Here is a 72,089-nt window from a genome sequence, read left to right as displayed (position 1 = left end):
CCAGATTGCATAGTGGAGAAGGTACGGTGGGATTCGAAATGGTCAGTGATCCGTTTGTTAACTTGGCTTTTGAAGATTTTAGAAAGGCAGGGCAGGATGGTTATAGGTCTCTAAGAGTTTGGGTCTGGAGTGTCTCCTCCTTTGAAGAGGGGGATGACCGCGGCAGCTGTCCAAACTTTGGGGATCTCAGATGATACGAAAGAGAGATTGAATAAGCTAGTAATAGGGGTTGCAACAATTGCAGATAACTTTAGAAAGAGAGGGTCCAGATTGTCTAGCCCAGATTGTCTAATCCAGATTTTGCAGCTCTTTCAGAACATCAACTGTCTGGATTTGGGTGAAGGAGAAGCGGGGAGGGGATGGGGACTTGGGCAAGTTGCTGCAGGAGGTGCTGAGATGTTGGCATGGCCAGCCGTAGAAAAATGCGAAATGAAATGATCGATTATCGTAGATTTATCGGTGGTGACAGTGTTTCCTATACTCCAGGCAGTAGACAGCTGGGAGGAGGTGCTCTTATTCTCCATGGACATTGTCCCAAAACTTTTGGGAATTAGTGCTACAGGATGCAAATTTCTGTTTGAAAAAGCTAGCCTTAGATTTCTTAACTGACTGAGTATACTGGTTCCTGACATTCCTTAAAAGTTGCATATCGCGGGGGCTATTCGATGCTAATACAGAACGCCATAGGATGTTTTTGTGCTGGTCAAGGGCAGTCAAGTCTGGGGTGAACCAAGGGCTGTATCTGTTCTTAATTCTACATTTTTTGAATGGGGCATGCTTATTTAAGATGGTGAGGAAAGCACTTTTAAAGAGCCACCAGGCATCTTCTACTGACGGGATGAGGTCAATATCCTTCCAGGATACCCTGGCTAGATCGATTAGAAAGGCCTGCTCACTGAAGTGTTTTAGGGAGCGTTTGACAGTGATGAGGGGTGGTTGTTTGACCGCGGACCCATTACGCGCGCAATGAGGCAGTGATCGCTGAGATCCTGATTGAAGACAGCAGAGGTGTATTTAGAGGGCATGTTGTTCAGGATGATATTTAAGAGGGTGCCCATGGTTACGGATTTAGGGCTGTACCTGGTAGGTTCCTTGATAATTTGTGTGAGATTGAGGGCATCTAGCTTAGATTGTAGGACGGCCGGGGTGTTAAAAACCTCTTTGGGCTAGGGGGCAGTATTTTCACGTCCGGATGAAAAGCGTTCCCAAAGTAAATTGCCTGCTACTCAGGCCCAGAAGCTAGGATATGCATATTATTAGTGGATTTTGATAGAAAACACTCTGAAGTTTCTAAGACTGTTTGAATAATGTCTGTGAGTATAACAGAACTGATTTGGCAGGCGAACCCCCGAGCACAATCCACCCAGGGATTTCTTTTTTTTAGGTCAATGTGTTTTCCATTAGTTTCTATGGTAAGCCCTTTTTAATAGGAATCTGCTTGCAGTTCCTATGGCTTCCACTAGATATCAACAGTCTTTAGAAATTGGTTGATGTTTTTCTTTTGAGAAATGAAGAAGTAGTCCTGTTCTTTCCATGTGTCACTCAGATGGACTCAAGTCTTTTGGTGCGCACGACCTGGAACGCGCTTCACTTTGTTTTCGTCCGGTATTGAACACAGTATATCCAGTCTTAAATTTGAGTGATTATTTACGTTTTAGGATACCTAAATTTGGATTAGGAACGTTGTTTGAAATGTTTGGACCAAGTTTACAGGTAACTTATTAGATACTTTTTAGTCATGTTGGGCGAGTTGGAACCGGTGTATTTTCTGAATCAAACGCGCCAAATAAATTTACTGTCACGATCGTCTTGCTGAGAGAAAGTGGACCAAGGCGCAGTGTGTGCAAAATACATTCTCTTTTATTGTAGAGAAAGGGAAAAAAAACACGCAACAAACACTATAACAAAACAACAAACGAACGAATCGTGAAGCTAATAACGTAAGTGCACACACAGGCTACAAACGTACAACATAGACAATTACCCGCATTAACCTAGTGCCTATGGCTGCCTTAAATATGGCTCCCAATCAGAGACAATTAATGACATCTGTCTCTGATTGAGAACCATTCAGGCAACCATAGACACAGCTAGACACCTATATTAAACACAAACCCATCTACTCTATTTAACCCACTAAACCATACAACCACCCTAGACACTACAAAAACACATACATTCCCCATGTCACACCCTGACCTAACTAAAATAATAAAGAAAACAAAGAATACTAAGGCCAGGGTGTGACATTTACATTTTGGGGATATAAAGAAGGAAATTATCGAACAAAAGGACCATTTGTGATGTTTCTGGGACATTTTGGAGTGCCAACAGAAGAAGTTCTTCAAAGGTAAGGAATTAATTATATCGTTATTTCTGACTTATGTGTCGCACCTGGCTGGTTGAAATATGATTTTCATGTGTTTGTATGCGGGGCGCTGTCCTCAGATAATCGCATGGTCTGCTTCGCCGTAAAGCCTAAAATCTGACACTGCGGCTGGATTAACAAGAAGTTAAGCTTTATTTTGCTGTATTACACATGTATGTTTTGTGAATTTTTATTATGAGTATTTCTGTTTTTGAATTTGGCGTGCTGCAATTTCACTGGATGTTGTCAAATCAATCCCGTTACCAGGATTCGAGCGGGAATGGGGGTGAAGGGATCCCTAAGAGTTAAGCATGTACCAATTCAGGTCACCTAACAGTACGAACTTTAAAGTAGAAGCTCGAATTGTTTGGGCACAGACCTGGATAGTATGACAGAACTCTGTGGGCTATCTCTGCAGTAGATTGCAACTCTGCCCCCTTTGGCAGTTCTATCTTTTCGGGAAAATGTTATAGTTAGGGATGGAAATTTCAGGATTTTTGGTGGCCTTCCTAAGCCAGGATTTAGACACAGCTAGGACATCCGGGTTGGCGGAGTGTGCTAAAGCAGTGAATAAAACAAACTTAGGGAGGAGGCTTCTAATGTTAACATGTATGAAACCAAGGCTTTTTCGGTTACAGAAGTCAACAAATGAGAGTGCCTGGGGAATGGGAGTGGTGCTAGGGGCTGTAGGGCCTGGGTTAACCTCTACATCACCAGAGGAACAGAGGAGGAGCAGGATAAGGGTACAGCTAAAGGCTATAAGAACTGGTCGTCTAGTGCGTTCGGAACAGAGAGTCAAATGAGCAGATTTCCGGGCACGGAAGAATAGATTGAAGGCATAGACTACAGACAAGGGTATGGTAGGAGATAAACCTAGGCATTGAGTGACGATGAGAGAGGTTTTGTCTCTAGAGGCACCATTTAAGACAGGTGAGGTCACCGCATGTGTGGGGGGTGGAACAAAAGGGCTAGCTAAGACATATTGAGCAGGGCTGGAGGCTCTACAGTGAAAAAATACCGTAATCACTAACCAAAACAGCAATAGACAAGGCATATTGACATTAGAGAGAGGCATGTGTAGCCAAGTGACCATAGGGTCCAGTGAGTAGCTAGGCGAGCTGGAGACACGGCGATTCAGACAGCTAGCGGGCTGGGGATAGAAGGCTAGCAGATGGGCCTCCGGGGGACTACCTGCCCTCCAGGACACCTACAGCTCCTGATGTCACAGGAAGGCCAAAAAGATCATCAAGGACAACAACCACCCGAGCAATGGTATGTTCATCTCACTATCATCCAGAAGGCGAGGTCAGTACAGGTGGATCAAAGCTGGGACCGAGAGACTGAAAAACAGCTTCTATCTCAAGGCCATCAGACTGTTAAATAGCCATCACTAGCACATAGAGGCTGCTGACTATATACATAGACTTGAAGTCACTGGCCGCTTTAATACATGGAACACTAGTCACTTTAATAATGTCTACATATCTTGCATTACCCATCTCATATGTATATAGTGTATCCTATACTTTTCTACTGCATCTATTTCTATGTCGCTCTGACATTGCTCGTCCATATATTTTTATTTTCTTAATTCTATTCCTTTACTAGATTTGTGTATATTAGGTATATATTGTGTAATTGTTAGATATTACTTGTTAGATATTACTGCACTGTCGGAGCTAGAAGCACAAGCATTTCGCTACACCCGCAGTAACATCTGCTAAACACGTGTATGTGACAAATAACATTTGAATTGATTTGATTTGACAGCCCGCTTGGAGTTTGCCAAAAGGCACCTAAAGAATTCTCAGACCATGAGAAACAAGTTTCTCTGATCTGATGAAACCAAGATTGAACTCTTTGGCCTGAATGCCAAGTGTCACGTCTGGAGGAAACCTGGCACCATCCCTACGGTGAAGTATGGTGGTGGCAGCATCATGCTGTGGGTATGTTTTTCAGTGGCACGAACTGGGAGACTATTCAGGATTGAGGGAAAGATGAACGGAGCAAAGTACAGAGTGATACTTGATGAAAACCTGCTCCAGACTGGGGCGAAGGTTCACCTTCCAACAGGACAACAACCCTAAGCACACAGCCCATGACATTGCAGGTGTGGCATTGGGACAAGTCTCTGAATGTCCTTGAGTGGCCCAGCCAGAGGACTTGAACCCAATTGAATATCTCTGGAGAGACCTGAAAATAGCTGTGCAGCGACACTCCTCGTCCAACCTGACAGAGCTTGAGAGGATCTGCGAATCTGTAGAGAGGAATGAGAGAAACTCCCCAAATACAGGTGTGCCAAGCTTGTAACGTCATGCCCAAGAAGACTCGAGGCTGTAATCGCTGCCAAAAGTGCTTCAACAAAGTACTGAGTAATTGGTCTGAATACTTATGTAAATGTATTATTTCTGTTTTTTCTTTGTCGTTATGGGATACTATGTGTAGATTGATGAGGGGAAAAAACTATTGAATCCATTTTAGAATAAGGCTGTAACGTAACAAAATGTGTCAAAGGTTAAGGGGTCTGAATACTTTCCGAATGTAGGACCCTCCCATGGACTAGATTCTCATCAGGAGATTGTCGTTTAGGCCTACAGTAACTGCATGCCATGCTCTTCTAATACAGTTGAAATCTTCTTAGGCCACAGTCCAACATATACAATTCATGTACAGCACTTTATATAATGTACTATGTCAGCTATGCCATCACCTTAGATTAAATATTGGAAAATGCTTTTATACAGTCAATGAGTTGAGTCAGGGTACTTTAGGGTATAACGGCATTTAGGTTATGTCCCTGCTGTGTGTAACCCTCAATGGACTGGCTTCTTCATGTACAGCAACTCCATTTCAATTCCCTTTGCAAAATGTTTAACTTTATGTGCTCCTTTTTCAGCACATCAAATTTTTCCATCACCATAGAATATTGGATGTACAATTAAGTATTTTATTCTCATACATCCTGTAGTACAAGCAGGAATATTAATTTCACTAGTGCTGTTGTACAACCTAACAAAAGGAATAAGTATACCAATTCAACCAGAACAAAAGGATGAATTGTAATTCAACCAGCATGCAGCGAAAGAGTCTGAAATTCTCTCTCTCTCTCTCTCTCTCTCTCTCTCTCTCTCTCTCTCTCTCTCTCTCTCTCTCTCTCTCTCTCATATCATCTATACAGCCTCATTAGCGTTGGTGTCGCGTAACAACAAACGTAATTGCCACGGAAGCAAAAGAACACGGCTTTACCATGCCATCATGTTTCAGACATTACAATAACCGTCATTACTTAGAAAACGTAAATAAAATTGCTCCGCTCCACAAAAATGAACAATAGCAACAGAAATCCATACATTTGTTCCTGAGCAATTAACTTAATGAGCAGCGTTGTTTATCTCGTATGACACCCCTTTGGTTTATTAGAGGGGATCATTCACCCTTTTGATAGGCAATAACCTCCACGTTTGTGTGTGTGTACATGGGAGGTCACTGATACTCTCAGCCACACTGATCATGCAAGGTCTACTTATTTTTCTTACCCATAATTACGAGCACACATTCGTTATAAACATCCATTTTAAATCCAATATGTCAGCAGAGGTGATCAGGGGGAATACATTTGCAATTTTTTAACTAGGCAAGTCAGTTAAGAACAAATTCTTATTTACAATGACGGCATAGGAACAGTGGGTTAACTGCCTTGTTCAGGGGCAGAACAACAGATTTTTACCTTGTCAGCTCAGGGATTCGACCTAGCAACCTTTCAGTTACTGGCCCACCTCTCTAACCACTAGAATACCTGCTGCCCCTACAAAAGAGTCCTGCAAATTATTCCTCATGGCCCTTTGTGTCTTGTGGACAAATTGTCTCATGTTCTCTGTTATCGATTCTTAAGTATGGGAATGGAAAAGCCTCTATGAAAGATAGATACTGATCATGAAAAGCTAATGAGAGTGTGTATTTTTTATGTAAATTGTAATATCCTAGCATGTTGTCGGATCATCTTTCACCTATGCCAGCCTATTGGTTGCATTATTAATGCACTAAGCCCTTGTAAAACACTCAAACCATCACAGATAACCTTGACTATAAAGCTCCTATTATCTCCAAATACTCCCCCCTTTCATCTGGTGTCTGTTTCTGGTTGGACCAGGATGTCTTTGGGTTGAACATGGGCTCCATCCAACAACAAAAAGGATGGGCTGATCATTCTTGGCAGAGACACGTGAATTGAACAAGTGAGTTCCAAGAAGGCGAATAGTGTTCCTAGAAGGCAAATAGTGAGTTCCTTGAATGCAATCATTTCCAACTGGATCCCAAGGCTCAGGCTGTCTTCATGCTCAAACCTGTCATCTATGTCATATTTAATTTCAAACATGATGGATGTAGTTGTTAAGATTGGGAGATTTAGCTTTGGCTTTAATTCCAACCTAGCCTGTCTAGCTCTTTCTTGAAGGGGCATGACAGTGTTCTAAATTAAATCTTTTGTTTATACAAACACACATTTTTAAGCCTTTATGAAGGACGAAATGGAGTATTCCCTGTCTTATTTGGAATTTTTTCTATAACAAATTTCTTACAGTAGTGTGGAAAGTGTGGAAGTACAGTGACAGCCCTGTGTCAGATGTGTTGGGCCACAGTGTCAGGGACTCTGGACTGTGCGAGTACAGCCAATTCAAATATAACACAGACATACAACAAACTCTTGGGAAAAGATTTCCTTGAAAAACGTGATTAATGACAATCCAATGAGTTCCTCTGAGGCCACATGTGATGGCCAATGTAAACAGGTTCACTCCGGACACACGCTAACCTTTGCACAATGTGGACTAGTACAATGTGGAAATGTGGAACTACTTCTTCATTGCCGATTTGATTCAATAGGATAAACGATGAAAGCGAAATAGGCCTACACACTGGCATAGCACAACCCCCGCAAGGCATGGGGGCCCATGAGCTTTGGGCACGTCATAAGCCATGAAAGAAATGTTTAGAATTACGGGGAATTTGCTTTAAACTGCAACATTTTCTCTCAGCCTCATGGCAAAATGTGTAGAATAGCAGGAAATTAGCTCAGAGATTCTTGAAATTCAGGGCAATCCCTATCCGAAAGGGACATTTTATTTTTATAGTTGAAAACAATTGATTTTGTTGCGTTATGTGAGCTTAAAATTTACATTTAGGGGAATTTTATTAGGGAAAATATTTTATTTTGGAATTTTCAAAATACTTTTAATATTATTAATTTCCATCGGCTCTATGCCTGGAAATGCCTTTGTCCGGAGCAAAGGATCCCAATTCCAAACTCTCCAAAAATAATGGATATTAACTGAAAAATGTTCTTATGTAGTTTCTTGCAATAGCAATCTGTGACTTTAAAGCATATTTCTCTCAAAACTGTGATTCCTAAAAGATGTGTCTGGAGATTTGTTCAACTCTGTCAGATTTGTCTAAAATCCTAAATGAATCAAGAATGAGCAGGGTCAGCTATACCATAAGGACCCCTTATTCATGTCCTCATTACATGTAGCGCAACATTGGGGATTTTACTGGGGATTTTCTAAATAATAATTTTACATATTTTACAAATGTTTGTATTGAACTTTTAAATTTAGAGATAAAAATACGTCTGTTTTAAGTATCTGTTGTCAGTGGTTTGTCAAATACGTCACTGATGGAGTCAATGTTTTTTGTCAATATTCAGAAAATATATTTTAATCACTGTTTTGCAACATAAGCTTAAAGAATTGAAGTATTTGCTGTGCTAGAACTAAGGGACAGTGTTTGCTTTATAAATGTTGTTTTATGTTCTAAATCTAGAAAAACATGCCAAAATGCTAACAAAACAAAACAAAAAAAGAAGTTTGGAGATTTGTATTACATATTTGAATAATATAATGTTAGAATTAAACAATCAAGGCCTTTAAACACTTGCTGGACAATAAGTGTGGGGGGGGGGGGGGGGGCTAATAAAGGGGTATGTATCGGGTAATACAAAGCATTATTGAATTTGCATACAGAGTAGTTTACCACCAATGATAATGTCATCACTAATTTGCTTTTGATGAAGAATGGAAAATATGTACACATGCACACACATTATTATTTGACTCACATGACATGGGAAAGCAGAACAAACGACCAAACGTTGAAACTGGGCTTTCTGAAAAAGCACCACTGTTAGGTTGGATAGGTCATGAATTACATTACATCCGTAGGAACAGCTTATCTAATAGACTCTTTGAGCAAATAATGACATAACTCTGAGTTAACATTGACAGGCACAATACGCAGCGGCGCCATTACAGTTCCGAGAATCATTTTCTAATTCTGGATCACATCCGTTGTATATATTGTGTTTTATAGTGTCCTGGGGGGCCTAGAGCCTTTCAGAGTGAAGCCTGCCTCTGTGAATGACCTAAGGATAACCTTTTGGAGGTGAGACGTTGCCAAACAAATGCGCTTTGTTTCAGGGAATACAGGGTAAATCTGAAATTACACCATATTTCTCATATAGTTCACTGTGTTTGACCAGAGCCATATCATAAGTAGTGCACTATATGGGGAATAGGGTGTCATTTGAGTAGCCATTTTTAGTATAATTATCATGTATACAATATAATAGACATTACTATCAAATTTAAAGACTGCAATTACATACTGCAAATACCATGTTGTTAGTACAGTGTGGCAGGTAGCCTAGCGGTTATCCTTCGTCTGCGTTTCTGGACTGCCCACTTGAAGTCAAACCACAGATTTCCAATGGGGTTCAAGTCCGGAGACTGAGATGTTGATTTAGTGGTCAATTAACCATTTCTTTGTGGATTTTGATGTGTGCTTGGGGTTATTGTATTGCTGGGAGATCCACTTGCGGCCAAGTTTCTGGCGCCTGGCAGAGGCAACAAAGTTTTGGGCTAAAATGGCCTAGTACTGGGTAAAGTTATGGATGCCGTTGACCTTAACAAGCAAAATAGCGTTACAACATCAAAGATCCAGTACATATGGGGTTCTTTTCTGCGTATGATTCCTCTTTTCGACGCAAAACCCACCACTGTTGTGCGTGGGGCTATTTTGCTTCCACTGGTTCTGGGGCCATTGTTAAGGTCAACGGCATCATGAACTTCCAATCCAAGTGCCAATGCCGTTTATCAAACTCCAGGCGGTGCTATGGTCAGATTACATGAAAATAGAGGTTTTTAACCACGCAAAGCCAATGCAGAAAAGTACCTCATACTGACTGTAAAATATGATGGCGGATCTTTGATGCAGGATTATATCTTTCTAGCTATCTATCTATCTAGCTGGCTGGATAGACTCATATTTCTCATGACCTAGATTGCGATGACAGGAATCGGGTCAGGGCCCAGCTTCATCCAGATTACAATGCAAACACAATGACAAGGATCAAGCAGCAGCAGAAGAAAGAGAGATAATAAACCATGGAGCTGGTTGAGGCCTGATCAGCAAGTAGAACATGGTGTGGTACAGAAGTTATGACTCACGCTGTATGAGAACTGACCTGTCCACAAAAAAAAGTATAGTAGTGGATTTGTTCAATTATTATAACTTTTTTGTCAAATTCCTTGTTTGATCTGCCAGTCTGTTGGTATCATCAGAAAGAATAGTGGTTCGGTTCATCCCGCTTGCTTCCTAACTCTTTACTATAGCTTAATTTGCCAATATCTAATTTACTGTAATATTGTCTGGGCCAGTACATATGCCACCTACATACACAAATTACTCATCATACAAAATACATCTGCAAGACTAACCACCTCCTCTAATTACCTGGTTCCATCTGCACCTTTGTTTAAGAAACTCAATATCTTGTCTAGTTATGACATCAATGTACGCCAATTATTCATTTTCATCTACAAATATTCATACCTCCCAGACAGTTTCCCTAAACCCTTCCATGGATTCTTCCAGGTTCATTCTGAAATGCATCTATATAACACAAGACACTGTGATAACCTTCACCCTCCCCACTGCTGCACCTCACATAGTCAATTCTCTATCAGATACAGAGGTACCATAGTCTGCAATTCTTATCTTCAAATTGCAAAACCTCATCATCCCTCAATAACTTTTGTATTTTATTATTTAACCTTTATTTAACTAGGCAAGTCAGTTAAAGAACACATTTTTATTTACAATGATGGCCTACCCTGGCCAAACCCGGATGACGCTGGGCCAATTGTGCGCCTCCCTATGGAACTCCCATTCACAGCTGGATTTGACACAGCCTGGATAACTTCAAGCCTGATGAACCAAACTACTCAGTAATCTCCTCCATATAGCCCAATTCTCACACACTCACATCCACGCATGCACACATGCACACACACATTTAACATTTTTGGGGTGATTGCTGATTGGTTCATTTGTACATTTATGATTAGTGGGTTTTGTTATCTGTTTTAACAAACCTTTTTTATTTTTGTACTTATGTATTGAATAGTTTTTTTTTGTGGTGTGGTTTTTATTTAAGACCTTGGGCTTCCATCCACACCTGCACACCGTTTTTTATTTATTTGTTTTTATCTGTATTGTTGTTTATCACTTATTTTCTTTGGCGCAAATAAATTAAACCTAAACCTAAATTTGAGATGACAGTGATAAATCCTTAGCATGGATATCTTCTGTGGTTCTTTGATTTTTTTTGCTGTCAACAAATATTTTTTCTTTCTTTATTCTCCTAATCAATTAATCCTTTTGATTTCCCACTTATTTTTTTATTGTTTACCCTACATTACAAAAAGACAACATTAAAGAGCCACTTTTACAGAAGAAGCCTAATTAGTTGACGTGTGCTATTGTTTTGTTGAATACATTTGCTATTTAAATTGTAGACCTATTAGTTAATATACTCTCAATCTGAGAGTATCTATATACTCTCAATCTGAGAGACGTTGCATACTGATTAGTACTTTTCTTATGATGAAGGCATGACACATGAAGACTCAACACTGCCATCTGCTGTTAATGGAAAACGGGTACTGTATATAAAGGTTACTGGTAAATTTGATATGGGCAGCCAAAAAAAGTGCTGACACTTTTTAACAAAGTATCTTTTATTGTATCGAGGGTTACATATAGACATCTGTTTTTCATTCAGTTGAAAACAGAATTAAAGCATAATTTAAACCGGTATTCAATTATATCCGTGGTTCAAACCCCTACTGTGATCTTCTCAAGAACATCATTCAAATCGGTTGGAAATAATAGAAAATGTCATTCTAAATATCAATCACTCAACATTAAACAAATTATGCCTAATTTAGTCGGTATTTCCCTCAAGTCTGTTGAAGGATTTACTGTATGAATAGAGGGGAACTTTGTTAACCTATATAGCTTTATTTTCAGACCTCCTTAGGAAGACTGAGGGATGTGGCATCAAGCCACATTATTATTGTCACGTTTCACTGAAATGTTGCTAGTTGAAAAGTTCAACTGTGCCGACTGCAGTAATGTACAATGGGTTCTGAATGCTCAGACAGCTTTTCAATCAACGGCCAGAGAGAAAGAACGTGAAAGTGTGGGAGATTAGAATGTAAGAGCGAGTGTCAAAATTGGAATAGGACTCTTTTTACCCCTTCTGTAAAAATAGTAACTGAAATCACCTTTCATTGTTTCACATTTCATGATCAATATGCCTTATTGCTAATCGGCATATTCAAATATCTTTGGACCTATAAGGAGCCATGTTTTGCTTGTGCATTTTCCAATGAACAAAAACAATAAAATAAATCAAACACACAAAAGTCAAATTGTGCCGTTTTTGGTATAACGTATCCATCCCAATAGTGACAGCTAGTTGGATAAAAACACATTCAGTAACATGATTGTCCTTGCTTGATGTGCGACTTGGTGAACTGAAGATTGAGGGTCAAAAGAGGGTCAAGGGGTGATGCTCCTGGGAGGGTGGGTGGGTGGGGCTTGGAGAGAGCTAGGGGGGAGGAGGGCAGTATAAAGTCTATGATCTTTTCCTTCGACTTTCAAAGTTTCTGAAGTTGACTGGTCTAATCTTCATTTCGGCGAACTGTATTGAATGCTCGTGTCCCTTCCAATGGAACCAGTTGATACCCTGAAAAGATAATAATTTTTTTACACACCGCAGTATAACTACAAGCCTGCAATAATCTTGTTTCACACTCTGATCAGAATATAATACTCCCACACACAACACACGTTGATTTTGTGAAGCAGAAAGATGGCTTCCGTACCTTGCTGTGACTATCGTCACCATATCTTCCCATAAGGTTGACACGATGGCAGTTCTTGTACCAGAAGGCACCCTTATAGGACAGGGCACAGTTGGTGACAGCGATGTCATTGTCATTGTCATACGTGGAGAAGGGCCGGCCCTGGTGATAAGTCATAGAGTCACCTAGGAAATACGGGGCACACAGTGACTGGTGTGAACAAATGTGAATAGGTCAATCAGAGTTATACAGTTTACTGTAAAGTGTATTGGGATACTTAAATGGAGTTGAACAAAATCCAGATTTGATTTGATGTTCTATACAGGAACACTAGTAAATAAAGCTATTATCATCATTGTCCTTACCTGCTGTGCCACTGAACCCTCCTATGTGGATCTTGTAGCGGCTACGGGGTTCTGCGATTGTGAACTTGTCATACTGAGCATAGGCCGACTCCCCGTTGTCCCTCAGGTCCACACGCAGCTCGTACTGGCCTGCTGTTGTCATCTTGTGGAGGTTGGCTAGACCTGAAACAACAGGAAATTACATCACAGTGCTATTCTGTGGTTCCTGGGTTGGGGCCCTAGGTCTGAACCCCACCCTGTGCAACTGGGTCCTGGACTTCTTGACAGGCTGCCCCCAGGTAGTGAAGGTAGGAAACAACACCTCCACTACGCTGATCCTCATCACAGGGGCCCCACAAGGGTGCGTGCTCAGCCCCTTCCTGTATTCTCTGTTCACCCATGACTGCGTGGCCACGCATGCCTCCAACTCAATCATCAAGTTTGCAGACGACACAACAGTAATAGGCCTGATTACCAACAATGACAAGACAGCCTACAGGGAGGAGGTGAGGGCCCTGGCGGAGTGGTGCTAGAAAAATAACAACAACAAAATGAAGGAGCTGATCGTGGACTTCAGGAAACAGCAGAGGGAGCACAACCCCATCCACATTGACGGTTCCACAGTGGAGAAGGTGAAAAGCTTCAAATTCCTTGTTGTACACATCATTGACGATCTGAAATGCTCCACAGATGCAGACAGTGTGGTGAAGAAGGCACAACAGAGCCTCTTCAAACTTAGGAGGCTGAAGAAATTGGCTGGTCCCCTTAGACCCTCACAAACTTTTACAAATGCACCATTGAGATCATCCTGTCGGGCTGTATCACCGCCTGGTACGGCAACTGCATTGCGCGCAACCGCAGGGCTCTCCAGAGGGTGGTGAGGTCTGCCCAAAGCATCATCGGGGGCACACTGCCTGCCCTCCAGGACACCTACAGCACCCTATGCCACAGGGAGGCCAAAAAGATCATCAAGGACATCAACCATCCGAGCCACGGCCTGTTCACCCCGCTATCATCCAAAAGGCGAGGTCAGTACAGGTGCATCAAAGCTGGGACAGAGAGACTGAGAGACTGAAAAACAGCATCTATCTCAAGGCCATCCGACTGTTAAATAGCCATCACTAGCCAGCCTCCACCCAGTACCCTGCCCTGAACTTAGTCACTGTCCCTAGCCGGCTACACCCTGTTACTCAACCCGGCACCTTAGAGGCTGCTGCCCTATGTTCATAGACATGGAATCACTGGTCAATTTAATTATGGAACACTGGTCACTTTAATATATTTATACTCCAGACTATGACATTGCTTGTCCTAATATTTATATATTTCTTAATTCCATTATTTTACTTTTAGATCTGTGTGTATTGTTGTGAATTGTTAGATATTACTGCACTGCTAGAGTTAGAAACACAAGCATTTCGCTCTACCCGCAATAACATCTGCTAAATTTGTGTATGCGACCAATAACATTTGATTTGATTTGATGGCTCAATTGGCTGGGGCATGGTGATGCAACACCAGGACTGTGGTTTGATTCCTGCATGGGCCACAAACGCTGAATAAAAAGAGAAACACAAGGAGGGGTGGAGAGATGTGGACTCACCAAACCAGAATTCACCATTAATGTCCCCAAAGCCACCAGTGTAATTCTTCCAGTTCCTGAAGAACTCCAGCTTTCCACTCTGGCGCCTCAGGAACACCTGTAAAGAGAGTTCACAGGACCTGTCATACAAGCCCTGGTGTCTTTGGCTTTCACAAACATGTAAAGGTAAATCCAATCAAACCTGGTGTTTAGACCTGTGTGTGTGTGCATTCCTCACCATCCATCCACCTCCGTCGGTGGTCATGTCACAGTAGACCTGGATGGGCTGGCTCTCTTCTCCTCCCACGTAGATGGTGTAGATGCCAGAGGTGGTGTCTCCATTCAGCAGAGCCTGTGAGCAGTCCTTAGGGTATCTGTACAACACTCCGACTACACACGTACGTGCAAGAAGGCACGCGTACACACAAACAGTTGTCAAAAACAGTACACTGGGCAGTTGTCAAATTATATCCTATTTCCTATGCAGTGCAAAGCTGTGAGGAGTAGAAAATGGGGTGTAGCAGTCTACTTACTGGTGGTGAAGACGGTGGTGACGTGGCGGCTCCGCTGGGCTCCAGCGATGGCCTGTAGCCTGACGTTGTAGTCGGTAGTGGCACTCAGCTGAGTCATGCTGTATGATGTGGCTGTAGGGCTCAGAACCACTTCCTGTATTCAATTCAAATCAAATCAATCTTTATTCATCATGTAAAGCACTTTGGAAAATGTACCTGTAAAATAGCCACGGGCGATTGATTGAATTGAAGCCAGAGTGTGCTGACTCATATAAAGACCTACGTACCCGGACTGTGCTGTCAGATGAGGTGAAGGTGAGGACGTATCCGGTGATGTCGGCACGCGGGGGCTTCCAAGTGAGAGTGGCACTGTCTGTCTGGACGTTACTGGCTGCCAGGTCACGAGGAGAATCCACATCTACAGACAAAAAAGTGAGAAAGGATCATATACAGTACGTGTGTTACATATGATATGTAACACATGTAAAAGGGAGAATCCACTCAAAACTATCTTTTGGTATGTTTTTCATTAGTCCACTGTTGATACAGCAGCAACATGTTTTGCATGTGAGCAGTCAAGTTTTCAAGATATTGGACTTTCAAGAGGCAAAATGTCACCAGCCACATCATCGTGTTGCAAAATGCAAAATATTTTATTATTACTTTATTATTGAATTTATGGACAATACAATACTGCACAGAATCAAGTGTGTGAACAATAAAATACTACACACAGAGTTAGATTTTTGATTGAAAATCAGACCCAATGCTCATGTATAAAGCATCTAATTGGAGCATTACCTGTGGTGAATTCGGTGGTGGTGGTGCCACTCTTCAGTGCCTCCCTCATGGCGTATACCCCAACTGTGTAATGGGTGGCAGGGACCAGAGAGCCCATCTCAAACTCCACTGTGTTCCCAGAAACGTGCTCCATCACTGGGGACACTGCAGACAGCAGAGGACAGAGAACAGTGTTACCACTAGGTTACCACTACCAACACTCCTGTTGTGCTGTGTCTATTTGGCTAATGATGAGGGATACCTTCGATAGATACATCATGTACACAAATACAGGTCGGCTCCTGGCAATCTGTGCCTTGGGACTCTTGCGAAACACACACCTGAATCTGCACTGTAGGTGATGACGTAGCCATCGACATTGGCCCGAGTGGGTTGCCATAGCAGCAGGGCGGTCGTGTCAGTGACGTTGACAGCAGAAAGACCCTGAGGCCTGTCCAGAGCTACGGAGGAGGAAAACACACAGGCTTGTTACAGACACAGGCCAGCAGCCACAACAGCTTCAGCAAACAAACGTGTGTACTGACAATACTGTGACTTGCGACTGCCTGGGGCTGTGGCGGTCATGACATTTTGTCAGCAGCTTCTTGCCATGCAAACGACTGCCGGTCTCACGCAAATGTACCGTTAATTAACATAAATATGTTTAGCATCTACAGGCCTCCACCCATACAAGCCACTGATGAGCGCCTTTGGAACATCTACATTTAAAAAAAAGTCTAATAAATCAATTGAATGTAGGCTACATCATCGCAATAAATCCATTATTTATTTTTAGTCAGCTCCAAAGAAACATTGTGATATGAAGAAAATGTATTTCAGAAGAAAATAATATGACTTGGCTTACTGTAGGCCTATGTTACAGTATCTGTCTATGCTCCATGACATAGGCTGTAGGCGAGTTCATTTAGCTGACAAGATACAGTATGCTTATAAGTCCTGCTGCCACCCAGTGCTTAATTTGGGAAACCAAATGAAATCTGTTCGGGAACATCGATAGTAACATGTTTTCGCAACAAAACATATTTCACTAAACTGTTGACAGCCCGCCTGCGCGCTCGAGAAAGTAACACAGGAGAGAGAGGAGGAGATGGAAACGCATGAAGGGGAGCTATTCTGTAGGCCTATAGCTAACGGTAATGTGTCACTTAATGAATAATGAAAATATATTAAAAAATGCCCTATTACTAGGCTATTCATTATCAAATACAAATTCACTAATTGTAGGCTAACTGTAAACCACCCTGCGCAATCAATGAACCAACAGCATCGCCTAGGGCTATACGTTCTCTTCCAGACTCATGGATACACATTTTGGAGCGTAGCACAAGGTAACCAGTCCATCCAGTATGCATAATAACACAGTTCACACTCAAAGGCAATTACTCAAATTTGTTTGATTTTGGAGTATAGGCTAGACCAATTATGTACCAAAGACATCTTAAGTCAGTTTTGTTTTATGTTTTTCTGCCATGCGTAATATGCAGTAGACTATGTATTGTATAACGGCACAATCATCATTTTAATACAGTATTCTTTTAGGGCTCATAAGCCGATGCATATGCATAAGCTATAATATGCATATGTGTGTTTTTGAATTAATCATCACCTTAGAAAGCGCTGTCCATTTCGTTTTGTTAGGCTTTGAAACAACACCCACAACGACCATGTTTTACACCGTTTCAACCTGCTGTTGAACTTCTTTCTTTAAATTGATCATCACGGTGGGATGAGTTTTAAAAGCACTGTAGGCCTACTGTTCTGATGATATGTGTTTAAAATATGATTTTCGAAAGCATTTGCATTGACGTCAGAGTGGTTAGAGGAACAATAGAGCCCTGAGTGCCCGGTGATATGGACCTGATGGTCGTTAGCAAATTGGATACTCACTACAAAAGCATGTCCAGAGTGCATAAAGGAGATTATCGTGACTCAATGGTCACGTGGAATTTTACTGCAGTCATGACTCATGACTGCCTGTGTGTCTGTAAAATGGTTTACCGCAATGGCACTACGACTGCCTCTATACAATGGTGTGATACTTTTTCATGGAATAATTGACTGGTTGGGACAAGTAGAGAAGTACTATATCTGCTACTGAGTAAGAATGTATGAAAGCTAATGAATTATGAAAGGCTCATAATGTCTATGTATGACCCAGACATTTCTGTCTATTCTCATCATAGAAGTGTGGCTTTAATGTAAATGTATATGTAATTTCATGTATTTAGTAAAAGGTCAATTCAGATTGATATAAATGTAGGCTAAACAGAAGTCCCACACACCTGTGGTGATGGTGTCTGTCCCTGGGTCACTCTCCTCCAGGCCCTTCGTGGAGAATATGGTCACCTGGTAGGTCACCCCTGGCAACATGTTAGGCAGCAAGGCCTGGGTCTCAGTCCCATCCGCTAGCACTGTCATTGGGCTACCTGTTGATGAGAGAAAATATTGCTTTTTTTGTCACATTACATTCTTCTACTCAAGAGTCAATCAATTTTCAATAACAGATTTCCTTTTTGTTAAATTGTACTGTTAAATCCACTTCAAGTAAATAGTTTCCTTTCTCTCCCTTGGTAGCAGTTGGAGAGACTACTGTGATTGTGTAAAGAAACCTATGTTCCACTAGAGGGAGTGCTTTGTCCAATTAGAGAGAAAATTAGAGAGAAAAGTCCTCCTAACCCATCCAACATTAAGCCCTTTTGAGGCCTAAAGTACTATATAAATGCAGTCCAATATCCTTATTAGAATGGGTAGACTTCACTGTCACTACTAAAGCCTGTTCACTCACCTCCTTGGAGGGGCACATAGATGATGCGGTAGCTGTCCACTCTGGCACGAGGCATGGTCCAGTGGACTATGGCCGAGGACTCGGTCACCTCAGAGAAGCGGATGCCCCTTGGAGCGCCCAGGCCTGGCACGGCGATGGGGTCAGGGTTAAAAAGGCAAGCACAAAAACAACAAAAGTTAGATTGATCTGTTTGAGTTTGGTTTTTGATCAGGAATCGATTCTACTGAGGTCAGTTTATTTGATGCAATAGTCCTATTGCCTATGGTGTGTCAATATGTGCAGTGAGAAATCAGAAAAGCACACAAATGTACTCAAAGACTTTGCTAAAATGATAACTCCAGAAAGACATGAAATTCCAGTGAGAAAACACAGTTCCTGAAAACATACAAAGGCCCACCACAATCACCCCAGCCAGAGTTGGTTTGAAACATGTGCTGCAACCCACAATCTACATATCAACAGTGGTGCATATCATACATCCCTATTATAGGCTATCAAGGGGAGTACATTTAATGAGTACATTTCGATGCATGAATACCAGTACATTCAACTTTTGTCGAACATGCTGCAAAAAAGCGAATGTGTCTTTAACTCTTTAACCAGTTTAATCAGTAAAATGTATAGGCAATGAAAATGAATCTACAATGGGCATCAAAACACATGGAATGTGATCTGCATTTAAAGCATAAGAAGCACCACAGATCGAATGCAAAAAAAGATGGTGTCGCCATATTCCTGAAAATAATATCAAATGGGGAAAAAGAAACATGAAAAACCAATTGTAATGCCCCTTAAACCCTGAAGTATGCTCAGCAGGCCTAGGATTATTAGCACATCAAAGAATGATCAGTGGCAATTAAGACATTTCCTTGAAGGCATACCCCTTGAAAAAATAAAACCAGTCAAAACAAAATGTATTATTAGAAAACCCAGTCAAACAAAGAACAGTAGCCTATTGTTTCTTGTAGACACCCGTTTCCAGAAAAACCAGACAGTTAAAAGTTGTGTGAGATATAGACCACATTGTGCTTTGGCACAATAGATCCTCTATTAAAATATCTGTCCGAGCAACACCGGTAATTGGTTTGGAGCTCCATTCCAATATAACACCGTACAGCTCGATTTTACACTCGGTGCCGCCGGTGAGTCCTGTTAAATTTAAATCTTTGGTTCGCTCATCACCGAGGACATTTCATTCTTGTGGATGCTCAAACTTTGTGGAGTCCCTAATTTTGATCACAAGTCTATCAAACATTTCTTCATCCGTAATCGAGGCCTGGTGTAAACTGTCTGATGTGATGTCCGAGACAAACATGTGCTCCACTTCTGGCTCAGCCTCTGGTTGGAAACGCAAAACACTTCAATTTGTCACATTTGTCGAGAAACATACATCCAATTACTAGAAAGCAAAATTGAGGAAGGCATCCTTTTGGCGATCAGACGGAAAAGGTGAGTAGACATACCAGTTGTTGGTTACATTCTCATTAACTTGCCGCCACTCTGCCATGCTTTCAAATCGTTAGCGTGCGGTCACAGTCAAGGTGCTTTGCATTCCTTTGATATTTTATTGAGAAATAGACACGCTCATGGTTGTGGAGACATTTATTGAAGTCAGTTAGCAAGTTGACATCCACTTACAGGCCCACGATTCTCCATTATTGTTGTAACAAGCCAAGGATTAGCCAGTCCTACATTCAGTGCATTCAAAGGTAAAGAAACAAATGAGTGGATAGGTCAACTGACATTTCATGCTGAAAATGGCATGTTGATTTGTCTGTGTTTTCCTGGTCCAAAGGCCTAACTAGCTATAAAAAATATTGCCTAGTCAGACCGTTACTCTATTTTACCTGGTGAATAGGCATTATTAGATAGGTACTGTTTAGCATAGCACAGATACTTTTCGACCAACCTTAACTTGTCGATACTTCCTCAATTCCTGACTTGGAAGACAACCAATGTCTTCCAAACGTCTGTGTCTAATTGCATGGGGTTCGATTGAATTTAGAAAATTGAGAGAAGAGCAACACCGGTTTTGAAGATAGACAAGATGGCGATGTACACATTGTTGGATTACCTCATGGAACAAAACATTTATTGAATTTTCTGGGGGGAGAAGAAGATGGCGTCGAGTGCAGACAATAATTTGTCTTGCTCAGAGTAACCTTAACTTTTATCCCTCTCAAACTTACTTAAATGTAACAAAACTCGGTTTACAGGAAACACAACAGAGAACGCTCAGTAGACTGCTAATTTGATCTGAAACTTGGCAAAGTGGAAGAAAATAATGCGCGAAAGAGCAAAGGGAGGAGAATGCAGTTGCTAGCTGACCACTCATAAACCAGAGAGAAACCGCCACCTGACTCCTCAGCAGAAGAAATTGAGGAATCTGGAAATTCAGTTGATTCAGAAACTCCACTCAATAGCCTTGCACCCAAAAATACACAGAAAGAAATGTCTTTGTGCAAACTCCAGGTCAACATAAAAAAAAAATCGGTGATCTCGAGACCTCTCTGGATCATGCATACAAGAGTATCGAAGATCTTAAATGTGTACTGCACAGGAGAAGACCATGGCTGACATGCAAAAGCATTGTTGGAAGCAGAGCGATACCTGAGAAGGTGGGAGCTATGGCTTTATGGTGTCCCCGAGGACCAGGGTTAGAATGTAAAGCGCAAAGTAAGTGACATGTGTAACCGTGTGGCCCCGGACTCCCCCGAAGGATATATGTACATGGCTGTGAATGTCGCTCATTGTATTGGGAAGAAGTGAAATGCCATCGACTGCTGCTTGATCCTTATCCAGTTTACTTTCCGCACAGCAAGAGATGCAGTTTGGAAGAAAGCAAAGTAAAGCACCTTTCTGAAAGAGAGAACTTCAATTCGGTGAGGACCTGACTGCAGTAGACAAGGCAGCAAGGGAAAAGTTGTGGCCTCTCGTCCGACAGGTCCGAAATCAAGAAAGGGTGGACACTACAGGGGAATCTGAGCCTTTTTCGTCGACAGGAAAATAAATTTGACCTGAGTGATTTGATCCGTCAATAGGCTAACAAGGTAGCCCCTTCCCCAACAACATACTGAGCATTCTAGTTTTGAATTGTGCTGCTATTGTTTACAAGGTAAGACTTCTGTTAATATATTTATGAAGCACCTTTTTATAGGAGAGGGTAGAGTAGAGATTGCATAGGATTTCCCTTTCTATTTTGTATATATGGACTTGAAGTTTATGTCAATCAATGCCAGGGGGATACGAAACCTGCTGAAGTGGAACGTTTTGTTTTGTTTTGTAAGGACTGCAGCGGAGATCTTGTATTCGTTCAAGAAACACATTAATGCAAAGAGGACTATCATTTAAAAAAAAATCTGTGACATTTTCTTGGCCTACGGGACTAATCACTCAGCTGGGGCTACAATTTTACCACACAATTTCAATGGGCCATTTTTGTTTATTCAAATGGACTCCAATAGACATTGGGTAGTAGCGGTCATCAACCATATGGACAGATTATTTGTGTTGTGTAATGTATATGGATACTGTTCTAGTCCTCCAAATGACTTACTTATTGAGGAAATTCTTAAAAGCCTTCTGAGAAATTATCCATCCAGTCAGATTATAGTTGGTGGGGATTTTAATATGGTTAATTATAATGAGACTGATAGATTGCCCCATAGGCCTAACATTGGTGTGAACAAATTGGTGAATTTCTGCCAAAGCCTGGACATAATTGACATACGGAGAATTAAAACCCCATAATTGACATACGGAGAATTAAAAGAGAAACAGTACACATGGAGCAATAGAAATCGTTCAGTACAATCAAGAATTGACTTGTGGGTGATAACCTCTAGCCTTGAGCCCAACACTGTAGAGGTAAAAATATTGCCAGCAGTCCTGACGGATCATAAAGTCAAATGGCTGACTGTAAGAATGTGCATTAATGATGAACATAAATACTCTGGTGGTTATTGGAAATGTAATAACCCATTGTTATTTCATGATGATTAAATTTTTTAAATTCAATAATCCATTTGATTTTTATTGGAATTTAGCTACCTCTAATGCAGAAATGGGAAATACTGGGAACTGCTGAAATGTAAAATCCGTTCAGCCTGTGTTACTGATGGGAAACGGCTTGCTTTAAGGAGGAGATTAGGTAGCTGAGCTTTCTAAGTACATTGCTGATATCACAGATATTGAGCATCTTGATCTTAATGTGAAAGCTAAATTGAATGATTTACAGTATCAACTAGATACATTTTATGAGGAAAAGGCTAGAGGAGCCTTTATAAGGTCCAGAAAACAATGGCTTGAAAAAGGCAAAAACAGTAGATACAGTTGAAGTTGGAAGTTACATTCTGTAACTGAAAAAGCGTGTGCGATCGAGGAGGCCTACAAACCTGACTCAGTTACACCAGCTCTGTCAGGAGGAATGGGCCAAAATTCACCCAACTTATTGTGGGGAATCTTGTGGAAGGCTACACAAAACATTTGACCCAAGCTAAACAATTTAAAGGCAATGCTGCCAAATTTTAATTGAGTGTATGTAAACTTCTGACCCACTGGGACTGTGATGAAAGAAAATAAAAGCTGAAATAAATCACTCTCTCTACTATTATTCTGACATTTCATATTCTTAAAATAAAGTGGTAATCCTAACTGACCTAAATCAGTCAAGGATTAAATGTCAGGAATTGTGAAACTGAATTTAAATGTATTTGGCTAAGGCTATTCTGGAACATCTGCTATTGTAAGCGAAATCCAGGTGAATGGCATAGGTTTACTAGATAATAAATTCAACAATCGTTATATATATATATATAAATAAATTATTTAATTTTCTTAATTCAAAACAAACCCCCTTCAACTAGACGTGGACGTTTTGAAAGTTGAGGAATTGAGGAAGTATCGCTAAGTTAAGGTTGGTCAAAAATTCTCTGCTACGCCCATAGACATTAAATCCAGGAGATAGTGATAGCGCTGCAGTTATCCACGTATTCCTATGGAAAACTCTCAATGGCTCATGAAGCCGGAAGTATTTGAATTTGAAGTGCGCCATATTGCTGAATGGGGCTGAATGGCTCCAAAACAATTGCTAAGAATCATGATGAAAGTGGCCGTAACTAACAAAAGGATCATGGTCAATGTAGTCGTTTTCATCCTGCCTGAGAGAGTCAACCCGGAGCCTCCTCTTAGCCTGCCGGCCCGTGATTGGTCTGTGTCAGCACATTGTCCAATGTGACGACAAATGTAGTGCTCAGAATGGATCATTATTTAATTAAATATCTCAATTTGTAGTAAACTTTTAAATAATTCACCGTGGGGATCGAACTTGATCATAATAGACACATTTTAGAGCCCAAAATGGCCGCCTAAAAAAAATGTTTGAGTCTGTTCTGGCGATCATAATAAACATAGGCTTTCTAGGGCAGACCAAGGCTTTTGGCACCACTAGGTTTCTATGCAGAAGCCAACAAGCAGAACTCCTGACTTCACGCTCCAGACTGGACCCTAGGGCATGGCTACGCCAAACAGTACCTAACCTATAATGCTAATGGAGCGTTAGCTCGTTACAATCTGCGAGCTAACTCCTAACCATCCTCTGACGTTTTCAACTGGAAACAAAGACTGGTTTTGTTAATGCCTTATCAGTCTAATATTTACAGGTGAAACTTAGATATTGCTTGATTATGTCAGGCAATTCTTAGTGATGTGACAGTGATGCGTCCACTGAAAACAGCATCCTTTACACCGTAAAGTTTAGCGTCACATTATGATGAATCTGAGGAAAAACACAGTTTAAAATATAAAAACACGTTTTCATATTTTGGAGAGAGGAAAAGGCAGAGCACCACGCACTGCTTCACTGTAACAATGAAGCTTCAAACTGAAAACACAAGCAAAACCTTGAGGAGAAGGAAGAGGATGAAGAAGAGATTGAGAGTAATCAGATCACTCTGGAAAAGGATGAGAAATGTTGGAGGTGGTGAGTTGGGTTGTGTGTTGAGGGTTCTCTACCAAAGCAAGGAATTTATGGCATCAATTTCTTATCCTTTCTCAGAAGATTACAGTGTAAAGGCTACTCGTTTTTGTGATAGGCCTACAGTAAAAGTTCAAGTTGGGAACCAATCACCCCATTGAATATGTCAATTAAGTCTAATGGCTTAATTGTCATCAGAATCAAAACAGTAGGCTAAGTAAAGTACACCTGTGTTTTCACTTCAACTGTATGGTGACCGATCCCACAAGCTGTCCCAATGACACCTCACTGTGATGGAGAAGCACCTCTGTACAGGGCCAAATCCTAGAGGGATAGGACACCCAAATCACAAAATTACATACTGTACTGGTTTCCTTACCCTTTAAGCAGTCTATAGACAAGGTATAACAGCAATCCATGCCTTGGTTTAGTTTCGCTGGCACGGTTTGCAAAAGCTAATGTTTTAGCATTTGTGGCACAAATCCCATTCAAGTCATGGGACCGATATAAGCATTTTTCGCACATCATGTCTAAATAATCCGAAAGTATCTCAAATTGGTTGTGAAGCTCACCAAAGTCACACATGATGTCTGAAAAATGCTAATATCGGTCCCATGACTTGGATGGGATTTGAGCCACAAATGCAAAACCATGTGTCCTTTTGTAATTTGGGTGAACTATCCTTTCAAGTTACTTGTGTTACTTGAGTATATCTCAGAATTTGGCCTACAGTGTGTAGTGTGGCCAGAGCACCAAATTCAATGTATTTGAATGAATTGCGTGTGAAATAATCTATATCTTTTATCCTACAAATTGAAAGGGGGCTCATAACCTCTAATTTTCAACGGCCATGCCGCCTCTGTGGGTGGTACCAGTCACAGCCACTGTGGTCAGTGGTCGGGAGACCAGCCCAGAACTGGACACCCCAGTAAGCCTGACCTCATAGGCTATGCTAGTGATCAGGCCCCAGATGTTCAGGAAGCTCTGGTTGCCAGGGACAGTGAACTCCTGGGCCTCCAGTAGCCAGCCTGTCTGACAGCCCTATGTGAAAGTGGCTGAAGCCAAAAGCAGAGGGAGCCCCTTCCTTTTGTCGAGGATGAGGCGGCTCCCAGGACACAAGGAAGCCGAATGAGGTGATCGCTGAAATAGTCAAGTTTTCAACTTTGGGTAAGGATGCTGAAGAGAGTGAGAGTTTTTTGGGGGGAGGGGTGGTTATGGTCGAATAGGGGAAGGATAAGACGTGGTTAGAATACATATGGTAGTTGATGTGTGCAATGATTGCAAAGGTAACCCAAATTCAATAAGCAGAATCTAGTCATGCACATAGCAAAATATATTGATATCATGTTTATAAATGGGTGTTAAATTCACAATAAAACTGTAAAATGTCATGCAGACAAGGGGGTGTTGAAACGCTAAAGTGAAGATTCTCATAAAAGAATATTGTGTCCAGACAGACCTTTTTGTAATGTTCACTGGAACACACAATTCAAATTAGTCCCTCTTAAACTTGGCTGTGTCCCTGGAGAGGTCATTATCAATTATTTTGCTACTGGGGCACACATTTCTGCCTTGTCAGTGTTTCAAAATAGGTTTTAAAAGGTCCAATGCAGCCGTTTTGATCTCATATCAAATTATTTCTGGGTAACAAAAAAGTACCTTACTATGATTGTTTTCAATTAAAATGGTCAAAAATACCTTCTAAGCAAAGGGAAATGTAGTGATTTGTCTGTCCTGTGTGTGTTAAAAATGTATGAAGATTCTTTCACCCCACTGGTTTCCCCCCACTGGTTTATCGCATCCTGGTTTATCGCATCCATTATAACCTGGATCACTTGAAGTGTATGAGACTGGATTAAAAGGAAAACAGATCATTGAGGGAAAAATAGGACAGTAACATTGTGCCACTTCACTGACTTTTCTCTCCTATGTAGCTGCAGAGCCTGTCCAGGTTAGCTGTTTCTAACATTACCTCAGACTTTCACTGTCGTGGAGGATGGGGAGAAGACTGTCAAAAAGATCATCTCAGATTTTATATCACATTCCTCATCTCCACTATTTGAAAATCACTATTATCTTTGTCCAGAGGCTGTCCCACAGTTGGGCGCAATAGCTGTGTCGGATTCTAGCCCAGATAACTTCACCCTGTCCTGGGGCACACAGGCCGGTCACTTTGATGACTTTATTATCCGGGTCAGGTCACCATGAACATCTGTTCGATACCCTGGAGTTCACATCGTCTGGCGAGGTCCGTAAAATGACTTTCACTGGCCTAGTAGACGCCATTTACTACGACCTTGAGCTGTACGGTATTTCTCATGGGCGCCATACCCCTTCCCTCTTATCATGTGCCCTCACAGGTACTATGTAAGTTACTCATATCTTTAAGGACCAGTGCAGTCAAAAATTAGATTTTTCAGTTTTTTATATATATTTCCACACTATGAGTTTGGAAAAATATAGTGAAATTGTGAAATTTATGATAATGCCCTTTTAGTTTAAGAACTGTTTGAAAAGACCACCTGAAATTTCCACCTGTTTTGGTGGGAGGGAGTTTTGACCTTCCATGGTGGCATCACCATCCCAGCTAGCACAGTGGATCTGGGCCGATTCCGGCTGAGAGTCGGGGCACTCAGCTGAGAGTCAGACTCGGCCGACGCCATGTGGCCCAAGTCTGGGCCACCTTAGGCAGTATTTCTTATGGCTAGGATGCAGGGAATGAGCTTGGGCCGATTCCGGTGTGAGTTATCTGGCCCAAATGTATTACTTTGGGCTCAGGCCGATTGGGGCTACTCTCTGGCAGATTATTACACAGTCTGCTTTATATAATTAACATTTCATTATTTATTTATTTTTCCATATTTTCTCGTTGTTCTGTGATCAAAAAATACAATTAACATTTCAAATTAATTCTTTAAGAGTCCTGTTTAAGTTGTATTTTAGTATTTTGATGTTGCTTGATTATGGCAATTGATACGCATTAAAAACTTTGTGGATGGAGCCTCCCGAGTGGCGCAGTGGTTTAAGACACTGCATCGCATCGCAATGCAAATTGTGTTGCTACAGATGCTAGTTCAATACCCGTGCTGGCTGTGACCGGGAGACCTATGAGACCTATGCACCTGGCCCGCCACAGGAGTCGCTACAGCGTGATGGGACAAAGACTTCCCGGTCAGCCAAACCCTCCCCAAACTCGGATGACGCTGGGCCAATTGTGTGTCGCCTCATAGGTCTCCCAGCCAGCACGGGTATTGAACTAGCATCTAGCATTTCTTGTTAACAAACTATAGTTTTGACAAGTCGGTAAGGACATCTACTTTGTGCATGACACAAAGTTTTTGTTGGAAAAATGAATTTTTCCAACAATTGTTTACAGACAGATTATTTCACTTATAATTCACTGCATCACAATTCCAGTGGGTCAGAAGTTTACATACACTAAGTTGACTGTGTCTTTAAACAGCTTGGAAAATTCCAGAAAATGATGTCATGGCTTTAGAAGCTTCTGATAGGCTAAGTGACATCATTTTAGTCAATTGGAGGTGTACCTGTGGATGTATTTCAAGGCCTACCTTCAAACTCAGTGCCTCTGCTTGACAGCATGGGAAAATCAAAAGAAATCAGCCAAGACCTCAGAAAAACAATTGTATAAACACCATGGGACCACGCAGCCGTCATACCGCTGTCACGACTTCCGCCGAAGTCGGTCCCTCTCCTTGATCGGCGGCGTTCGGCGGTCGACGTCACCGGCCTTCTAGCCATCGCCGATCCACTATTCATTTTCCATTTGTTTTGTCTTTGTTTTACACACCTGGTTTCAATTTCCCAATTACATGTTCATTATTTAACCCTCTGTTTTCCCCGTGGTTTTTGTGCTGTTTGTTTTATGTATTTCGGTCCTTTTGTGTGGGCTTGGTATTACTACATGTATTTGGTAATTTTGAGTAAAGTTACTTTTATTACTCATCTCTGCTGTCCTGCGCCTGACTCCTCTGCACCAGCTACACCCAGACCTTTACAACCGCTCAGGAAGGAGACCCATTCTGTCTCCTAGAGATGAAAGTACTTTGGTGCGAAAAGTGCAAATCAATCCCAGAACAACAGCAAAGAACCTTATGAAGATGCTGGAGGAAACAGGTGCAAAAGTATCTATATCCACAGTAAAACGAGTCCTATATCGACATAACCTGATAGGCGGTTCAGCAAGGAAGAAGCCACCGCTCCAAAACCGCCATAAAAAAGCCAGACTATGGTTTGCAACTGCACATGGGGACAAAGATCGTACTTTTTGGAGAAATGTCCTCTGGTCTGATGAAACAAAAATAGAACTGTTTGGCCATAATGACCATCGTTATGTTTGGAGGAAAAAGGGGGAGGCTTGCAAGAACACCATCCCAACTGTGAAGCACAGGGGTGGCAGCATCATGTTGTGGGGGTGCTTTGCTGCAGGAGGGACTGGTGCACTTAATAGATGGCATCATGAGGGAGGAAAATTATGTGGATATATTGAAGCAACATCTCAAGACATCAGTCCGGAAGTTAAAGCTTGGTCGCAAATGGGTCTTCCAAATGAACAATGACCCCAAGCATTCTTCCAAAGTTGTGGAAAAATGGTTTAAAGGCAACAAAGTCAAGGTATTGGAGTGGCCATCACAAAGCCCTGACCTCAATCCTATAGAAAATTCGTGGGCAGAACTGAAAATGCATGTGCGAGCAAGGATCCTCCAAACCTGACTCAGTTACACCAGCTCTGTCAGGAGGAATGGGCCGAAATTCACCCAACTTATTGTGGGAACCTTGTGGAAGGCTACCCAAAACTTTTTACCCAAGTTAAACAATTTAAAGGCAATGCTACCAAATTCTAATTGAGTGTATGTAAACATCTGACCCACTGGGAAAAACTGAGTTTAAATGTATTTGGCTAAGGTGTATGTAAACTTCCGACTTCAACTGTATATAGTCAGTACTGGGCCTTAGCCCTGTGATGACATGGGACATTGCATTTTGGTAAATGCTATATTCATCTGATTTCCTCAGCCAGTTAGAATCAATAATATCCAGGACATAACCGCCAATCTCTCCCTCAGTGCCATTCCAGGAGATGGAGAAAGTCTCGGACGTTAAGTAAGATACGTACATACAGATTGCCAACTGTTGGTTCGCTCACTAAAGGGAGAAACAGTTAAAACTCTCCCTCACCCTCCATTTGTTGAATCTGACCATAACTCTAGCCTCGTGATTCAAGCTTACAAGCAAAAACTTTAACAGGAAGTACAAGTGCTCAATACAGAAGTGGTCCAATGAAGTGGATGCTAAGCCACAGGACTGTTTCACTAGCACAGACTGGAATATGATCCGCGATTCATTCGATGGCATTGAGGAGTTTACCACATCAGTCACCGGCTTCATTAAAAAGTGGATCAACGACGACGTCCCCACAGTGACCGTATATACATATCACAACCAGAAGCCATGGATTGCAATCAACATCCGCACTGAGCTAAAGGCTAGAGCTGCCGCTTTCAAGGATTGGGACACTAATCCAGATGCTTATAAGAAATCCCGCTACGCCCTCCGACAAACCATCAAACACAAAGCATCATGACAGGACAAAGATCGAATCCTACTATACTGGCTCTGATGCTTGTCAGATGTGGCAGGGCTTGCAAACTATCACGGATTATTAAGGGAAACCTAGCCGCGAGGTGCCCAGTGACATGAGCCTACCAGACGAGCTTAATGCCTTTTATGCTCTCTTCGAGGCAAGCAACACTGAACCATGCATGAGAGCACCAGCCGTTCTGGACGACTGTGTGATCACGCTCTCCGTAGCCGATGTGAGTAAAACCTTCAAACAGGTTAACATTTACAAGGCTGCAGGGCCAGGCTGATTACCAGGGCATGTACTCAGAGCATGTGCTGACCAACTGGCAAGTGACACTGACATTTTCAACCCCTCCCTGACCCAGTCTGTAATACCTACATGTTTCAAGCAGACCACCAAAGTCCCTGTGGTACCAAGAATGCGAAGGTAACCTATTTAAATGACTATCGCCCCGTAGCATTCACATCTGTAGCCATTAAATGCTTTGAAAGGCTGGTCACAACACTCTGAACACAATCCAATTCGCCGCATACCGATCCAACAGATCCACAGATGACGCTATCTCTATTGCACTCCACACTGCCCTTTCCCATCTACAGTATGTGAGGATGCTGTTGATTGACTACAGCTCAGCATTCAACACCATATTGCCCTCCAAGCTCATCACTAAGCTAGGGACCCTGGAACTGAACACCTCCCTCTGCAACTGGATCCTGGACTTCTTTATGGGCAGTCCCCAGGTGGTGAGGGTAGGCAACAACACATCACCTCAACACAGGAGCCCCTCAGAGGTTTGTGCTAAGTTCCATCCTGTACTCCCTGTTCACCCCCGACTGTGTGGCCGCTCATGACTCCAACAGTATCATTAAATTTGCCGACGGCAGTACGGTGGTAGGCCTGATTACCAACGATGATGGGGAGGAGGTCAGAGACCTGGCAGTGTGGTGCCAGGACAACAACTTCTCCCTCAACGTCAGCAAGACAAAGGACCTGATCGTGGACTACAGGAAATAGACCCCCATTCACATCGACGGGGCCTGTAGTGGACCAGGTCGAGAGCTTCAAGTTCCTCGGTGTCCACATCACTAAGGATCTATTAGGGTCCACACACACCAACACAGTCATGAAGAGTGCAAGACAAGACTTCTTCCCCCTCAGGACGCTGAAAAAATTTAGCACCGGCCCTCAGATCCTCAAAAAGTTCTACAGCGGCACCATTGAGAGCCTATTGACTGGCTGTATCACCGCTTGGTATAGCTACTGCTTGGCATCCGAACGAAGGCAGTACAGAGGGTAGTGCGTATGCCCCAGTACATCACTGGGCCCGAGCTCCCTGCAATCCAGGACCTCTATACCAGGCAGTGTCAGAGGAAGGCTCTAAACGTGTAAAATACTCCAGCCACTAAGGTCATATACTGTTTTCTCTGCTACCGCATGGCAAGCAATACCGATGCATCAAGTCTGCAACCAACAGGACCATGAACAGCTTTTACCTCCAAGCAAAAGGTTGCTAAATAGTTAACCAAATAGCTACCCATCTCTCTGCATTTACCCTTTCTGCACTAACTTTGACTCATCACATACGCCTCCCTCTGGAGTCATGCCTTAACTGAGTGACCAGAACGTCCCAGGTTACTCAGCCGCTCTGTCCACTCAGTTAAGGCATGACTCCAGCAGGCAAATGAGCTATCAAGGTTAATGACTCAGTCTATGAGGATGGGGGGGATTTATGGTATAAGGATGAATGGACGCTGTTTAAGGTGGTGGGCTGTTGGTTGTTTTTCTTTTGCATTTATTGCAATACATCTAATGGGAGGAGGGGAGGGCTTCATGCACAAAATGTGAGGATGGGGCAAGGAGAGACAGGGTCAGGTTGGTCACTTGCGGGCAGCTTGCTTGTTTTGGTTAAAGGGTTTGTGTGGGTGATGCCCAGCACCCTGCCCTGTGGTGACAAGACTGACACAGTGGCTGGTGGGTAAGAATGGCACATGGAATGGTGTTGTTAGAATGGAACATTGTCATTGGTGATAAAAGGCAAAATTGAAGGGTTATGTCAGTGATCTCGCTTGCTTGCTAAGTACAGTGCTGTGAATGCTTAAGTGTGAAAGGGAACAGGCAGAGGTGTGTGTGCGTGTGTGTGCGCGCGCTTGCGTGTGTGTGTGTGTGTGTGTGTGTGTGTGTGTGTGTGTGTGTGTGTGTGTGTGTGTGTGTGTGTGTGTGTGTGTGTGTGTGTGTGTGTGTGTGTGTGTGTGTGTGTGTGTGTGTGTGTGTGTGTGTGTGTGGCTCACCACAGATCCCAACTGGAATAGAAAAAAACTGATCAAAAGGCACAGGGAAGAAAGATTTTAAAAAATAAGAAAGAGCGATAAGGACAGAACCCTGGGGGACACCTCCATTCGCAGGTACCTGTAGTGACTTCGGTATACACCGGCTCCTGGAAGGAGCCCTTGTGGAGCCCGTACAGGCCAATCCTATACGAGGTGTTAGGACTCAGGCCAGAAATGCCCAGGCTGAAGGCATCACCAGACAAGGTGAGGTTCTCGCTCTCTAAACCTTCCTGTAAGTTTGTCACCTCAATGACAAAGCTCTCAAACTCCCCGTCCTCGGGGGTCCAGGACACATTGAAGCTGTCCCATGTCACGTCAGAGACTGTGAGGTTGGCCACCACAGGCCTCAGGTCCTCTAGCAGAGAAACAGATCATGGTAGAGTCAATTAAATATATATGTGAAATATATCCTAAATAGATTTTTCACATCATATTATATTGTATATCCCATATACAGTATGTTATATTGACATATCACATCAACTATACAATGTATTGCAGGGATTAAACTGTGATGTGTTTCAGCAGAACTTTGTTAGTCAGTTTTGATGACACTGAACACATGAATACAAAGACAGGTGGATGAATCAGATGATGTATGAAATGAATACGGATGGGATGGGATGGAGAGAGCGAGAGATGACCGATGGCTATGGATGTCTATAGCAAAGAATCACTGCTATGTGTACCTGTATTGACATAAGCATAAAGAGGCAGAGACTGCTACCCCTCCAACTTCCCATACAATGTCCCAGGTGACAAGCCTTCTATTTTGGCCATCTTGGCACTTCCTGGTACCTTGGTCACATGAAATTGTGCCATCCCTGACAGAGCATTCACCTCCACCAAAAAGCTATCAACGGCTTCATCTGGGGTTGACCAGGCGGTCCCCTAGAATCTCCAGGCTGGAGCTGGAGCCCTCTGGTTCAGGTTCAGCCCCAGATAGGAGGTCCCCTGTGGAGAACAGAGATGGAGATGGAGGCCCCTCTGTGACCAGAGGAGCCAGGGGAAGGACTGTTGGATGAACAGCTCCTGTGTCAGGAGGCTGTGTCGCCTGAGCACTTTTGACATTCAGAGCGACTACATCAGGAGAGGTAGACTTGGGTGCTAAATCAAAGTACATCCAAAATGATTAAAAGTGTAACCTGTAACCTCTAGAAGGCAGAAGAAAAACAAAAAGAGTGGTTAACCTGTGTGAAGAAGATCTGGATAGAATAAATAACTGGTGGAGTAAAAGCTGAAACATAAATAGCCACACAAACACAATGATTGATTACAGTAACAAAAGGTTCATTACCTTTTGACTAACTTTCTCCTATTGAGGTTTGGAAGTGATAATTCTGCATTCATCACCATTTTCTCTCTATGGCACTGTGCAGGTTCATTTGTCAGTGACCATAAACATCCACATGCATCAGAGACGTACATTTACACTGAGCAGCTAATGCATTAATGACCCCTGAACGAGGGCCATTAATTTTTGAAGGTTCTGAGTAGTCCACCGTAGTGACAGTACCCAGTACACTTCAAACAGATGAAGAAGCCATGCACTGCCAAAGTTATCCTACGGCTTTGTCTGCGTTCCAATATCTATACATACAGTAAGCACTATCTAATATGCTAATGTCGATATTGGAACAGGACCCTGGTCAAACACCATAGGGTTCAATTTGAGAGTCTTGTTGCTGCAGGACCTCTACAGTTGGTTCAAGATGCAAAGTACACTATAACATTATTCTTCGCAAGTAATACCATGAACATCTGTGGATGAAAATGCAATGTGAATGGGGGCGCAAGCAATGACAGTGAGGTGGATGGATTTTTCAGAACTTGGCGTATACCTACAGAGCGCAAATGGTTGCTTTTAAAATTGCTAATGAAGGAGTAAATTGGTGTGCAAATGTAGTCTAATCAACTTTTCTGAATGACATGCTGATCTGCAGGGAAACAGTGGTTGTGACCACTGAAATAGCCATTCCGGGGAAGACGTGTTTTCTTAATGCATTATCTCTTCAGCTAAGGTGTCAACTTTTCTATTTTCACAAGGTGTTTTTAAACAACCCATACGTATTGATGCCCTGCAAATTACAGCATTTACAATCACGGTATGCATTGCTATATTTGCTATTACCAATTTTAGTAAGATCCTTCATCTGAATTTCTATGGAATAGAAATGGCATGGATTCCTCTTCATAGTTTGAAAGCAACACTCTCTGTTTTAGGAGTGCCATCCTCAGCATGCAAGAAGTGACTAGATGGAATGAAGCCAAATGGCCATTTTGTAAAGAATTGCCATGCGTACTGTCTGCTCTAATGCAGTTTAAAATTGCAATACCATCATGCAAAACATGAAAGGCTTGATTTTGAACTTCGCAACTCTTGCGAAGAGTTCAAATCTTTTTTTGTTATCCAGGTAGATTTAAAATGAGAGATCTTTCAACAACAAAGGGATATATATCATACTGAAAGCATGCAGCCCAAAAGAAAAGCACACAGTATACCTGTAACTGTGACTGCTTCAAGTGTCAAGGACCTTTGCTTCCTCCATAAAGCTTTACTCATAAAGCTTTACTCAATAATCAGTGGATTCCCTCAGGCCTCGAATTCTAGAACTGGTGGCATCTCCACAGAGATGGACCTCTTTTAATACCCATAATCCCAGATTGTCTCTACATTCTACAACATAACTATCATAGACAACATGTGCCTTCAGTTCCCACGAGAATTCAAATCCTTTGGACGTTACAACTGAGACCGTCAGATCTGCCAGCTCATACTCGAGCTCAACCCAATCCCTGAGATCTGTCGGTCTGGGTTTGTGGCGTCTAACGACACAAAGCTAATGATATTGTCCTCCGATCATATGACAGTGGTAAACTCAGGGACCGGGTTGGCTAAATAAAATGTTAAAGATGCCTCAACAGAAACAAAAATGCACAAATTCAGATAAGGGAGCTTTTAGAGGTTGTGTCTTACTGCACTGTTAACCTCAGTGTCTTACCGCACTGTTAACTTCTGTGTATTACTGCACTGTTAGCCTCAGTGTCTTACTGCACTGTTAGTCTCAGTGTCTTACTGCACTGTTAACCTCAGTGTCTTACTGCACTGTTACTGTTGACAGCAGTGCTATCCATTTCTGCCCCCCAGTTAAAGTAAGTTATAGCCTACATCTTCCGGACCGTTGCCCTAAGTAATTTTCCACATTCTTCTGTCAAATATTGGTATGTATCTGAGAAAGAGCTTGTGTTCTGACATATGTTTGGATTGGTGAAGTATTGCATCCCAAGCCAGAAGAGAAGACATCTTTCTTTATGTTTCTCTTAGGATTATAAAATGCAATTCAAAACTGTTAGTGGGTGCAACAGGATCCTTACATTTAGCACTCAGCATGTTGAATGTTTCCCACCTGATACAATGGTTTTATCCATGCCTGGAACAGAACTAAAACTATTTTCTTTACGGATCACCCACACATATTTGTGCCTTGCAATATGAAGGTGGAGTCAGTTGTAGAGATCCTGTTTGAACCCTCACCTGTAGATGCGGACAGGGTTACGGGTGTGCTCTTCTTTGAGCCCCTCTCAGCGACCAGGGTAATGGTGTACAGCATGCCGGGGGTCAGGTTGTTCAGGACGTAGGTGGTGGCAGTTCCAGGGACCTCCACCTCCTCCCTTCGACCGTCCCTGGAGATGTACACCAGCCTGTAGATGGTGATCTTGGCTCTGGGTGTCTTCCACACCAGGGTCATGCTTGTCTCTGTGGACTCGCTCACTTCCAAGTCCCTGGGCCCATCGAGATCTGTGGGGGAAAGTGGTCAAGTTTTCAATCAGCAATGATCAAGCCTTTAGTAAACTCATAGGATAGTAAAAGGCAGAACATAATTTTTGTGTTTCAAAAGTGGATAGTACAGTTCTTTCATATTTCATTCTCTTCTATCATATCTGCTCCATGTAGTCCTGAGGTTTTAACTTTCTTTTTACAAGTTTCTGTGCCAAACCACTTGGAAATATCAGAACCTTCAAAACCATAAATGTTTGCCTCATATTGCCTCACATTGTTGCCCAACTTTCACCACCTACATCCTGACCAACCTGACTAAACACATCCCTCTGCAACTGGATCCTGGACTTCCTGACTGGCCGCCCCCAGGTGGTAAGGGTAGGTTACAACACATCCGCCATGCTGGTCCTCAACACAGGAGCCCCTCAGGGGTGCGTGCTCAGTCCCCTCCTGTACTCCCTGTTCACTCATGACTGCACGACTAGGCATGACTCCAACACCATCATTAAGTTTGCCGATGAAGCAATAGTGGTAGTTCTGATCACCGACAACGACGAGACAGCCTATAGGGAGGAGGTCAGAGACCTGGCTGTGTGGTGCCAGGACAACAACCTCTCCCTCAACGTGATCAAGACAAAGGAGATGATTGTGGACTACAGGAAAAGGAGGACCGAGCACGCCCCCATTCTCATCGACGGGGCTGTAGTGGAGCAGGTTGAGAGCTTCAAGTTCCTTGGTGTTCACATCACCAACAAACTGATATGGTCCAATACACCAGTCGTGAAGAGGTCACGACAAAACTTATTCCCCCTCAAGAGACTGAAAAGATTTGGCATGTGTCTTCAGATCCTCAAACGGTTCTACAGCTGCACCATCAAGAGCATCCTGAATGGTTGCATCATTGCTTGGTATGACAACTGCTTGGCCTTCGACCACAAGGCACTACAGAGGGTAGTGCGTTCGGCCAAGTACATCACTGAGGCCAAGCTTCCTGCCATCCAGGATCGCTATACCAGGCGGTCTCAGAGGAAGGCCCTAAAAATTGTCAAAGACTCCAGCCACCCTAGTCATAGACGGTTCTGTCTGCTACCGCACTGCAAGCGGTTCCGGAGCTCCAAGTCTATGTCCAAGAAGCTTCTAAACAGCTTCTACCCCCAAGCCATAAGACTCCTGAACATCTAATCAAATGGCTACCGAGACTATTTGCATTGCCTCCACCCTCTTTTACGCCGCTGCTATTCTCTGTTATTATCTATGCGTAGTCGCTTTAATAACTCTACCTACATGTACATATTACTTCAATTACCTCGACTAACCGGTGCCCCCGCAAATTGACTCTGTACCGTTACCCCCTGTATATAGTCTCGCTATTGTTATTTTACTGCTACTCTTTAACTACTTGTTACTTTTATTTCTTATTCTTATTTTTTAAACTACATTGTTGGTTAGGGGCTTGTAAATAATAATTTCACTGTCAGGTCTACACCTGTTGCATTCGGCGCATGTGACTAATGTAATTTGATTTGATAATGATGTGTTTGCATTGAAAGTTGAATCTACAGCTGCAGAGTGTGTGTGGTCACTGTGGTGGTGGGTATTTGGACAGATGTTGAACAGTGGCTATCCTATGAGAATGTGTTGACGTATGCTCTCACCGGTGGCTGCGTTTGTAGTGGCAGGCAGGCTCTCCCTCTCGTTCTTCACTGCGGTCACACCAATCCCGTATTCTGTACCCGGTTTCATTCCTATAATTGGGGAGAACAAAGATGGATTTGACTACCTGATTACCTGATTAGTTTCAGTCCAGTAATCGAGAAGAACATAGGTGGATTTCAGTACCTGTTTTGATTGGCATTAAGAATAACAGTGTTGTGATTGTCTTAGCAAATCCTAATGTGCGAAAAACCCTTAATCCTTCTACTGACATAATTGCATGTTAAGATTTGGTCATGGTTGACCCTCACCAGTGATGGTGGCCTGAGTGTTGTCTCCTGACCCACGGGGGAACACCTCCTCGCCATGGGAACCCCCAGAGATGGGGCTGTACTTCACCCTGTAGCTGTCAACATCTGCCCGGCTGTTTCTCCACTCCAGTGTGACGCTGTCGTCTGTCTGGCCCAGGGGCTGCAGGTCCTTGGGGGCGTCCAGGTCTGTAACAATGCAAGAAGAAGAAAGGAGTATAATGAGGACTGTTTACAGTCAACCCTTGATAAATCCAAGCGTGTACTAAACCAGAGCATGCTGTTATCAGGAACACTTTAAAAAAGGGACTTGGAAGTGGAATTGGGACTGTAAAAATGTTGTTTAATCAAAGAGAGTTTACACTTATCAGGAGTGCACTTATCAGGATTGGATATAATCATGCCGTTACCTGTGGTGAATATCTCAGAGACTGGCTCACTGGTGGTGTCTCCCCTCCTGGAGATCAGGGACACCTGGTACTCAGTGTCTGGGCTGAGGCTGTCGATGCTGTACTGTTTGTCTGAGGTGGAAAGGTCCACGCTGGTCCTCTCTGTGGGCTGGGAGCTGGGGCCATAGGACACAGTGACACCGTCCACCTGGGCCACGGGCTGGAACCAGGTGACCAAGCCTGAGCAGTCCGTCACGTCACGCACCTCTACCTGTCTGGGGCCATCAATCCCTGGGGGAGAGAGACAAGGAGGATGACCGATCTGTGCATAGGCTGTTATGTTCTATTTGTTATGGACAATGATCCCATGCATTTTTAAGTGATCACTTAGGGCAAAAGACACAAGGACACATATTTTAAATACATTTAAAGACCGGTACAACATGTTATAATTATGGCATAACAAATGTCATTAAGTTTGGTTACTCTGACTGCTTGGTTGTGGTGTCACTGTTCTGTGTTCTGATAGGACCTTTGATAAGTTCCTGTATTTATTTTCACAGGAGAAATTGCTAAATTCTGTGCTGTGGTGACATCAGTGTGTGATATAGGCCATATAGGTTCATATAGCCTAAATCACCGACTCTATTATTCATTATTCCTGAAAACTGTGCTGATCTTAAGTCTGCAAATACATTATGCAGAAGTCAAAAGGAGAAGATATTTACAGGGTCCATCCATCATGGAAGAATTGTAAATTAAATGAATTTTCCATACACAAGGAGGTAGTTCATGCTAGAAAGAAATTCCTATTCCATAAATTAAGAGGAGAATTTGACCCTGATGTATGGAGTAACAGTGTGCAGGAACTGCTACGGTAAACCCCCGTCAAGAGTTTATGGCAGGGCTCCTTGAAAAATACAAAGACTCTATTGCAAAATGTTGGTTGGCCTGAAATTCAGCGTTTTTCATTCAAGCAAAAAGGCTTACATTTAACTGTGTAAAACAACAATGGGAGTTTAGCCACTTTTTCCATATAGACCTAATACTATGACTGAAAGTTAAATTGGTCTATTCAGTTGTTCCTCTGTCTGCTTGTGTGATTTGTGAGGTGGAAGGATTTTTCTTATCTAACCCATGGGATATGTGTAGTCGCCAGGATGAATGGGAGTAGCCTGGTCCAGATTCATTCATGTAAGGCATGACAATGTCAGAAGAGTTGAGTTCTCAGCTGGGACATGCAGATCTACACCAGGCTGGGAAAAAGCACATTACACACATTCAAATGTGGTGTAAGCTTACTGGTGGTAATGATTTTAGTAGACTGAGGTCCTCTGGTATTGTTCTTGATGATGCCCACTGAGACCTCGTACTCCTGACCAGGACCAAGCCCGGACTGCTCATACATAGTCTGGGAGGATGGAAGGGTTGTCAGGATCTTCCCATTCTCCTCTTTCTGAAAGGTCGAAGACATATACGGTTTTAAAACAACACTACTTCTGGAATCATACATAGCCTACTTACATACCCAACAGTCTGAGGTAAGCCACATCAATTTTTTCTTTGGATCAAGGAAATAAATCTTTCACACAGTTAATGTTGACTTAAACAATACCAATTATTACAATATTTCATTTTTTGCAGCGGAATCTTTTGTAAGTCTTTGATTGCTTCACATAAGAATGCTGCAAACAAAGCCCATTTGGCCCATGGTGATAGTGCTGATCATCGATTACAGGTCCTTCCATTTTATGTATGGGGACAATAAAGCTAAAGTGCACAGGAGAATGGGTTAAGGACAGTGAAAGGAATAAACACCACTGAGAATGTCCTGGCATCCCGAGACCTCCCTGAGGAGTATTAAAACGAGGTTACACAGCCCTTCGTAAAAATGTACTCGTGGACAATAAGAAGGGATTTATGGTTTATGGTTGCACAGACCTTTGCCATATTGCAGCTAAGCAGATTTGTGATTTGTTATTTTCCATGTACCGGTTCACATCAACATCATTGTGTAATGTGTAAAGTACAGCACACTTTGGTAGTGTGATGGCAATTTGTGGTTTGTTGTGTGTGTTAAATGTTTTCCTTTGTTATTCTGAGTTAGATGAATTGAAAGCTGAACTGACCTCAACCCTGATAGCTATTGCTACTTTGCTGGACACGATAACTAGCCAAGCATGCCAAGATCTCACTAAAAGAGCAGCTTGTGCAGATCTGCTGTCTTGTCCCTAAGGTTTAGGGAAATCCTAGGCAAGACCTAGCAGGGATCGCTTGCATAGAGATGGATAAATTGCCAGAGAGAGAAGGACAGACTCACCGTGTTACGGACATAGAGCTCCCAGGCATCAAAGGGAATGTCCAGCTGATCCCACAACACCTCTACTGAGGTGTCCCTCACCGATTTGAACTTCAAGCCATCTGGCTCTGGTAGATCTGACAGGACAGAGTGAGACAAAGGAATGTATTATGCCTGATGCCAAAATATTGTACGTCGAGACAGTGTGGGGTTTTAAACGTTGTGAAGCATCAATGAAATGTAGTTTATTTTTTATTTTTATCACCTATTCTAAAAGGAAAGCCTTGTGTTAATATTGTGCTGTGAAAGTTCATCCACTGTACCGGATAGCATTTTGATTATGGTTAATATGTGCTAATGGTCTTTTCCTGACAGTCCAAAGAGGACCGCATTCCCATGAACGCAGGCTGCTCAGCGAAGTCTTCAGATCTGAGCTCCATTAAGAAGGTCTGACCTACTTGTGGCCACCCTGGCACTGATTGGGATGCTCTTCTTGTTGCTGAGGATAGCATAGACGTTGATCAGGTACTCGATGCCAGGCTCCAGCTCACTGACTGTGGCAGCAGTCTTGTCTCCGGGCACTCTGAACTCCTGGTACAGACCCCCAGGACTAGTGGGCACATATGCAATCAGATACTCTGTCACCAGCATCTCGTTGTTCCAGGTCAGATCCACTGTCTCGGTGGTGACCTCTGTTACAGTCAGGTCCTTTGGAGGTGAAACTAGAGAGAGCGAGAAAGAAAGAAAAAGAGAGAGACAGGAAATAGTTTGACCTTTCTATTGTCTCAGACACTTGGTTTCCCATGCACTCATCCGCTACCAGTCCTCTACACAAAGAAAATGCATTCCCCAGACTTGCATCTGGCAGTGGTCTGGACTGCCAAAGATCTTTGAGACAGAAATACAGACTTAAGTGCACAGCTTTTGGAATCAGAGGAAATCACAATGGAACTTTTAATCCTTTTCTCAATCTCTTCCAATTTAAAAAAAATGGTTTTCATTATTTTGGGATTTGATTCAGTTTTGGATTTAATGTGTCATTCAACAAGCACATGGAAATATCAAACAGAACAATTACTGAAATGAACTGAACTCAATTATCCACACATAGTTAATTTTTCTTAGTTGAAAGAAACCGTTCTTACCTTCTGAGCAGTCTTCTCCGATGTATCCCTCATCACAGAGACATTGTCCATTCACACAGCGGCCCATGTCCTGGCAGTTGTTGAGGCAGCTCAGCTCTCCACAGTTGTCTCCCATGTATCGCTCCTCACACATGCACTTCCCATTAACACAGTGCCCCCTGTTGTTGCAGTTATCAGGGCAGGTGAGTTCAGAGCAGTCGACACCCGCATAGCCCTCCAGGCAGACACATTTGCCATCCACGCAGTATCCCCTGTCCAGGCAGTCATTGGGACAGTGCTTCTCAGTGCAGTCTTCCCCTGTAAAGCCCTCGTCGCAGACGCACTGCCCGTCAACGCAGCGTCCGCGGTTCAGGCAGTTGTTGGGACAGCTCAGCTCGCTGCAGTCCTCACCGGTGAAGCCAGCATAGCAGACACACCGGCCATCCACACAATCTCCACTGCCATAGCAGTCTGAGGGGCAGATCTTGATACTGCAGTCCTCACCACCGAACCCTTCATTGCACACACACTGTCCGTTGACACAGCGGCCCCGGTTGAGGCAGTTGTTGGGGCAGGAGAGCTCAGAACAGTCCTCTCCCTGGTAGCCTACATTGCAGACGCACTGCCCGTTGACACACTGTCCCCTGTTATGGCAGTTGTTGGGGCAAGCCAGCTGGCTACAATCCTCTCCTTGGTAGCCAGCATTGCAGATACACATGCCATTGAAGCAGACACCTCTATCGTTGCAGTCACTGGGGCAGGTGAGCTTAGAGCAGTCCTCTCCAGTGTAGCCAGCGCTGCAGACACACTGGCCGTCCACACAGAAACCATTTCCCAGGCAGTCGCTTGGGCAGGTTTTCTCCCCACAGTCCTCTCCGGTGAATCCTTCTTCGCAGTAGCAGGTTCCATTGACGCAGCGGCCGCGGTCGTAGCAGTCATTGGGGCAGATGAGTTCGGAGCAGTCGTATCCCGTCCAGGGCTCTTCACACACACACTCCCCGTCCACACACTTTCCATGGCCTAGGCAGTTGTTCAGGCAGTCTGTCTGAGAACAGTCCTCTCCAGTGTAACCCTTGGCACAGACACAGACCCCACCAATACATTGTCCGTTCCCACCACAGTCCACTTTGCAAACCTTGAGTGAACAGTCGTCCCTGCCAAAGCCCTCAAAGCAGACGCACTTCCCATCCACGCAGCGACCTTGGTCCTGGCAGTTGTTGGGGCAGGAGAGCTCAGAACAGTCCTCTCCCTGGTAGCCTACATTGCAGACGCACTGCCCGTTGACACACTGTCCCCTGTTATGGCAGTTGTTGGGGCAAGCCAGCTGGCTACAATCCTCTCCTTGGTAGCCAGCATTACAGATACACATTCCATTAAAGCAGACACCTCTATCGTTGCAGTCACTGGGGCAGGTGAGCTTAGAGCAGTCCTCTCCAGTGTAGCCAGTGCTGCAGACACACTGGCCGTCCACACAGAAACCATTTCCCAGGCAGTCGCTTGGGCAGGTTTTCTCCCCACAGTCCACCCCGGTGAATCCTTCTTCGCAGTAGCAGGTTCCATTGACGCAGCGGCCGCGGTCATAGCAGTCATTGGGGCAGATGAGTTCGGAGCAGTCGTATCCCGTCCAGGGCTCTTCACACACACACTCCCCGTCCACACACTTTCCATGGCCTAGGCAGTTGTTCAGGCAGTCTGTCTGAGAACAGTCCTCTCCAGTGTAACCCTTGGCACAGACACAGACCCCACCAATACATTGTCCGTTCCCACCACAGTCCACTTTGCAAACCTTGAGTGAACAGTCGTCCCTGCCAAAGCCCTCAAAGCAGACGCACTTCCCATCCACACAGCGACCTTGGTCCTGGCAGTTGTTGGGGCATTCAGACTCGGTGCAGTTGGGTCCCTTCCAGCCAGGCTCGCAAATGCAACCACAGGTGTCAGCTCTGTAGTTGCCATGGCCATTGCAATAAGGCTTAGTCCCCACCTCACCTAAAAGAGCAGAGTTTAGAGATTATAACCCTCTGAATCATAATCCCTATCTTCCCCCTTTTCACTAAGACATTTAATTTTAAAATATTGTAATCAAGTCAGGACTGTAATCATAGACAGGACACCCAATTATGTTCTGAATAACAACCTACAGTACTAATCCGTACAGAATATGTCTATGCCTCTATGGTCATTCCCTTTCTCTGTGGTGTAAAAGAGAAAGCACTGTTTAACCCAATCCCACATTCGATTCCATTGACGCTTCCTAGAGGTTGAGTAAAATAGATGTGCCTCTGAAGGAAGGAGAGGTGATGTGACAGAGTAGAGAATGACGGAGGACTCTAGTGGCAAAAAGTCCATTGTAGCATGGGCTGTGCCATTCAAGACATTCACCATTTTGAAGTAGTCAACTGGGTGGGACTTCCTATGGGATAAGGATAATTCCATCCAGGTCATCAGGAGGGATTAGCCAATTAATTATACTTGTGAGCAAACATTCCATAACTGCACGTGGCAGTAAATCAATAACACTGGCTTTATAACTGTTTAAACACACTCCAGGTGGCAGTATGCACCCTTTCAGTTTGTTTACCAACTCATAGAAGTAGGAGAAGAAGACCATGTACTACTTCAAAATGGTGATGGCATCAATGGCACTGCCCTTGTGCTCACAGGTGCCATAATGGGACAGATGACATAATGGGACAGATTCAGTAGTTTTCCTTAGTTTTGAGTCTTCTATCATTCTCTATAGGTGACATTCATACTAAGTATGCTAAACTAGGAGAGGGGATGAATGAGCCAATCAGAAGCTGGGGGTGGTTAGGTTGACATGTATACAGTACCTGTGACTGGCTGAACGCTGCAGCAGCCAGCGTCTCCACTAGCGCATTGATCTCTCAGCGTGGACACCTCTCCCTCCAGCATCTCCAATCTGCTCAGGAGGTCCTTCAGATCCGGGAGCCCATCAGTGCATGCACACTCCTGCTGAGGAATGTTAATGCGGTGAGTGAAAACTATCTGGTTCTGCCCATCCAGGGTATGTTCGGTGGTGCGGAGGCCTGAAGGTGGAGCTGCGTCCTGGGGCTTGAGGCTGGTGCTTCCTAGGGCATCCAGGTCCACTGAGCATAGTGAGCCGGAAGGGACGTTGATGTTGTAGACGTGGTTGAAGACCACTGGTTGGTCAGCGCTGGTCAGGGTCACATTGTTTCCGCCAGGGGTGGTCAAGGTCGCCCGTTTATGTCTAAGTAATTTTCTCACCAGCCCAGCCTGGCATAGGTTGAGAAGGAGAGTCAGGAAGACACACCCTAAAAAGCTTTTAGTACCCATTTTTGTCTATCTCAACTGGACTCCTCAGACAAGCTTGGAAGTGTGGCCAAATCTGGATAAGTGTAGGGGCCCTGGAAGGTAAACAAAAAGACATTGAGTCAAAGACAGCCTCAGTAATGCACGTGGATAACTACATTTTCACACAGTCACTCTGGGGAGACGTCCATGACTGTAAAATTTGCAAAGGCAGTCAATAACCTGTGCACTCTGTGAATTACAAGATGGCAAAATAGGTCAACAAACCTAGTCAACAAAACGTTATAACTTCAAGCGTTCAGACTAACGCCTAACCCTCAGTATATTTTCCCGCCCAGAAAAGTGACCATACACTTACTGTGAGCCACAGTAAGCCATTGAAAGTCTGTGAATTTGTACCTAACCCCTAATATACTATACATACTGAAGGTTGCTTTTGCATCACGGGACGTCTTTGGAGAATTTATGAAAAATGGAGTGTCAGCTGGATGTTAAACGATTGTGATTAACCTACCCATAGCACTCAGGGTAATTGCGGCTGGTAATTGACTTCACAGCACAAACTGAGCTCCATGTAGCCATTAGCCCTTGAAAGAGTGTCCTACAAAGCACCATTTCCTTCCATCAACAATTATATATATATTTCAATATATATACACTTGGCCTATGTTTTTGGCCCTCTGAACCCCTGCTAAGTGTGTTCCTGTGCAATATATTTTGTGTGCAGTCCGTTATGGCCACACTGCCCCACAGAGATTTGAACCTGCTTTTTCTCACAAAACAGTTCAAGACAAGATAATATGTTTAACATATGCAGATATATATATTGTTATTACTAGTATGGCCTCACCCTACCTGAGCCCTAAAATAACTTTCCCCCCTGCTGAGCCAAAGACCCTGACCGTTTCTAGTTTTATGTTGCACCTCTGTACCCATCAAAGATTAATATGTAGCAGGCATTTTCACAGCAAACAGCTAAATATACAGTGAGCTTCAAAATTATTGGAACAGTGACACATTTTCCATAGTTTTGGCTCTGGACTGAAGCACTTTGGATTTGAAATTATACAATGACTAGGAGGTTAAAGTACAGGGTATTTTTATTCATATTGGGTGAACCGTTTACAAATGACAGCACTTTTTGTACATAGTCCCCCCATTTCAGGGGACCAAAAGTATTGGGATAAATACACTTACAGTGCCTTTGGGAAAGTATTCAGATCCCTTGACTTTGTCCACATTTTGTTACGTTACAGCCCTATTCTAAAATGTATTACATAAAAAAAAATCCTCATCAATCTACACACAATATCCCATAATAACAAAGCAAAAACAGGTTTTTAGGATTTTTTGCAAATGTACTCAAAATAAAAACTGAAATGCCTTATTTATATAAGTATTCAGACCCGTTGTTATAAGACTCATAATTGAGCTCAAATGCATCCTGTTTCCATTGATCATCCTTGAGATGTTTCTCAAACTTGATTGAAGTCCACCTGTGGTAAATTCAATTGATTGGACATGATTTGGAAAGGCACAGACCTGTCAATATGAGATCCCACAGTTGACAGTGCATGTCAGAGCAAAAACCAAGCCATGAGGTCGAAGGAATTGTCCATAGAGCTCCGAGACAGGATTGTGTCGAGGCACAAATCTGGGGAAGGGTACAAAAAAATGTCTGCAGCATTGAAGGTCCCCAAGAATACAGTGGCCTCCATCATTCTTAAATGGAAGAAGTTTGGAACCACCAAGACTCTTCCTAGAGCTGGCCACCGGGCCAAACTGAACAATCTGGGGAGAAGGGCCTTGGTCAGGGAGGTGACCAAGAACCCGATGGTCACTCTGACAGAGTTCCAGAATGACTCTGAAGGACAACCATCTCTGCAGCACTTCACCAATCAGGCCTTTATGGTAGATTGGCCAGATGGAAGCCACTCCTCAGTAAAAGGCACATGACAGCCCGCTTGGAGTTTGCCAAAAGGCACCGAAAGACTCTCAGACCATGAGAAACAAGATATTCTGGTTTGATGAAACCAAGATTGAACACTTTGGCCTGAATGCCAAGCTTCACGTCGGGAGGAAACCTGGCACCATCCCTACGGTGAAGCATGGTGGTGGCAGCAGCATGATGTGCAGGTGTTTTTCAGTGGCAGGGACTGGGAGACTAGTCAGGCTTGAGGCAAAGATGAGCGGAGCAAAGTACAAAGAGATCCTTGATGAAAACCTGCTCCAGACCGCTCAGGACCTCATCTTCCAACAGGATAACGACCCTAAGCACACAGCCAAGACAATGCAGGAGTGGCTTCGGGACAAGTCTCTGAATGTCCTTGAGTGGCCCAGCCAAAGCCAGGACTTGAACCCAATAGTTTTGAAAATAGTTGTGCAGCAACTCTCCCCATCCAACCTGACAGAGCTTGAGAGGATCTGCAGAGAAGAATGGGAGAAACTCCCAAATACAGGTGTACAAAGTTTGTAGCGTCATACCCAAGAAGACTTGAGGCTGTAATCGCTGCCAAAGCTGCTTCAACAAAGTATTGAGTAAAAGATCTGTATACTTATGTAAATGTGATATTTCAGTTTGACATTTTTAATACATTTGCAAAAATTTCAAATAACTATTTTTTTCCTTGTCATTATTGGGTATTGTGTGTAGATTGATGAGGGGAAAAAACTAGTTAATCTATTTTAGAATAAGTCTGTAATGCAACAAAATGTGGAGAAAGGTCAAGGGGTCTGAATACTTTACGAATGCACTGTATCTGTCTATTAAAGTAGTAAAAAGTTAAGGATTTAGTCCAATATTCATAGCACGCAATGACTACATCAAGCTTGTGACAAACTTCTTGGAAGGATTTGCTGTTTGTTTTGTGTTACAGATGATTTTGTGCCAATAGAAATTAATAGTAAATAATGTATTGTGTCATTTTGGATTCACTTTTGTTGGAGAATAACAAATAATAGAATATGTTTCTAAACACTTCTGCATTAATGTGGATGTTACCATGATTATGAATAACCCTTAATGAGTCGTGAATAATTATTAAGTGACAAATATCATACCCCAAGACATGCTAACCTCTCTCCATTACAATAACAGGGGAGGTTAACGTTTTGGGGGGGTATGATATTTGTGAGTCTGTGACTTTCTCACTCGTCATTATTTGACATCAGACAAGACAGGACATAACTGACGTGGGATCGTAAATCCCTTACCCGTTTTTGTCTTTGAATGACCTGTCACAGCACTCAAAGATGCTCCCTGCTTATTTTACTCCTGTTCCTCTGACACCAAGATAATTCTAGAGTGTTGATAACAGGTTTGGATGAAACATTTCCCTCCACACTGTACACTACATGTTGAAGTCTAACCAGCTGTTTCATGCATTAAATCGATAACTCATGAATAATGCATACCCACACACAACCCACACACAACTTGAGAAATGCATGTGTAACCGAACTTGCATTAATCATGCATTGGGAAGACAGCCAAAGACTGCCAGAAGTGGAGATCCTTTGTTGCTGGCCTATCCACCAGCTGCCGGGATGGGTATGAGTGAATGAGTGGTGCATTGGGAGCTATAAGCAACAGTTTGTTTCTTGTACACATATCCCATCTTAGGATTCAGCCAAAACTCAACATTTCCACCGGCCACTTCAGATCACTCTGATGACTTCATGTAAGAGCCCTGTAATTTGTGGGAGACTGATTGGACCACATCGTGGAAGAGGTCAGGGATGACTCTGAGTTTGGGGTTTCCAATAGTTTGATGGGTGGGTGTGAGAGGAGACACTAATGTAGCAAGACCCTGGTTGATCCATTGAATGTATGTGAAACCACAGATCTGGTAGGATTAATAATACCCAGCCCTACTTCCTAATTCACAATAGACTGCAAATTCTGCAGGTGACATGGAGAGTTACACTCTCCCCCACTGATTTCCACTTTAACATAATAAACCATACTTGGCAACAACAGGTTAAGTTACAGCCCACATGTTTTCACAACTTTCCTGATCTAAGACAGGTTAATGTTTTATGTACTATAAAAATCTCTCAGATGAAGCAGAAGAGGCCTGACTAATCAATCAATATTATAGTGGCTATCAAATCCCTACAGGTTTGAAAAGAATTGAAAAGAAAATATCCCTTGCAACTGCGTATCCCATCAGTGATACGTAGCACAGTAGACCCTGCAAAGTTGACACCTCAAACGGCAAGGGAACGAAGGTTCACACAGAGTGGAAAGGTGGCGTGCCAGTCCCATAGAGATGAGCCAACTAATGTAAGCTTACTATACACTCCCTCTTTCAGCTCTTTTGAGAAAGACCATTCCAGAGCATCTCTTTTGCTACTCTCTGGTTTCAGTGGAAATAAAGTTTAGCAGGCCCATGGTCCAGTCAGCAGTCCACGTGTAATGGCTATTCCATTTCTCCTTTTCCATTTCTACCTTACCTGCATCTCCATTTCTTTCATCTCACTGTCTTACTATGTCTTGAGTTACAGTGGTCATTTCTCCACACTCCAACTCATTGGAGGACTCATTGTATTTTGGGTGATGTTAGTAGTGGATGTCCTGTATACTATTTTAGAATAGCGTTTAGTATACGCACATCACAAATTGACCCCATAGTTTACTAGTCTCATTTACCCAATTTTTAGGTAAATCCTTCACCACTTTAGTTGACCCAGAGATTGTGAAACCAATGACCTCTGCTTCAATATGGAGTCTGTGTTGGTCAGTTCCCAACTCCAACATGCAGTTAGGGGCCATCTATTAGGGGCTTGTGATTACAATGACCCCTATTATTCCCTGGAGACAGGGATATTCTTCCATCTAAGACTCGTGATGTATAGCCTTGGTGGATGATGAGTGGCCCACATATACAGTGGGGAGAACAAGTATTTGATACACTGCCGATTTTGCAGGTTTTCCTATTTACAAAGCATGTAGAGGTCTGTAATTTTTATCATAGGTACACTTCAACTGTGAGAGACGGAATCTAAAACAAAAATCCAGAAAATCACATTGTATGATTTTTAAGCAATTCATTTGCATTTTATTGCATGACATAAGTATTTGATCACCTACCAACCAGTAAGAATTCCGGCTCTCACAGGCCTGTTCGTTTTTCTTTAAGAAGCCCTCCTGTTCTCCACTCATTACCTGTATTAACTGCACCTGTTTGAACTACCTGTATAAAAGACACCTGTCCACACACTCAATCAAACAGACTCCAACCTCTCCACAATGGCCAAGACCAGAGAGCTGTGTAAGGACATCAGGGTTAAAATTGTAGACCTGCAAAAGGCTGGGATGGGCTACAGGACAATAGGCAAGCAGCTTGGTGAGAAGGCAACAACTGTTGGCGCAATTATTAGAAAATGGAAGAAGTTCAAGAAGACGGTCAATCACCCTCGGTCTGGGACTCCATGCAAGATCTCACCTCGTGGGGCATCAATGATCATGAGGAAGGTGAGGGATCAGCCCAGAACTACACGGCAGGACCTGGTCAATGACCTGAAGAGAGCTGGGACCACAGTCTCAAAGAAAACCATTAGTAACACACTACGCCGTCATCGATTAAAATCCTGCAGCGCACGCAAGGTCCCCCTGCTCAAGCCAGCGCATGTCCAGGCCCGTCTGAAGTTTGCCAATGACCATCTGGATGATCCAGAGGAGGAATGGGAGAAGGTCATGTGGTCTGATGAGACAAAAATAGAGCTTTTTGGTCTAAACTCCACTCGCCGTGTTTGGAGGAAGAAGAAGGATGAGTACAACCCCAAGAACACCATCCCAACTGTGAAGCATGGAGGTGGAAACATCATTCTTTGGGGATGCTTTTCTGCAAAGGGGACAGGACGACTGCACCGTATTGAGGGGAGGATGGATGGGGCCATGTATCGCGAGATCTTGGCCAACAACCTCCTTCCCTCAGTAAGAGCATTGAAGATGGGTTGTGGCTGGGTCTTCCAGCATGACAATGACCCGAAACACACAGCCAGGACAACTAAGGAGTGGCTCCGTAAGAAGCATCTCAAGGTCCTGGAGTGGCCTAGCCAGTCTCCAGACCTGAACCCAATAGATAATCTTTGGAGGGAGCTGAAAGTCCATATTGCCCAGCGACAGCCCCGAAACCTGAAGGATCTGGAGAAGGTCTGTATGGAGGAGTGGGCCAAAATCCCTGCTGCAGTGTGTGCAAACCTGGTCAAGAACTACAGGAAACGTATGATCTCTGTAATTGCAAACAAAGGTTTCTGTACCAAATATTAAGTTCTGCTTTTCTGATGTATCAAATACTTATGTCATGCAATAAAATGCTAATTAATTACTTAAAAATCATACAATGTGATTTTCTGGATTTTTGTATTAGATTCTGTCTCTCATAGTTGAAGTGTACCTATGATAAAAATTACAGACCTCTACATGCTTTGTAAGTAGGAAAACCTGCAAAATCGGCAGTGTATCAAATACTTGTTCTCCCCACTGTATATAGTTTCCTAGTTTGTACGTCCTAAATACCCAGAAATCCCAGAGCTTAGCAACTGATAGCTGGAGTGTTACCTATCTTGGTTGCTTTTCTAGAAAGGGTTAGGAGCCTGTGTTGGATGACCTCTTCCCTGGTGAGGGTGATAATGGTGGAAAGGGTAGTAATAATGAAATGGGGAAGTGCCCATTAGCTGCTTGCTTTCCATCAGGTACTCATTTACTCCCTGAGAGACATTTGTCTCCTTCTTTTCCTCCCTTGTTCATGAGAGATGACCTCCATTTTACCATCGTGCCTTCTGCAACTCCCAAAGGACTGGAGGATCCGCAACATCTAACATCTCTCTTTCTCTCTCCCTCATCTTGTCCCTCCCATTGACGTCCTCAGTCTGCCTTCCCTTTGCTTTTAAAGCACAGGTATAAAATCCAGCTTGAGTTTCATTTTCTGTCTCACATCTGGTGGGAGGCTAGATAAAGGTGGGTCAGGGTTTGGGTCGTAAAGGGTAAATACAATTATAATAATATAATAAAGGGAGAAATAGGCTTGCAACCTGTTTCTGATGTTTCTCCAATAGACTTTATGGAGAAGAGTGACAGTCAACACGTCTCTAGTCATAGGATAAAATAAGTAGTTACAGGTTTTGAATCAACCAAAAATATATTTTCTATTTGGTTCCTGACAGCATGTCTCATCAAAATTAAACCATTGGTTTCATATTATAGGATTTGATTCATTAGTAGAGTGGGGTTTCCCTGTGTTTGTGTATGAAATCGAGAGCAGCGGAGAGGTTTTCCCTGTCCTTGGTCCTAATCTCTTGGAAATTATGGGAGGATGTTCAAAGCAGTAAATATTCAAGGTATTTGTGTGTGTGTTTGTGTGTGTGTGCGTGCATTTGTGCATCAGTGTGTGTAGGTGTGTGTGTAGGTGTGTGTATGTCGTGTGTGAGTGTGAGTGTATGTCATGTGTGAGTGTATGTCATGTGTGCACATGTGTGTCTTGGGGTTGAAAGTGTTTGCAGACATAAACATGTAATGGATTCCATTTCTACCTTCTAGGAAAGAATCTCAGTGGAAGGCTTGAAGTTAACTTCAAGAGTTGGTCAGAAATGTTACTGATATTCACAGCCACTAAAAAAACTTGAACAAACTATAATATTAGAGTTTTATCATTTGGACATGGGACACCTAGCCGCGATAAAGGACACATATAATTCAGTTCAGAATGGGGTTGATCAAGGACATCCCGTTTCACAATGGGACTTTGGGAGACATTTGTTGAGAAGAAAAAAAGAAAAGAAATCAGTGTTTTCTTTCAACTATAATCCAGAATTACTTTAGCTTTATTACACTTCCCCCGTCCTGGCATGGTCAGGGAACTTTCCCACATGGAAAACGGGGACGAGGAATCTTGGCGCTAGATTCGGGACATCTGTTTTGTCTAGCTCAAGACCAAGGCATTGATGGATGAGCCAAATGTCCAGACCGGGGCAGCCTTTATGTGTAAGAGGAACTTTCTCTGCAGGTCCAGAGGGGAATACTACGAATATAGCTAGATGGACCCATGATTTTCTGAAATTAGCTAGCTTCATTTAGCTTTACATTCCAGCTCAGGATACATCCATGTTACCAAGGTGGATAGATTGATTGTGCACCTGCCGCTTATTCAAGCCTGCTCGACCGAGGCTTATAACTGCACGTTCATGTTTCACGTGTCTAGTCGAATGCCGAACTCTTCATTGAGACAATGCTGAAACATCAATCGATGGGCGAGTCAGTGCTACGTTTTCATTTGTGCCTGTAAAGGGGACCGCCCTGGTCAGTGAAGAGGCAATAATGCAGAGCTGATTTTCTTGTCCAGGGTGAAGCTTTTATTTGCAAGTGGAGATAATAGCTGGTGACTGTACAATATATATCTAAAAAAAAGACAAACAGCATGATGAACATAAGGACACACTTAACTTAATCAACTAGAACACTCAAAAGAAATCCCTTTTAAACTGGCAACATACCAACCTTACCCTGTCTCTGTCTCCCAAACATTGGGAAAGCAAGGTTTAAATACTCTACCCATGATGCCTCTGACCAATGAGAAGACAACATAACAAAATGATCAATTAACATTGAAAAGGGAATAATAACAATACACACATGTTCATAAACATACAGTTGAAGTCGGAAGTTTACATACACTTAGGTTGGAGACTTTAAAACTCGTTTTTCAACCACGCCACAAATGTCTTGTTTACAAAATATAGTTTTGGCAAGTCAGTTAGGACATCTACTTTGTGCATGACACAAGTTATTTTTCCAACGATTTTTTACAGACAGATTATTTCACTTATAATTCACTGTATCACAATTCCAGTGGGTCAGAAGTTTACATACACTAAGTTGACTGTGCCTTTAAACAGCTTGGAAAATTCCAAATTATGTCATGGCTTTAGAAGCTTCTGGTAGGCTAATTGACATCGTTTGAGTCAATTGGAGGTGTACTTGTGGATGTATTTCAAGGCCTACCTTCACACTCAGTGCCTCTTTGCTTGACATCATGGGAAAATCAAAAGAAATCAGCCAAGACCTTAGAAAACATTTTTTAGACCTCCACAAGTCTGGTTCATCCTTGGGAGTAATTTCCAAACGCCTGAAGGTACCACGTTCATCTGTACAAACAACAGTACGCAAGTATAAACACCATGGGACCACACTGCCATCATACCACTCAGGAAGGAGACGCGTTCTGTCTCCTAGAGATGAACGTACTTTGGTGCGAAAAGTGCAAATCAATCTCAGAACAACAGCAAAGGACCTTGTGAAGATGCTGGAGTTAACAGGTACAAAAGTATCTATATCCACAGTAAAACGAGTCCTATATCAACATAACCTTAAAGGCCGCTCAGCAAGGAAGAAGCCACTGCTCCAAAACCGCCATAAAAAGGCCAGACTACGATTTGCAACTGCACATGGAGACAAAGATCATACTTTTTGGAGAAATGTCCTCTGGTCTGATGAAACAAAATAATAACTGTTTGACTATAATGACCATCGTTACGTTTGGAGGAAAAAGGGGGTCGCTTGCAAGCCGAAGAACACCATCCCAACCGTGAAGCACGGGGGTGGCAGCATCATGTTGTGGGGGTGCTTTGCTGCAGGAAGGACTGGTGCACTTTACAAAATAGGAAGGTAGGAAGGTGTTCCTAATTTTTTGTACACTAAGTGTATACTTTAGCTTATCCACTACACTCAAAAAACTAAGCTCTCAAGCGCACCCACTGTTTAACTATCTAACGTCCGACCAGGAAGCAAGACAGACCCCTCTTTAATTATGGAGGATAAACAAGGAAAACATTTGCATTTCTTTAGATTTGCCTTCACGCTTTTTTTTCTTCTATTATAAAAAAAAAAAAAATCTTACATTTTTTTAAATATATTATAATTTTTTTGTAATTATTTAATTGAATATACAAAACATACAATATACTTGCAGGTAAGCTGCTCAACAACTACACCACACCAGTCATCCAACAGACTCCCATTCAGAGCGACACACAGAAGCATCCAGGGTCAATGCCCTGCTCAAGGGCACGTTGACAGATCTCCCACCAGGCCAAAAAAACGGGGACCCGAACCTTCCAAGATCCCCCCACAGTTCCCCAATAGCTGTCCCTCAACCATCCGAGACCTCTCCCATAGTCCCCCCCCCCCCCCCGAAGAAAAATAGATTTAAAAAATCAAATTAATTCCATTCCCCAGCCCCAAGAACCCCCCAATGCACCAACAACCAAGAAAATGAACTAAAGAGAAAAAAGTAAAAGACAAACGAAAACAGCAAACAACAAAGAAAAACAAACAAACAAAGGACATCAAGGACAACTAAAATCGTAACAGCAATGCCAACTGTATATGTTTGAGTGCATGTCTGGCACTATTACGTGCGTGTGTCTGTGTATGTGTGTATTTGAATGAGTGTGTGTGTATATGCATGTGTACAAACACCTGCATGGCATCAGCCTCAGGCAAACCGGCATTAGCTGTAAAAACACTGCACCTCAGTGTCACTTACTTTTTATTATGTTTTAGTGACTTTATTTTTTAACTTTTATCTTTGACCATGATTCTAACTCCACTCCCACTTGTCTCCAATTCCACATCCCAACCCTCAGCTTCCCTCAACCCATCCCACCTATCTCTGCTGGCCACCCTCTTCGGAATTCTACGCAACATATATCTTTCAACTATGCTGTGATGTTTAACGTACAATTTCAATCTATCCAATCGAATAGAATCCACAGATTGTGAGTTGAAGATAAATACTTTTACTAAGAGTGTTAGTATATTAGTAATTGACTGATCCGGTCTCTCTAGGGTCAATTTTAGATCAATGCTATGCATTTTCAGCCATCCTGAACCTGAGACCAGAAACAGGCTACCTGAGGGCAACACCAAAATAAATGGTCTATTGATTCTGTATCCTCACAACAAAATATGCAGAGCTTCGATGATTTTATGCCCCAAATATTCAACATTTTGTTAGTGGCAAGAATTCTATATAGTAATTTCAGCTGAAAAGCACGAAGTCTTGAATCTTGCGTCGTTTTATATATCAACTCATACACCCTTCATGTTTTAATTGTTAAACATATGCCCTGTGTAACAAAACCTCTCGTGAAATACATGAACATAAAGAGTTACATTAACGGAAGACTCACAGCAAAAGGTTTTTGCGCCAAACCCCATGCGTCAAATACATGTCTCCTCTCGTTTACAGGTGAACAACAATCATTACTGGAGGACATCGCCTTACACACGTAATATACAATAAATACATACAGTACCTTCAGAAAGTATTCATGCCCCTTGACTTATTCTACATTTTGTTGTTAAACCTGAATTCAAAATGGATTAAATAGTGTTTTTCTTTCTCACCCATAATGACAAAATTAAAACAGGTTTTAAGAAAATGTATTAAATGAATTACAGAAATAACTAATTTACATCCCTGAGTCAATATATTAGAATGTTTCTTTAATGAGTCTGATTTGAAGGACATATTGCTTTCTCGAGGCCAGGCCCAAATCCCTGTCTTTCGCATGAAGAAAAGACGGAGAAAACTGGGGCGGAGGTCGGAGTGCCTTGTGAGAAACCACCACTACCATCAGTACTATTGGCCGAAGTGCAATCATTAAATAAACTGGATGATCTACGATTGACTATCCTACCAACGGGACATTAAAAACTGTAATATCTTATTATTCACCGAGTCGTGGCTGAACGACGACACGGATAATATGGAGCTGGCTGGGTTTTCCATCCATCGGCAGGGCAGAGCAGCTACGTCTGTCAAGGCGAGGGGCGGAGGTGTGTCTATTTGTCAATAACAGCTGGTGCGCGATCTTTAATATTAAAGAAGTCTTGAGGTATTGCTCCTCTGAGGTAGAGTACCTGATGATAAGCTGTAGATCACGCTATCTACCAAGAGAGTTCTCATCTATATTATTCATAGCCGTCTATTTACCACCACAAACCGATGCTGGCACTAAGACCGCACTCAACGAGCTGTTTAAGGCCATAAGCAAACAAGAAAATGCTCATCCAGAAGCGGCGCTCCTAGTGGCCGGGGACTATAATGCAGGGCATCTAAATCTGTTTTACCTAATTTCTACCAGCATGTCACATGTGCAACCAGAGGGAAAAAAACTCTAGACCACCTTTACTCCACTCACAGACACTCGTACAAAGCTCTCCCTCGCCCTCCATTTGGCAAATCTGACCATAACTCTATCCTCCAGCTTCCTGCCTACAAGCAATAACTGAATAATTACCAGTGACTTGGTCAATACAAAAGTGGTTGGATAACGTGCATGCTACGCTGCAGGACTGTTTTGCTAGCACAGACTGGAATATGTTCAAGCTTTCATCCAATGGCATTGAGGAGTATATTACCTCAGTCACAGGCTTCATCAATAAGTACATCAACAACGATGTCGGCACAGTGACCCTATGTACATATCCCAACCAGAAGCCATGGATTACAGGCAACATCCGCACCAAGCGAAAGGCTAAAGCTGCCGCTTTCAAGGAGCAGGACACTAATTCGGACGCTTATAAGAAATTACGCTATACCATCAAACAGGCAAAGCGTCGATACAGTATTAAGATTGAATCATACTACACTGGCTCCGATGCTCGTTGAATGTGGCAGGTCTTGCAAACTATTACGGACTACAAAGGGAAACCCAGCCGCGCGCTGCCCAGTAATGCGAGCTTACCAGACGAACTAAATGCCTTTGATGCTCGCTGCGAGGCAAGCAACACTGAAGCAACTGTTCGGGACGACTGTGATCACGCTCTCCGTAGCCCATATGAGCAAGACCTTTAAACAGGTCAACATTCACAAAACCGAGGGGCCAGACGGATTACCAGGATGTGTGGGCGGACCAACTGGCAAGTGTCTTCACTGACATTTTTCAACCTCTTCCTGTCTGAGACTGTAATATCTACATGTTTCAAGCACCCCACCATAGTCCGTGGGCCCAAGAAAGCGAAGGTAACCCGTAGCATTCACATCGGTAGCCATGAAGTGCTTTGAAAGGCTGATCATGGCTCACATCAACACCATCATCCTGGAAACCCTCCAATTCGCATACCGCCCCAACAGATCCACAGATGACGCAATTTCAATCGCACTCCACACTATCTTTTCCCACCTGGACAAAAGGAACACCTCTGTGAGAATGCTGTTTATTGACTACAGCTCAGCATTCAACACCATAGCGCCCACAAAGCTCATCACTAAGCTAAGGACCCTGGGACTAAACATCTCCCTCTGCAACTGGACTTCCCAATGGGCCGCCCCCAGTTGGTAAGGGTAGGCAACAACACATCTGCCACGCTGATGCTCAACAGTGGTGCAACTCAGGGGTGCGTGGTTAGTCCCCTCTTGTACTCCCTGTTCACCCACGACTCTGTGGCCAAGCACGACTCCAACACCATCATTAAGTTTACTGATGACACAACAGTCTGATCACCGACAACGATGAGACAGCCTATAGGGAGGAGGTCAGAGACCTGGCAGTGCAGTGCCAGGACAATAACCTCTCCCTCAATGTGAGCAAGACAAAGGAGCTGATCGTGGACTACAGGAAAAGGAGGGCGAACAGGCCCCCATTAACATCAACAGGGCTGTAGTGGAGCAGGTTGAGAGCTTCAAGTTCCTTGGTGTCCACATCACCAACAAACTAACATGGTCCAAGCACACCAAAACAGTTGTGAATAGGGCACGACAAAACCGATGCTCCCTCAGAAGACTGAAAAGATTTGGCATGGGTCCTCAGATCTTCAAAACTGTTCTACAGCTGCACCATCGAGAGCATCCTGACTGGTTGCATCACTGCCTGGTATGGCAACTGCTCAGCCTCCGACCGCTAGGCACTACAGAGGGTAGTGCATACGGCCCAGTACGTCACTGGGGCCAAGCTTCCTGCCAACCAGGACCTCTATACCAGGCGGTGTCAGAGGAAGGCCCTAAAAATTGTCAAAGACTCCAGCCACCCTAGTCATAGGCTGTTCTCTCTGCTACCGCATGGCAAGTGGTACCGGAGCGCCAAGTCTAGGTCCAAGAGGCTTCTAAACAGCTTCTACCCCCAAGCCATATGACTCCAGAACATCTAATCAAATGGCTACCCAGACTATTTGCAATCACCCCCCCCCTTTCTTTTACACTGCTGCTACTGTCTATTATTATCTTTGCATTGTCACTTTTTTAAATTTTTATTATATTTTTATTTAATTAAATGTTTTACCTTTATTTAACTAGGAAAGTCAGTTAAGAACAAATTCTTATTTTCAATGATGGCCTAGGAACAGTGGGTTAACTGCCTTGTACAGGGGCAGTACGACAGATTTGTACCTTGTACCTTGTCAGCTCGGGGATTCGAACTTGCAACCTTTCGGTTACTAGCCCAACGCTCTAACCACTAGCCTCGCTATTGTTATTTTACTGCTCCTCTTTAATTATTTGTTACTTTTATTTCTTATTCTTATATTTTTATTATTATTATTATTTATTTTTTTAACTGCATTGTAAGTAAGCATTTCACTGTAAGGTCTACACCTGTTGTATTCGGCGCATGTGACATAACATTTGATGTGATTTGATTTTGATTTACCTACTGTAAAGTATGGTGGTGAATTTACATTTACATTTTAGTCATTTAGCAGACGCTCTTATCCAGAGCGACTTACAGTAGAGTGCATACATTTTATTACATTTTTACATTTTACATACACATCTTTGATGTTATGGGGCAATTTGGCCTTACACTGTTCCTGGGGCCCTTGTTAAGGTCAACGACATCATTAACTTTACCAAGTATCAAGCCATTTTAGCCAAAAACCTGGCTGCCTGTGCCAGGAGGCCGCAAGTGCATCTTCCAGGAAGGCAATAACCCCAAGCAATAATCAAATTCCCCACAGCAAGAAAATATTTGTTATTAATTTGCTGTTGACTTTCTTTGTCTCAGACTGTAAATATTATTTTGCTGAGCAAATTAATCCAAATGTGCAGTCTTGTAGCACAAGAAAAATGTTTCTTTCAGCTTGTCCAAAATAACAGTTGGCCAACACTTCAAATGTGCCGTCACCGGAGATCTAGATATCATGACCCTTCCCTTTTTATTCCTGTCAGTGGCACAATCACTCTAGAAACACACATTATCCAGTAGAGACTGTAACCTAGGTAAGTCTTTTGTATCTCTAACTCTATTAATTGATTCATTGGAAGCTGAGAGAGTCCATTGTCACTCATCCCTACCCCCTACACACAGACACAGCCAATTTACTGTATATCGCACAAAGAAACAAAGAAATTCTAAGGAAAATCAAGCCAGTATGAGCTGGTGTCTATAGCGTCTTCAGTACTAGCACTGAAATTCATAACATCATATATCCATGGGAACTGTTGGATGCAGCGTGGCAGGGTGTATCTCTTATGGAAAATTGTCTCGAGAGGCGTAAATAGCGTGCCAGGACTTCCCGGTTGGTGCCAGATACTGAGGTTGATCCTGTGCATCTGCTTGTTTGCTCATTTCTGTTTTTCTTTGGGATTTTTTTTCTCCGTTAATTGCAAGCCACAGGGCTAATTGTCCAAGCAGTTGGAGAGCCTTTCCACTTAGTGGGTAAGAGGAAAGGGAGTGCAGTACCTGAGGGGGCTTGTTGGTTCACACACACACACACACACACACACACACACACACACACACACACACACACACACACACACACACACACACACACACACACACACACACACACACACACACACACACACGTCGCTCTCCCTCATGTGAACCATAATACATACTGTACATGTCACACCCTGAACTGTTTCACCTGTCTTTGTGATTGTCTCCACCCCCCTCCAGGTGTCGCCCATCTTCCCCATTATCCCCTGTGTATTTATACCTGTGTTCTCTGTTTGTCTGTTACCAGTTCGTTTCGTTCATTCAGACCTACCAGCGTTTTTCACCTTGCTCCTGTCTTGATTATAGTGCCTGTTTCCTAGTTTTCCCGGTTTTTACCTTTCTGCCTGCCCTGACCCTGAGCCTGCCAACTGTCCTGTATCTTTGCCCCACCACTCTGGATTACCGACCTCTGCCTGCCCTGACCCTGAGCCTGTCTACCATCCAGTACCTTTGCCCCACTACTCTGGATTACCGACCTCTGCCTGCCTGCCCTGACCCTGAGCCTGTCTGCCGTCCTGTGCGTTTGCCTCCCCGTGTTCGACTTAAAAAACTTTTATTACTTCGACATTGTCTACACCTGGGTCTTACCTCAAACGTGTTAGTACACAAACACCACATTTTTATGAGACCTTATGCCCTCCTGCAACAGGATGAACATGGGTACTACTAAACAGTTTGGCCTAGTTTTCTGTTGTAAAAAATAATTGCGATGCCAATAAGTAGTCGTAAACTTAACTCTTCCTCGCCCTAAGGTGAGTTTGAGATATGGCATGCATTGCAGGGTCATATATTTCCTACATGATCTGAGGTCACATTATGTTCACAATGCCTGACCAATGCAATTGTAAACCTTCACCTCTGAATTGTATCAATTTCCAAATATCCACAAAATAATCCCACAAAGAAGTGACAAAATAATATGGAAGCTCAACTGCAGTTGACAATGAGGATGCACATTGCCTCATGCGTTTTGTTTAGTAACATGTCTTTTTTTTGCTCGGCAGCAGATTTACTACTGCCTCATTGGCAGATCCTCAAGAAAGTGAGAACAGTGAATAATAAAGCTGGACATTTTCACTGGCCGTATGGAACCATCTGCACCATGAGTCCCACATGCATCTCGTTCCACAACCCCGTCTAGATGCCCCAGCAGATTTACAGTGCAAAGCCCTGATATCAAAGTCTGTATGCGCTCCCTGACACATATTCTGCATATGTAGGCAATAACTCCTGCCCCACACATAGCTGCATGGGTATTTTTAGATTATCAAATAAAATCAATGAATCCCTCCTCGTTATATCAGTTCATATGAGTAGTGCAGTCATGTTTTGTGTTTTTCCATACAGTGATGTCATTACATTATTCATTAGGATGTTGATCACAGTGACAAGCAGTCAGGGTAAGCAGGGTAGGCAGTGCTTACACTGTGATAATCTAAATAAACAAAGCTGATAAAAAATGTGTATATACAGTTGAAGTGGGAAGTTTACATACACCTTAGCCAAATACATTTAAGCTCAGTTTTTCACAATTGCTGACATTTAATCCTAGTAAAAATTCTCTGTCTTAGGTCTTAGTTAGGATCACCACTTTATTTTAAGAATGTGAAATGTCTGAATAATAGTAGAGAGAATGATTTATTTCAGCTTTTATTTCTTTCATCACATTCCCAGTGGGTCAGAAATGTACATACACTCAACTAGTATTTGGTAGCATTGCCTTTAAATTGTTTAACTTGGGTCAAACGTTTCGGGTAGCCTTCCACAAGCTTCCAACAATAAGTTGGGTGAATTTTGGCCCATTCCTCCTGACAGAGCTGGTGTAACTGAGTCAGGTTTGTAGGCCTCCTTGCTCGCACACGCTTTTTCAGTTCTGCCCACAAATTTTTTATACGATTGAGGTCAGGGCTTTGTGATGGCCACTCCAATACCTTGACTTTGTTGTCCTTAAGCCATTTTGCCACAACTTTGGATGTATGCTTGGGGCCGTTGTCCATTTGGAAGACCCATTCACGACCAAGCTAACTTCCTGATTGATGTCTTGAGATGTTGCTTCAATATATCCACATAATTGTCCTCCGCATGATGTCATCTATTTTGTGAAGTGCACCAGTTCTTCCTGCAGCAAAGCACCCCCACAACATGATGCTGCCACCCCCGTGCTTCACGGTTGGGATGGTGTTCTTCAGCTTGCAAGTCTCCCCCTTTTTCCTCCAAACATAACGATGGTCATTATGGCCAAACAGTTCTATTTTTGTTTCATCAGACCAGAGGACATTTCTCCAGAAAGTACGATCTTTGTCCCCATGTGCAGTTGCAAACCGTAGTCTGGCTTTTTTATGGCGGTTTTGGAGCAGTGGCTTCTTCCTTACTGATCGGCCTTTAAGGTTATGTTGATATAGGACTCGTTTTACTGTGGATATAGATACTTTTGCACCTGTTTCCTCCAGCATCCTCATAAGGTTCTTTGCTGTTGTTCTGGGATTGATTTGCACTTTTCACACCAAAGTACATTCATCTCTAGGAGACAGAACGTGTCTCCTTCCTGAGCGGTATGACGGCTGCGTTGTCCCATGGTGTTTATACAATTGTTTTTCTGAGGTCTTGGCTGATTTTTTTGATTTTCCCATGCTGTCAAGCAAAGAGGCACTGCGTTTGAAGGTAGGCCTTGAAATTACATCCACAGGTACACCTCCAATTGACTCAAATTATGTCAATTAGCCTATCAGAAGCTTCTAAAGCCATTAAATAATTTTCTGGAATTTTCCAAGCTGTTTTCTTAATAGATGGAGCTGCCTGTATTTTGCATGGGAGAACTGTGCTACCAGCTACTGTTCATGTTTGTATGACTTTTTGTGAAAATTAAACCAAAGGAGGCCTTGGGAATGCGTCCCCCACACTGCTGTGTCCATGCAGAATAAAATAACGGACATGGTTCTGCTGTGACTTCTACATTGCTGTCAGCAAGAGGTTCACCCTGAAGGATAGACGAATGGACCTCATTTACCTAAATACATTTTCCTTTGCAATTTGCGGGTTAGGCTACTGTTGAATGAACATGAGAATAGACAACATCCCTTTGATGCATTTCATTTATCAAGCTATAATGAGACACTATAAGCTATAATCTCATTTTAATGAGACACCTTTTTGACGTTTTGAATTGCATTTTTCAGTCATTTCGATTGTTGATATGGACATTTCGTTAGAACGTTATTTATTATGTATGTGTGTAAGAATATTTCACATAATATTATTGTGTGTGTGTCATTCTGGTTGTTGGAGCTATCTGTTCTATGAGTTTCATCAAGGTATATTTGTGTGTAAATCTGACTTTGATAATAGCTTGTGCAATCCAGCCACCGACCTCACCGCACCTCACTGGTGAATCAAAGGTTCTGGTTTCGTTCTCTGGTAAATCTACAGCAGATAAACAGTAGAGAAGGATCAGATTAATTCAAAATACTGATTTTCACCTGAATTGTGTTCGCCTGAAAATACATGTTGTACGATAGTTTGATAGAGCACATACAGTAGGCTAGACATGATGATGATGATGATGATATGCAAAAAATTCTAAAGGACCGCTCACCAAAAATGTTTAGGTCATGTAACAGAATTACACTGCTAGCTGATCAGTAATGGTAACCAGAGACAAAAACTGCATATTTGAGGTGTCAAGTTATACTATACCTATTCTCTCTTCTGTACTGAGGGGAGTTCAAACTGAGAGGGTAATACCTTCTCCAAAGGCAGGACGGACCCTGAGGCAAGGGGCCGGTCACTAAACCAGCTGTCTCCCTTGCAGAGGTCTGTCCATCCCCATCACCCATCCCGCCCAACAGAGGAATTTCCCCATTCTCTCTGTTATAGGTTGACAGCAAGGATTTTGAAATGTACTAAACAGATATTTTATTTGACTACAGTAAAATTTAAATGAAACACAAAGTAAAAACGCAGTCTGTCCCCTTTAATAGCCAGGCAACGGCACACATTTAAGCAAATAAATGCTTGTTTCAAATAAATGCAGAGTCTAAAGGAATTGTTTATGAGATTACCATGCATTGTTTACAAGGTTTGATGTTTGATTTGTTACATTAAATAATTCAGTATTGACAACATAAAAAAAAAGTCAATCATCTGTTTTTATCAAGAAACTGCTAACTATTGGCTGCTAACAGCTGAGAACTGCTAGCTAGCAAGCACAAAAACAGTCAACTTCGGAAGTACAGTACCCAGAAAAAGTATGATTGCTCTAATGGCTAAAGTAAGAACTGCCGAAAATGCACAGTCAAAAATAATTATTATTCTGTCAAGGATTATCATTATTTTTAAATAGAAGCATACTAAGACAAAATAAATGTGACGAAGTGTGTAAATAAGGACAAATTAGTGCAAGAAATTAAGAAATTGATTAAAATGCTGGAAGTGAATGCTGGAATTAAACAATTAACTATGCAAATGAGCAAAAGCTGTGTGCATTAAGCCAAGAAAATAGACGCATGCCTCAAATAGAAGCCTCTCTCTAATAAGCGCCTGTTGTGTTCAGTGATTTAGTAAATAAACACCTGGGCTATTATTTAAAGTTTTATGTTAATAACTAGTGGAGTGATTAGTAAGATTAGTTAGAACACTGCTGAGAACAGTTACTATGTACACATAGCCTTAATGTGTCCATCAGGACCACAGAGTGTAAACCTGAGAGGAGCTGTAGTTTATGAAAATCAACCACTCACACAGCATGGAGGGATTTCAATTAAGCGGAGCAAATGGATTTGGAAATAAATGGACAAGCGGCGTGCCTGTTTTTATCTCACAACTCACACTGGAAAAGAGTGCATCAAAGGCTGCTGCTCATGCTGCGTAATCTCCTTAAATGAAAACTAATATAAAATTAGACCATCATTGCGTCGCCCACGGTTGGACAATTATTCACCAGACAGCAAAGATTGTATTCAATTGTATTGTTATTTTGGGGAAATTTAGGTGTTTGATGCATGGGAATTATATGGCTTATAAAAACATTAAAACATAGGCCTAATGATAAAACAGATGCATTTGCCGTTGGTAAGGAGATCCCATAGCAGCATGTAGCCTAATATGTTTCTTTAACTTTTATTATTCAGGCCTATAGCAGGATATGTCTCTCCTTTTCTGACATTACTGGTTTATTCGCGCTACTCAACAACTATTAGGCTATCATTTATCCATCTCTCATTCAATAGACGAGCATGCTCGAAAGTAAACAGACTGGTAGCCTATTTAAAACATGTGACAGTATAGGTAGGCTACAGAATTGCTGTGCGATAGGAGCGCGACATCATACCCTATTTAATCTCAGATCTTATTTTTTTCAATTATAATTTCACCTTTATTTAACCACGTAGGCCAGTTGAGAACAAGTTCTCATTTACAACTGCGACCGTGCCAAGATAAAGCAAAGCAGTGCGACAAAAACAACAACACAGAGTTACACATGGGATAAACAAACGTACAGTCAATAACACAATAGAACATCTGTATACAGTGTGTGCAAATGAAGTAAGGAGGTAAGGCAATAAATAGGCCATAGTGGCGAAGTAATTACAAATTAGCAATTAACACTGGAGTGATAGATGTGCAGATGAGGATGTGCAAGTAGAAATACTGGTGTGCAAAAGAGCAGAAAAACAAAAACAAATATGGGGATGAGGTAGGTAGTTGGTTGGATGGGCTATTTACAGATGGGCTGTGTACAGCTGCAGTAATCGGTAAGCTGCACTGACAGCTGACGCTTAAAGTTAGTGAGGGAAATATAAGTCTCCAGCATCAGTGATTTTTGCAATTCGTTCCAGTCATTGGCAGCAGAGAACTGGAAAGAAAGGCGGCCAAAGGAGGTGTTGGCTTTTGGGATGACCAGTGAAATATACCTGCTGGAGCGCGTGCTACGGGTGGTTGTTGCTATTGTGACGAGTGTGCTGAGATTGCTTTACCTAGCAAAGACTTATAATGACTTGGAGCCAGTGGGTTTGGCGACGAATATGTAGCGAGGACCAGCCAACGAGGGCATACAGGTCGCAATGGTGGGTAGTATATGGGGCTTTGGTGACAAAACGGATGGCACTGTGATAGACTGCGTCCAATTTGCTGAGTAGAGTGTTGGAGGCTATTTTATAAATGACATCGCCAAAGTCAAGGATCGGCTGGATAGTCAGTTTTACGAGGGTATGTTAGGCAGCATGAGTGAAGAAGGCTTTGTTGCGAAATAGGAAGCCGATTCTAGATTTAATTTTGGATTGGAGATGCTTAATATGAGTCTGGAAGGAGAGTTTACAGTCTAGCCAGACACCTAGGTATTTATATTTGTTCACATATTCTAAGTCAGAACCGTCCAGAGTCGTGGTGCTAGTCGGATGAACGGGCGGGTGCGGGCAGTGATCGGTTAAAGAGCATGCATTTAGTTTTACTAGCGTTTAAGAGCAGTTGGAGGCCACGGAAGGAGAGTTGTATGGCATTGAAGCTCATTTGGAGGTTTGTTAACACAGTGTCCAAAGAAGGGCCAGATGTATACAGAATGGTGTCGTCTGCGTAGAGGTGGATCAAAGAATCATCTGCAGCCAGAGTGACATCATTGATATATACAGAGAAAAGAGTCGGCACGAGAATTGAACCTTGTGGCACCCCCATAGAGACTGCCAGAGGTCTGGACAACAGGCCCTCCGATTTGACACACTGAACTCTATCTGAGAATAGTTGGTGAACCAGGTCTTTACAGAAACCAAGGCTGTTGAGTCTGCCGATAAGAATACGGTGATTGACAGAGTCGAAAGCCTTGGCCAGGTCGATGAAGACGGCTGCACAGAATTGTTTTTTATCGATGGTGGTTATGATATTGTTTAGGACCTTGAGCGTGGCTGAGGTGCACCCGTGACCAGCTCGGAAACCGGATTGCATAGCGGAGAAGGTATGGTGGGATTCGAGATGGTCGGTGATCTGTTTATTCACTTGACTTTCGAAGACTTTAGAAAGGCAGGGCAGGATAGTTCTGTAACAGTTTGGTTCTAGAGTGTCTCCCCCTTTGAAGAGCGGGATGACCGTGGCCGCTTTCCAATCTTAGGAATCTCAAATGATACGAAAGAGAGGTTGAACAGACTAGTAATAGGGGTTGCGACAATAGGGGTTGCGACAATTAGGAAGAGAGGGTCCATATTGTCTAGCCCAGCTGATTTGGAGGGATCCAGATTCTGCAGCTCTTTCAGTACATCAGCTGTCTTGATTTGGGTGAAGCAGAAGTGGGGGGGGGGGGGTTGTGCCAGTTGCTGCGGCAGGAGATAAAAAACACAATCATGAATTGATAAACAAAATATTGAACAACAATTCATCACTTGCATCACTTGCATCACTTGCACATCACTTGCATTGAGGTGTGGACTGCTGTAGCTTTTCTTCTACGTTTAAATAGTTCAAGTAGACAATCAATCTTGCAGAGTGAGCGGCCAGTGTTTGGGACACTCTACAGGCTGGTTCATGCATTTTCTGTTTGAAAAAGTCACTGCAAGAGATGAAAACATTCTGCCCACACCTCTATAGAAATGTGATCGCTTTCGTTTAAAAACTATCATGGCCCTGTTCCAACATCTCCAAATAATACAGTAAATGAGGACGTTTTTGTGACCATAAAAGGTGAATGGAGGGCATTTTCCAGGCAAGGTTGTAAATGCCTGTTCACGAGCACACAAATATAGTAGGGCTCTGATTTATCAATGAAAACATGTGTATACTAAATGTTGTGTGCGACAGTTTGATCAATCCCATTAATATGTTGCTCTCTCAAATTTTTTAATCTCCACGTACGCCAGAATTTAGTGAGAAATGTATGCACGGTTGCTAAATGAGTCCCCAGGTGATCAAAGGTGTGCATAACCCCTCCACATATTCTATCACTCATCAGTCAGTCAACACAGCTAATGCTCTCCTCACTCTGTCTGTCTTCCAATCCTCCATCTCTATCACACAGACCCAGCCTTGGTTAAAACTGGTAAACCCAGAAGTTGCAGCATGCATAAAGAATGTGAATATCATTCCCTATAAACCATAATCGGTGCCCTTTAGCGAGCAATGAAAGCCGTCTTTCGCTATATAAAGAACAGAACCCGGCAGAGAGAGAACAATGTAGCTGCAGTTTTTGGAGAAGCATTATCACAGGACTGAATACTTACTGAGTTCATCCTGCTTCTTGCCCATTTACTGCCAAAGTACATTGGCTTCATAGAATTAATTAATAAATGTTGTATGATAAACTCATTATTCCACATCCGCTTATTGGTATTTCATACACAACGTGCAGATAGCCTAGCATTTGGAGCATTGGGCCAGTGACCTAAAGGTTGGTAGTTTGAATCCCAGAAGCAACTAGGTGAAAAATCTGTCGATCTGCCCTTGAGCAAGGCACCTAACCCTAATTGCTGCAGGGTCGCCGTTAATAATGGCTAATCACCAGTGGTGGAGTAAGTACCCAATTGTCATACTTGAGAAAAGGAAAGATACCTTAATAGAAAATGACTCAAGTAAAATCACCCAGTCACCCAGTAAAATCCTACTTGAGTAAAAGTCAAAAACTATTTGGTTTTAAATATACTTAAGTACCAAAAGTAAATGTAATTGCTGCAATATACTTAAGTATCAAAATATAAATAATTTCAAATTCCTTATATTAATAAACCAATTCGGCACATTTGGGCAGTCTTGACACAACATTTTGAACAGATATGCAATGGTTCATTGGATCAGCCTAAAACGTTGCAAGTACACTGCTGCCATCTAGTGGCCAAAATCTAATTTCCAGCTGGGCTGGAATAATACATTATGGCCTTTCTCTTGCATTTCAAAGATGATGGTAAAAAATCATGTTTGTTTCTATGTATTATCTTTTACCAGATGTAATGTGTTATATCCTCCAACATTAATTTCACATACCCACAATCTTCAAAGTGTTTCTTTTAAATGGTATCAAGAATATGCATATCCTTGCTTCAGGTCCTGAGCTCCAGACAGTTAGATTTGGGTATGTTATTTTAGGCGAAAATTGGAAAAAAAAGGGTCAGATCCTTAAGAGCAAACCAGACGGCACCATTTTCTTGTTATTAAAATTTACGGATAGCCAGGGGCATGTTCCAACACTCAGACATCTTAACAAAGCATGTGTTTAGTGAGTCCGCCAGATCAGAGGTAGTAGGGATGACCAGGGATGTTCTCTTGATAAGTGTGTGAATTAGACAATTTTCCTGTCCTGCTAAGCATTTAAAATGTAACGAGTACTTTTGGGTGCCATGGAAAATTTATGGAGTAAAAAGTACATAATTTTCTTTAGAAATGTTGTGAAGTAAAAGTAAACGTAGTCAAAAATATAAATAGTAAAGTCAAGTACAGATACCCCAGAAAAACGACTTAAGTAGTACTTTCAAGTATTTTTACTTAAGTACTTTACACCACTGCTAATCCCTGGTCGTTGACCCCTCTCTGAGAGTGTCTCGGGGAGTAGGATATGCAAACAAATTAAACATTTCCATTTCACACTACACACTTGTACTTTTTGACGTTATTCAATTACCTTTAAATTCGTCAAAATTAGACAATTTAATTGAGTATGATATGAAGGGTTTGACCTTAATAACCAAAAAAAAGTATACAAAATGTTTTATATCTATTCTCCAGGAACAATTAAACACATTCAATTTAAGTCTCACATGGTTTGAGCACGTCATCAATAATCACAACTGACTGTCAAGAAGACAGAAAAGATCTCATTTGCAATTTCAAAATATGGACACAGTAATCATTAGTCACTAACTATCCAAATAACAGCAACAACTCATTCAAAGATCCAAGATCAGTTTCATGCAGATAAATAAATCAATCTCTCATTTTTACCTTTAGCAGACCAGACAGTTCAGAGCTACTCCACCACAGCCTTTGGCAGCTCACACGAATTGCCTCATTGGAACCCAACACATTCAGTAAAGGGGGATGAAAGGATGTCCACCTTGAAGGCAGTTCCGCTACCTCTCTCCTTGTGTTCTAACCAGATGACACTTCTATTCCCCAAAAAATCTATATTCTCTCTGTTTCTTCTGCCCTGACAGCTCAGCCTACTGCTCTTGTCACCGAGTCCGGGCACCGAGTCAGAGCTAAAGAGAGAGAGAGTGGGAAAGAAAGAGAGAGGAGGAGAAAATGCCTTTTAAACTGAGAGAGGAGCCTTCTGTTCAAACCCCCATTCCTCAACTACAGCCCTTAAATAGCAGTCACTCTCCCTCCCTCCCTCCCTCCCTCCCTCCCTCCCTCCCTCCCTCCCTCCCTCCCTCCTTCTTTCTTACTGTTGGATGTAGCTGGACTGCTGCCTTGAAGTGGGATGCCGTTGTTCCTACTGGCAACGCCATTCAAAGAGTGAAAAATAGGGAGAGAGTGACTGTGTGAAAGAGAAAATTCCGCGGAGCAAGTCAGGGGGATGAGGGAAGGAGGGAGGAAGTCATTATTTTGAGGGGTCACAGTAAAGAGGTAGAGCAGTACTACTGTATGAGCAAAGTTAGTCAAAATTCAACCTGGAAAACAAACACAAGGGGTTATTAAAATAATCAGCTCTCACTTACGTGTCTGATTAATATTAAAGACACAAAGCAACACATCTATGAAAGTCCTGTAGAGTCCCTACCCAAGACACACCAACTGCCTCTTGACCTGTGACAAAGCAGGGCTTTTAATGGCGCCGTGGCAACTAGTGCCCATTCCCACTGACCACAGGTCTCCACTCTAAACCTGTGATGACTAAGTCCCTACAGTCATCTGTTCCCCATCTTAACACAGATTCCCAAGATGAAATAGAGACCTGGGGTGAGGCAGCCAGCCTCCCACCATAATCACTCTCTTTATTTTCCAACATAGGCAATTCATCAAACACAAAAACAGACAGACAGACAAACCGACCAACAGACACACCAGGCGGCAGCCAAGGTTGGTTCTCCCGCTGATACGCCCACTGCTCA

The 72,089-nt window shown here is 42.7% G+C and overlaps 1 protein-coding gene across 2 annotated transcripts; it reads right to left on the bottom strand.

The window, feature by feature from the left end:
* Nucleotides 1-11,421: 11,421 nt before the first annotated feature.
* On the bottom strand, nucleotides 11,422-71,312 carry LOC139552195 (tenascin-like). 2 transcript variants are annotated; one of them, XM_071363662.1, is made up of 22 exons: nucleotides 70,981-71,312; nucleotides 44,886-45,440; nucleotides 42,076-44,040; nucleotides 41,389-41,652; nucleotides 40,952-41,067; nucleotides 39,934-40,087; nucleotides 38,653-38,922; nucleotides 38,246-38,431; nucleotides 37,937-38,026; nucleotides 36,036-36,299; nucleotides 32,580-32,855; nucleotides 18,595-18,717; nucleotides 18,092-18,235; nucleotides 16,130-16,249; nucleotides 15,810-15,953; nucleotides 15,296-15,426; nucleotides 15,030-15,162; nucleotides 14,735-14,886; nucleotides 14,518-14,614; nucleotides 12,936-13,097; nucleotides 12,592-12,755; nucleotides 11,422-12,452 (listed from the first exon to the last, which is right to left on the bottom strand). In XM_071363662.1, exons 2-22 carry the CDS (start codon nucleotides 45,367-45,369, stop codon nucleotides 12,342-12,344), a joined length of 5,550 nt encoding a protein of 1,849 aa, XP_071219763.1. In that variant the 5' UTR covers nucleotides 45,370-45,440; nucleotides 70,981-71,312; the 3' UTR covers nucleotides 11,422-12,341. The 2 variants fall into 2 exon arrangements, with proteins under 2 accessions (XP_071219763.1, XP_071219764.1); XM_071363663.1 differs by lacking the exon at nucleotides 32,580-32,855.
* Between the last annotated feature and the right edge of the window lie 777 nt (nucleotides 71,313-72,089).

This window comes from Salvelinus alpinus, chromosome 24 (genome assembly GCF_045679555.1).
Source record: "Salvelinus alpinus chromosome 24, SLU_Salpinus.1, whole genome shotgun sequence".
NCBI lineage: Eukaryota > Metazoa > Chordata > Actinopteri > Salmoniformes > Salmonidae > Salvelinus > Salvelinus alpinus.
This window is presented reverse-complemented; position numbering and strand designations above follow the sequence as displayed.

Coding starts and splice junctions, on each gene's coding strand:
- LOC139552195 (XM_071363662.1), bottom strand. CDS start 45,369: ATGGGTACTAAAAGCTTTTTAGGGTGTGTCTTCCTGACTCTCCTTCTC. Junction 38,027..38,245: donor CACTCAGGCCACCATCACTG/GTGAGGGTCAAC, acceptor CCCCAATTATAG/GAATGAAACCGGGTACAGAA. Junction 15,427..15,809: donor CACCACCGAATTCACCACAG/GTAATGCTCCAA, acceptor TTTTGTCTGTAG/ATGTGGATTCTCCTCGTGAC.